Source organism: Tenrec ecaudatus, chromosome 4 (genome assembly GCF_050624435.1).
Source record: "Tenrec ecaudatus isolate mTenEca1 chromosome 4, mTenEca1.hap1, whole genome shotgun sequence".
In the NCBI taxonomy this organism is placed as follows: Eukaryota; Metazoa; Chordata; class Mammalia; order Afrosoricida; family Tenrecidae; genus Tenrec; species Tenrec ecaudatus.
The window spans coordinates 36283101-36355189 of NC_134533.1; the positions used below are offsets into that span (position 1 = coordinate 36283101).

General features: G+C 45.5%; 1 pseudogene; it reads right to left on the reverse strand.

Moving 5' to 3' along the window:
* Positions 1-17595: 17595 nt before the first annotated feature.
* LOC142445783 (S-adenosylmethionine decarboxylase proenzyme-like) lies at positions 17596-58794 on the reverse strand (annotated as a pseudogene).
* Between the last annotated feature and the right edge of the window lie 13295 nt (positions 58795-72089).

The following is a 72089-nucleotide window of genomic DNA, read 5'->3' on the forward strand; positions in this document are numbered from 1 at the left end:
CCTCTGTGAGCACTTGGGAGTGAGATAGATCAACAGAGCCACCTCATCGGTTTCCTGAACATGGGCATTTTGGGCTTCTGTGCCAGACCCCACGTGAGGATTAGCCTCTGGTGTGCATAAGCGTGTGCATTTGCTCCCTGCAATGCCTTCCTCCTCTCACTACAAGAAAGATCAGGGCCACCTCTTGCATAAGGCCAAAGAGAGCCACTTAGGCTTCCAGGACCCTCTCACCAGGGGCTAAAGAGGCAAGTTCCCTGACAGGAATGCCAAAGGGCTGCGGGCGGATGAATGACCCTATATGAGAGGGCTTCAAAAAATTAGTGAGAAGGGGGAATTAATGAAAAGATAATGGAATGTTTCCATACAACCCAGCAATCTTTCTGCTGGGTACATATCCTATAGATATAAGAGCTGTAGCGCCAAGAGACATATGAACACCCATGTTCATAACAGCACTGTTCACAGTAGCAGCAACCTACATGCCCATCAGTAGCAGAAAGGATAAAGGAATGTCGGTGCATATACACAATGGTGTATGGTGCATCACTAAAACACACCGATGAGACCACAAAGCACGTTGTGGCATGGATCACCCTGGAGGACAGGAGCCAATCGCAAGGACAAACATTGCATGAGACCATTGTTATAAAGGGGGGTGGGGATGACACAAAGATTTCAAACCAAAGGAAGCAGATATGGAAGTGACCAAGAAGGGAGGGCAAGAGAAGGAAGATGATACAATAGGCGGGATAGTTGAAAGATATTCGCTTAGGTGAAGGGGAGAGAGTAATCCACCAGGGGGCATGTGGGAGGGGGGAGAGCAGATTTTAAATCGGGGATGGGGGAGTTGTTGACAAGTAGCTTAAAATTTTTAGTGTAAACAAACCGAGGCACAAGGGAACAAACAGCAAGTGATCCAAATTTGTGGTGAGGAGGGTGTAGGAGGCCTGGTAGGGTGTGATCAAGGATAATGTAACCGAGAGGAATTACTGAAACCCAAATGAAGGCTGAACATGATAGTGGGACAAGAGGAAAGTAAAAGGAAATAGAGGAAAGAACTAGGAGGCAAAGGGCATTTATAGAGATCTAAATATCAGCATATACAGATGTAAATATATATATGAGGATGTGGAAATAGATCTATGTGCATATATGTATAGGTTTAGTATTAAGGTAGCAGATGGACATTGGGCCTCCACTCATACTCCCTCAAAGCAAGAATACTTTGTTCTATTAAACTGGCATTCCATGATGCTCACCTTCCCAACACAACGCTGAAGACAAAGTGGGTGCATAAGCAAATGTGGTGAAGAAAGCTGATGGAGCCCGGCTATCAAAAGATATAGCATCTAGGGTCTTAAAGACTTAAAGGTAAATAGTGGCCATCTCGCTCAGAAGCAACAAAGCTCACATGGAAGAAGCATACCAGCCTGTGTGATCACAAGGTGCCGAAGGGATCAGGTATCAGGCATCAAAGAACAAAAACTCAAATCATTTTGAATGAGGGGGAGTGCATATTGGGGACCCAAGACCATCTGTAGGCAACTGGACATCCCGTTACAGAAGGGTCACAAGGAGGAGACGAGCCAGTCGGGGTGCAGTGTAGCAACGATGAAACACACAACTTTCCTCTAGCTCCTAAATGCTTCCTCTCCCCCCACTATCATGATCCCGATTCTACCTTACAAATCTGGCTAGACCAGAGGATGTACACAGGTACAGATAGGAACTGGAAACACAGGGAATCCAGGATAGATGATCCCTTCAGGACCAGTGGTGAGAGTGGCGATACTGGGAAGGTGGAGGGAGGGTGGGGTGCTAAGGGGGAACCGATCACTAGGATCTACATATAACCTCCTCCCTGGGGGATGGACAACAGAAGAGTGGATGAAGGGAGATGTCATGCAGTGTAAGATATGACAAAATATTAATAATATATAAAGTATCAAGGCTTCATGAGGGAGGTGGGAGCAGGGAGGGAGGGGAAAAATGAGCTGATACCAAGGGCTCAAGTAGAAAGCAAATGTTTGAGAATGATGAGAGCAACAAATGTACAACTGTGCTTGACACAATGGATGTATGTATGGATTGTGATAAGAGTTGTACAAGCCCCCCAAAATATGATTTTTAAATGTTTAATGTAAAATTAATGATCTGAAATGAAAATCCTCACCTAATTAATTCACACATACAAAAAATAAGTTACTGGATTTTTTTTTTCATGAACTTTGTGAAGCTCCTTTATAATGGGCACAACTTCAAGACATCTAATTTCACAGGCAAGCCCAATACCAGGACCTACAGAAAGAGAGACATGGAGCCTCAGAGCTCAAGAGCACACCAGCAAAACAGGTCATCAAGCAAGGCTTGTCCCCAGGAAGGAAGACTGGATGGAACAAGTTCGTCAGCATTTTGTCCGAATTAGGTGGCTAAGGGAAGGGTTCTTAGGAAAGTCTAGTGCAAGTATTGATGATGTCGTTCACATAGGGGCTGTACAAAGGCTTCCACTTCCAGTCTGTTCGTAGTCATCATACCCAACATGACCATCCCTGGAGCCATCATGACACCATCACTATCATTGTCAATACAAACAGAGCTTGAGTGAGTGACACTGTGCACGTCATGCTATTCATCACCCTGTCTATGACCATCCCTGTAACCATGCCTATCGTCAGTGCCATCGGCAGCAGTAACACTTGGGTTGGTGTCCAATGTGCACCACGCTGTGCTACCTCTTTGAAAAGAAGAAAAGAAGGAGAGACTAGAGCCATCTGCTCCCATCAAGACAGACCGCCTCCCAAACCCACAGAGGCCGTTCTACCCTGTCCACAGGGCTGCCACGAGTCAGAATTGACTCCGAGGCAGTGAGCTGGGTATAGTTTGGTGTTGTTAGACCCATCTAGCCAGCCCCTGATTCATGGTGGCCCCTGGGTTGCAGAGTAGAATGGCCCCAGAGGGTTTGCTTGGCTGTCATCTTTACCGACGCCGCATGCTAAGGTTTGCTTCGGGGCAGCCACTGATGGTTCCAACTTACAGCTTTTAGTCCGTCAGCTGACGGCAAGTCACCTGTGCCACTCCGACCGAGCTTTCTGCTGTATTATTCTAAGTGAATAATCCTCAATCGCGGGTTGATTTTGTTTTGCAGAAAAAGTCTTTGTTTTAGCGAGCAAGAAACGTGGTGACATAGTCTGCTTAATGGCCCCTCACTATCTTTTTTTCTCCCCTTAAAAAAATAAAATAAAATGTTAGGGGCATTTGGAGCTTTGGGGTAGATTTGGACCAAAAAAGCAACACCATTTTCTTGAGGTGGATGGAAGCAGTGACTTTTAAATTAGAAATTAGGATGACTTTCTCGCCAATTGGAAGAGACCCATCTTTGTGCCCATTCTAAAGAAGGGTACACCTCTCACAGGTAACCCAGTGGGATGCGGACCAAAAGTTCCCAAAGGGACCAAGAGAACCAACAAGTGTCCATCCTTCTGCCAGGGGAGCTAACGTGTGATGCAGCTCACCTGCAGACAGCAACAAACTCAGAGAAGGCAGGGAACGCTAGTCTCCATCGTTGCTCGTAGCTACTGAAACAGCAGGAAATCACTCCCAAAGGAAACACCCACCTGTTGGCCATACCACCAAGACACAGGAGCTATTCTTGCCAACAGGCCTCAGGGAACGGCCTTCCCAAGTTCGTCCTCGGAGCTCTCTTCACCCCTTTGTGTTCTAAGTAAGAATTTCCACACTCCATGCTCAATTCCAATTATACCCCAAGATAATATCAAAAGGGTAGATAAAAATAGGCCTAGCTTTCTGGCTGGATAGCCAAAGCACACAGCGCCACAGGGGAAAAAATGGCCTGATTCAAATCTCCTGTGGCTGTGACGTCTCCTGGGTGTAAGGGCAAGCAAGGGCAACCAGTGTTCATCAGCCTGTGCTACCAAGAAAGCTCGGAGGAGCCGGGAGTGCTCATCACGACCTGGGTGTTCTTTGGAAATGAGAGGATGAGTCCACCTTCAGCGATGTTGGGGATGAAACCAGAGCGATGTGCCTGAGCTCAAGGCTGACTGGAGACAATCCCCGTGTCCAGCAGGCGGTCTGCTCAATGGTGGGAAAGGAGGCAGTGAACACAACACTGTTGCCATTGAGTGGAGTTTGACCCTGACGACCCATGTGGTCCAGAGTAGACCATTGCCATAGGATTTTCAGCCTGGAATAGTAACAGAAGCAGATCACCAAACCCTCAGTGGGGTGGCAATTTAGTCCCGTCGCGGTTGGTGTCATAACGTTGGTTTTTGACTCGGGGTGACCTTCTGTGACAGTAGAACTGCCCCCCATGGAGTTCTCCGGGCTGCCCTCTTCTCGGGAGCAGATCACCCCTTTCTCCTGTGGAGCCTCTAGGTGACTTCGAACTCCCAGCCTCTCAGGTATTAGCTGAGCATGTCGCTGCTGTCCCACGGGGGTTCCACCAGAGGGGGAAAAGGGGGGGTTGGTCATTAGAGCCAACCTTCCTCCGGGCAAAAGAGCCCAGGGGTGGCTTGGAGACCCGTGTTGTTAATTGATACCAAGTCCGCTTTCACTCGCTGTGCCACACTGTTTTGTAGGTGTGAGCCCTCTGGCTTGGCCACTCTGTCCATCCATCTCACTAAAGCACACAGCCTCACCTTCGCCAAATCTTCATTTTACCAACCACAATGACTGGTCTCTCCTGATGACAAGTCCTAAAAATAAGTAAGCGAACGTCTCACCATCGTTTGAAGGAGCATTCTGATAGTATTTCTTCTAAGCCTGGCATTTTACACTCGCTAAAACCTCCGCCCCTAAATGACAGAAACACAGCTGCCTTTGCCACCCTCCCTAGCTACTCAATGTTACAATCTACCCCCAGGAGATGCTCTTGAGGAAGCGTGGTCCATCTGCGAATGGCTCCCGTCGGAAGCCTTTTCTTCCTAGCTATTTGGTAAGAGAGATCATAAACCTGAAACGAGTTCTCATTCCTTCTGAACCAGCGATTAATTTCCTGAATCTGTACAAGACTTCATCCTCCGTGGGTAAAAGCTCAACACGAAAACATGTTAGCTCCCATTGAATTCAGAATTTCTGGAGCCGCGGAGGCTGGATGAATCCCTGGAACTATTCCACCATGAATACTTAGAGGTGGAAACATTCCCTTTATGTTTATTGATTGATTTTAATCACTTTATCAGGGGCTTGTACAGCTCTGATCACAATCCACACATACATCCATTGTGTCAAGCACATTTGTATATCTATTGTCACCATCATTCTCAAAGCATTTCTGTCTACTTGAGCCCTTGGTATCAGTTCCTCATTTTTTCCCCCTCTCTCTCGCCCTCTCTCCCTTATGAACCCTTATTAATTTATAAATTACTATTATTTTTGTCATGTCTTACACTGACCAATGTCTCCCTTCACCCACTTTTATGTTGTCCATCAGTTCCCCTCTTTGTCCCCCACCTTCCCCTTATGCTCCTGGTATAACTACTCTCATTATTGGTCCTGAGGGGTTTATCTGTCCTGAATTCCCTGCGTTTCCAGCTCTGATCTGTATCAGTGTACATGCTCTGGTTTAGCCGGATTTGTAAGGTAGAAGTGGGGTCATGAGAGTGGAGGGAGGAAGCATTAAAGAACTAGAGGACAGTTGTATGTTTCATCAGTGCCATACTGCACCCTGACAGGCTGGTCCCTTCCTTGTGACCCTTCTGTATGGGGGGAGAAACTTCTTTAAAACCCCCCTCTAGTATGGCTTTCATAGTAAAGAACACCTGGTGTGAGCATTGTAGGTGTGTTCTTTTAAGGAGCTTTCTCCAGGGACTCAGCTGACACCAGCACCTGGGATTAGGTGGGAAACCTGGGGGGTGCGTTTCTGTGAAGAATGAAAGGGCCGTTGTGAGAAGGAGGGTGAGGATGGAAACACTGCTTTGCAAATGTGATCTGTGAAGGCAGAACTTGTTGAGTTTCTGTTTCACTGTGCGTACCCTCAACAATAAAAATAAAGACGTCCTAAAAATGCGTTTTCCACACCATTCTGTGAAAGAGGAAAAAGTACTGTAGACACTGGCAGAATAATAATGGCTGATACATCCACTTGGTTTCAGTGCTCCTCCATTTAAAACTATGCCAAATGTAGCAATATAAAAATATATTAATTTTTTAAATTATTAATACACTCTTAATTGGGAGTTCATATATGGATCATATCATTCGATAGTTTGATAACGTTAAAAATACGTTTCTGGTGGTAAAAGGCTAAAGGAAGAAGTTGGGACACGAAATTTCAATATTCAGGAGGTTCTGTCTGTATTAAAAATAAAAACCTCATAATGCCTTCATTGGGGTGAAGAGATTTTCTATACTTTTTTCCCTTATTTCTTGTTTAGTTCATTCCCTGAAACCTACCCAAGGAACACATTTACGTCATCATGGAAGAAAAAGAATCAACATAAATAGTAAATAAAAATATGCATGTATTCCTATAGGTTTGGGGGCAGTAATGCAAGCATTCCTTACTTGGGTCAGTCCGTCCCCTTGGTGGATTGTCCTGTTCATCTTGCAGAGGAGGGAGCTGAAGCTGAGGAGGGTCAGTGACTCCCAGGATCAGAGAGTGCCTGGCAGTGACAGGATGACAGGTAAGGACCGATGGCTGCAATCTCAGGGCAGCATTTTTTTATGACCACGGCCAGGCCACCTGAGTGTCAGAGCCCCGGTTTTGGGGGAGGCACGAAGAAAGAGCACATTTATTAACTGGGATTCCAACTAGCCTCTCCTTTCCATTCATTTTTCAGCTTTCATAAGAAAATAAAAAGCTAATTTTAAAAGGGAAAAAAAGATCTTGGATTTAATCCAAGGAAAACAATTTCTCCATAGGTCCTACTGTCAGCCAAGAGCCAACAAACAGGATCTCCCACCCCCTCCCTCTGGTTCTCAGGACAAGAACCAGGAGGCCTGGAAACTGACTCATTAAGAGCCAATTATGCTCAGGGGGTGGGATGCCCTCAGGTAGGAAATTTAGCTGCATCTGTTTTGGAATGATTTTTTACAGCAAGGGCTATTCTTTACTTTATTTCATACCTTCGTTCGTTTTCATCCATTAGAATGCTAAGTTACCTGAAACACCCATTCCTCCTCACACCAAACCAACCAACCAACCCCCTGCCATTGACTAGATTCTGGTCTGATTAATTTCAACCCTCTCAAACTGCCCCACAGGGTTTCCAAAGCTGCATCTTATGGAAGTCAATTACTTCATTTTCCCCTTGATTAGCAAATGGTGGCTTCAAACCATCAACCTTTGGGTTATTAGCCCAGTACTTAAACTACTGTGCCAGCAGGGTCCTATTAGGCCCACGGTGTGGTGATTTTTTGGCTTGAAATAAGTAGGTAGAAGGCTGGTCTCAAAGGATCTTAGCGTTACCATGATGAAGATGAGTTGCTGATTGGTTGATGGACTGGGCATCCCTTGGCCAATCTAAGCCCTTAGTCAGCTGTCATTGGTGACCTTTGCAGTGAGGAAGAATGAAAACTCAGGAAGTTTGTGTTGAACGTAAGAACCATTCACGAGCCCTTTGCTAAATCCACCTAAGTCAAAGAAAGCAATCTTGGTCGGTGTCCAGCAGCTAGTCATTAAGGAGCAACGCCTCATTAGTAATCGGGGGAATATGGAGCAAGGAGAGGTCTCCGCCGGCACTTGAGCCTCGGGAACCAGCTTGGTTGGAAGAGGAGACAGTCAGATACCAATGAGTCAGTTGAGTTTGGCACAAACTGAAAGCCATCAACTCCAGAGGACATTCTGTGCCCCCCCCACACACACATAGAACTACCCTCTTGGTTTCCAAGTTCGGTGGGAGTCACAGGAATATGATGGGACCCCTTGGGGATACACCCCCATAAAGAATTCCTAGGAAAAGGTCAAAACCAGAGCGGGGGTGGGGGTCCCCTGTGGTGTCAACTCTGATGGCTGGGTGCTGCACAGAGCACGGCGTTGAGAAGGATGTGAGGCGACCATCAGGTGTGGGAAGAAATGCGGTGGCAACAGCTGCCCCGGACTTTCCATCCCTTTCCCAAACCACCGTGAACATTACTTTTTCCGAAGCAGGCTGCCCAGGTAACCCCAGGTCTCAGGCAAAACCCTGAGGAACGTGAAGTTGTTTTAAGTAAACCAAGTTTCCCTGTAACATCCTCCCCGTAGGGTTTCCAACACTCAAATGATTTTATGTCTGTCACTGCTCTATTAAACCCCGCGTCGCCTCCAAGAAGCAAATGGCAAATACGTGGCCCACCACCTTCTTTTCAGGAATGAAAAATGTACTCCGCAATTAAAAGCCCCTGATGCAGGATAAAGTGCCCAGTCCAGAATTCCCAGGGAAACGCTGGTAAAGGAGGTACGGGCACCAGAATGTCCATCTGAAGAGCTGGCGCTTGGGATTGGGAGAGAGAAGAGAGCGATCCGCCTTCCTCCTGAACTCACTCTTCCTACATTAGTGGTAAACACGTCTGATTCCACCAGAAGGAAATCCCTGAACCAGAAGAAAGAAAAACTAGGGTTCCCCATGTGTAGTGCTACCAGTCCTCACTCTGACTTCCTTCCTCTGTTCCAAGCCCCAAAGACAGACTCTTTCCTCAGCTCTGCAGGAAATGGGGAGCGTCTCAGAAATTCCTTCACAGTAAAGTAGTAGGATCACCCTGGGAGAGTCGGCGTATGCTCTGTCGCTGGGTGTATTGCCTTCCTCCAAATAGCTATGCCCGCTTCACCTAAACAACCCCTTGTCTCCCTCCGGTCCTGGGCTCCAGGCACCAGCCAGGAGAGAGTAGGGGAGAGCTCACCCTTGGAAGAAGAAAGGGCATGATGTAGCTAAGACTTAGATGCCAGCCTTCTAAAAGACTTGCACATAGGCCAGGTTATCCCGCCCCATCGAGAGAAATGCTTCTTGGAATTTCTCTTCCTCTTTAATGTCCCAAGGATTACCAGTCGACAGGAGCTGGATTCAGTCTCTGGGTGCCTTGTTCGAGTCTCAGAAGCACGCTGCTTGTGCAAGTGCATTTGAACTGAGAAGGGAGACTAGAGGAGAAGGTTGAGGGACAATCAAATGCAACCTTTTTTCCTTCATCAATATGGAAGCTGGGGGCAAAGGCAGAAGCACTTAGACAGGGCTTACTCCCTTTCGTGCTTTGGTGGAGCATGGTGTCTGACCCAAAAGCAATACTCAAGTTCACAGATATGAGAATCAGGTTCAACCAGAGCGAGCGGGCCAGAGGAGGTGATCAACTGCTCCTACCGTGCATGCCCACTTTACTCAGGATTCCAATCCAGGGCACTTGCTGCCCCTTGAATTCTCTGAACCAAAGGCATCTCGAGGCTCCACTTTGAAAACTTCTGGGCCAACTTCTCTATCCCTGAAAATACCCAAGACATTTAACAGATGGTGAAGGAATGAAGGACTGAAGGAATGAACCAACAGCTGACCCTTTCAGACCACATGGTGCTGTGAAGAATCTTGGCTGGTGAAAAGAAAAGGCACTTCTCCCAACCTCTTCAGACAGCTTCTCTTGCCAAGCTAAATTCACCTCACCAGGTGATTCTGTTACCTTGAACCTTTTCCTAGACCCAGCCAGGGCACAGTGCCTCTGTGGGGGCAACCAACCCAGCTCCGACCTTGACCGCTCCCTCCTCCCTGCCCCCACCTGTGAGAGACTCGCAGCGAATTGTACGTGGCACAGGTAGGGCTTTAGGTCAGACAGACTTTAGGGCCAGTTGTTTCGGGGGCTGGCCAAGTTGCTTCCTAGGATGATGATCGTGCCTACATCATTAGACTAAGGTGTGAACTCATCCGCTAAGGTGGGAACTCCACAAAGGGTCTGCCACGCCGTTCAGTGCCAGGGCATCCTGTCCACAGAGTGGGCCGTGGATCTGGCACCCCTAGCGTTGTATATGCTAGAGCCTTGGTGGTTACATCCTAAGCTTCAAACTACGAGGCCAGCAGTTCAAAACCACCAGCCATTCTGGGGGAGAAAGAGGAGACTTTTCACTCCTATAAAGAGTTGCGATCTCAGACCCCCTGTGGGGCAGTTAGGAGTCCGGATTTGCTTGACAGTGACAGGTAGGTGTGGATTGTTAGGTCTAAGTAGTGGCCACACCACGGGGAAAAGGGTTTTGCCAGTCCTGTGCCTTGATGGGCATCTTCTAAAGGTACCTACGGTACCGCACTCAGCTGGCAAGCAAACGGTTGGATGCGTGAGTCTACCAGAGGGGCCTCAGAAGAAAACCCTCAACACCTCCTTCCCAGACACCAGTCGGGGAAAGCCCGGCGGTGCCCAGTTCTGCTCGGACGTGCAGGTTGTTGTTAGGTGGTGTCTAGTCCGTTCTACTCGTAGTGAGCCCGTGCACACCAGAACAAAACACTGCCCAGTCCTGCGCCAGCCTCACAATTGTGGTTCTGACTGAGCCACGGTGTCAATCCAGCTAGTCGGGGGTCTTCTGCTTTCTCACTGCCCCTCCACTTCATCAAGCATGATGTCCTTCTCCAGGGACTGGTCCCTCCTGAGAACATGGTCCAAGCACGTGAAACGAAGTCTCACCCTCCACGCCTTTAAGGAGCATTCTAGCCATCCGTCTTCCAGGACAGATTTGCCTGTCCTTTGGAAACCTTGTGGTCCTTTCAACGTTCTTCTCCAGCATCCTGGTTCAAATGCTTCGATTTGTCTTCCATCTTCCTGATTCAGTGACACGCACAAGGTTGCTATAAATCAGGATCAACTTGAAGGCAACTCCTAACTGGTCTCTCGGCCGTGTGCCTGGAGTAGTGTCTGCCCCACAACAAGAGCTCGAAAAACTGTCTGTTGGATGCATGAACAAGACGTTCGTAAGGACTGTAGTAAATAATCTCTCTGAAGGGCCTGGCTGGGCAGCAAATGCTCACTAAACAGGAGTCGTTGTGATGGATGATGATGGTGTTCCCAGCATAACAGGGATAATTCGCTCCCTGGGATGACTCTTATGAATCCCCAGGGACTGCAGGAGGGCCTTTCCCCGGCAGGCCTCCAGCTCCTCACCAGGCTCGATCTTGGCCCTTCTCGCCTGTTTGATCTGGCCTGTCTCCTGCTCTGACCCTAGTCTGACCCAAGGCTGCAGCAGTGGAACAGCAGGACTGCCATCTGGCTACCACAAGGCGGCCGTGAACCTCAAGACTTCCCTCTCTCCACCTTGGCTCCCTCGTTTGGCACCAGGTCCACTATTCAGTAGCTCAACGCTACCCAAACCATGGCTCCTTCTTGGAAATAACATGGGCCTGAAAACAAGGGCCCCAAACACCCCCTGCCAGCGGGACATTGCACAATGGCGGTGCCACGTTCCAGGGCAAGGGAACCCAGGTGCGGAGAAGAACCACAATTCTCTTCTATCCTCTGAGCGGCTCCATGGAATTTCAAGCTGCTTCACTTTCAAAGGGCCAACTTGGCTTTGAAGATAAAATGACCCTGGCTTGAAGCTGCAGAAGGTTCTCCTCACCCCAGCACCAACCACTGCCACACCTACAAGGACCGTCTCTTTCAAGGGGACAATAGGTGGCTGCCACCTTTATGTGGCATGTGTGGTGGCAGGAAGGAACCCACCCTGGAAATGGGATCTCCCTGAATGCCTAGGATTGCACCACTAGTGATTCACTCTTTTGACCTCAGCACCACCCTCTCCCTAGTCATCTTAGAAAACACACATTCTCCTGGGACTTAAGTACTCCGTTCCAGACACCTTACGTGAATAAGAGTCTTCGTTAGATGTGTTTTTTATTCTTCCTTATAGAAGAGCTCTCTGGGTGCTGGATGCAAGGGGTTAGGTGGGTCTCACAAGAATCAGAGAAAAGAAGAGACCTTGAGTTAAATTGTGGTACTGTCACCAGATTTCCTGGAGCCAGGCCCACCGAAATCCTCCAGAGCAGCGGATCTCAGCCTATAGAGTCCGAGACCCCTTTGGGGGTCAAAAGACCCTTTCACAGGGGTCGCCTGACTCATAGCAGTAGCTTACTGACACTTATGAAGTAGCAATTAAAACCATGTTATGGTTGGGGTCACCACACATGAGGAACTGTATGAAAGGGTCGCAGCATTGGGAAGGTTGGGAACCACTGCTCTGGATGGAGCTGGCTCTAAAGCTGTTAATTATCACGAGATTATCACCGAAGTATTAAACAGGGCAACATACACCAAAGGTCCATGTCTGGGCCCACCTGGAATGGATACTTGAGAAATGGGTGAGTCCCTCTGAACTTCCAGCAGATGGATGGAAAGTGTGTGTTGGGTGGAGAAGCCTGGCGCGTGCCTTCCTCTTTCTGCAGGTCAAAGACATCAGACCTTTCCCTCTGTTCTACTTACTCAACGAAACTCTCTGCACCAGGCCGCTTTACTGTCTCGGTGGGAGAGAAAGTAAGAGGGCCAGGTGGGCAGGACTTTAACGATTGGTCCCAGGAGATCTGGCTCCTTGGGGCCCACGCAGTCAGTTGGAGGGTCCTATGGCCTTGGTGCTGATTCTCTTCTGCTTCCTAGTCCGGTAGACCTGAGTGGAGGGCTGGGCAGTGTGTATCCCCTTCCTCATTCCCAGGCTCCGGGAGTGTGGGCCATGTTCTGCTTTCTAAAGTGCTCTTCATCGTGACCCCGAATTGTAATTGCTTTTTTCTTTCCATCTGTCTCACTTAACAGGGAGATCATTGGGCCTTGGAACATGCTTTCTCGTTCACCAGGACCCCAGTTCTTAGCACACAACTCAGCATAGTAGTTCTCAACCTTCCTCAAGCCACGACCCTTTAATATAGTTTCTCATGTTGTGGTGACCCCCAACCATAAAATTATTTTTGTTGCTACTTCAGAACTATCATTTTGCTACTGTTATGAATTGTAATGTAAATATCTGACATGTAGGATGTATTTTCATTGTTACAAATGGAACATCATTAAAACACAGTGCTTAATCATAAAACAATATGTCATTATATATTGTGAAATATGAATTTCTAATTACAAATAAATGAAATTTTGTCTTGAAGCATGGTGTAGCATGGGTAACAGTCTAAATATAACAACAGTAAACTACATTGCTACATTTTGCGACGGTATGTGGAAAAAGCCAAAGTCAATGTGAAGGTTGAGATAGCTGCTTTCTCTCCAGATCAGCATGGCTGCATGTGGGTGTGCTCGTCTGGAGACAGATAGAGGAGCAGTGTCTCCTTTCCTAAGATCATTGGAAATAAGTGTTTTCTGATGGTGTTAGGCGACACCTGTGAAAGGGTCTTTCAGGGTGCATAAGCAAATGTGGTGAAGAAAGCTGATGGTGCCCAGCTATCAAAAGATATAGCGTCTGGGGTCTTAAAGACTTGAAGGTAAACAAGTGGCCATCTAGCTCAGAAGCAACAAAGCCCACGTGGAAGAAGCATACCAGCCTGTGTGATCACGAGGTCTCAAAGGGATCAGGTATCAGGCATCATCAGAACAAAAAATCCCATCACAGTGAATGAGGTGGGGAGTGCAGAGTGGAGACCCAAAGCCCACTTGTAAGCCACTGGACATCCCATTACAGAAGGGTCTCAGGGAGGAAACGAGCCAGTCAGGGTGCGATGTAGCAATGATGAAACATACAACTTTCCTCTAGTTCCTAAATGCTCCCCACCACCACCACTATCATGATCCCCATTCTACCTTACAAATCTGACTAGACCAGAGGATGTACACTTGCACAGATAAGAACTGGAAACAAAGGGAATCCAGGGTAGATGATCCCTTCAGGACCAGTGGTGTGAGTGGTGATACTGGGAGAGTGGATGGAGGGTGGATTGGAAAGGGGGAACCGATTACAGGGATCTACATGTAACCTCCTCCATGGGGGACAGACAACAGAAAAGTGGGTGAGAGGAGACATCAGACAGTGCAAGATATGACAAAACAATAATTTGTAAATTATCAAGGGTTAATGAGGGAGGGGGAAGAGGAGAGGGAAGGGGAAAATGAGGAGCTGATGCCAGGGGCTTGGGTGAAGAGCGGATGTTTTGAGAATGAGGAAGGCAACGAATGACAAATGTGCTTTACACAAATGATGTATTTATGGATTGTGATAGGAGTTGTATGAGCCCCAATAAAATGATTTAAAAATAAAAGAATGGGTCTTTTGCAACCCCCAAGGGGTCATGACCCACAGGTTGAGAACCACTGACTGAGCACATAATAGGTACTCAACAAATGCAGAGCAGGTGCAAATTTGGGGTTGCAGACTTGGGGTGCTCAAAATTGGGAACTTTATTTTCCTAGAACTGAATGTCTTAGGTCCTATTGCCCAGAAGCAGAGCCCGAGAGGAAGATTTGTGGGGACCTAATTTCTCAGAAAAGCACGGGAATTGGAGACACAAGGCAGAGAAGGGCAGGAAGCCAAGCAAGGACACTGTATCAGGCAGAGTCCCACCGGGAGGAACTTCGTCCTGAGTCCCCAAAGGCATAGTGTGCTCAATCAAGTGAGTTCGGCTTCCATACTCCTGCCCCCATCAGTATTGGTTAAGGGCAGTGACAGGGACCTCGGGGCATACAGGCAAAGTGCTCTAATACAGGACTTCAGGTCCTTGCCGTTAAAATGAACGTGCACCACAGCCAGCAGATACCCATGGAAGTTGAAATGAAGAGATCCAGGAGATCAAGGTGGGGCCTTCGCATTGGCCATTGAGCGGAACTCACTGGCTACTTCCAGCCAGCTCTCTCCCGGTAACAAAGTCTGCCAACACGGGAGATGGTGCCTGGTTCCTGGTCTTCCTAAAGTGACATATGATTGATTGTCCCACCTGGTCATTAGTGGCCATGAGCCACCTGACCACTGCTGCATCTTCCCCTACCCTGAAATGCCGGGCCCTCTCAGTGGTGATACTCTCTCGTTTTGCTAGTTCTCCATAGAGGAGCCCAGACTTGGAAATAAGTAACTGGCTGGAAACAAACAAAGAAATAGAAAGGGAAGGAGGTGGTGGGGGGCGGGGCGGAAGAGGGGGAAGAGACGGGAAAACTCTACATTCCAGCCTTCTTTGCTACAAAAGTCAGATATTTGTTCTAGGTTCCATTGGTCAAATATGCTCAGGTAAGAAGTTGCTTTGGCAAAAACCAGGGCCTAGGGCTTCTATGTGGGTGTTTCAGATGCCAGCACAGGAGGGCGGCTGAGCCAGCAGCTTTCTGGGACAGCTTCCTTTACTGACTATGGTTCTGGGAGTCCTGCCCAGATACACAGCATAGAATCTGTATCTTTAGTCTTCCTTTGAACCCCTTTGATAATCCTTATGAGTTATTTCCAACTTCACCTGTCTCACCGCTAGTTTTCCATTCAACTGCCTCCCCAGTAACTCCATTTGGATTCTATCAGGCAAATGACCGTGCCCAGAACTGAGCTCCTGGCCCACCTGGCATGTTGGTGACCCTCTGCTTGCTCCTCTGTGTTAGTCCTTTGTCTTTCTATGCCTTCTCGGCTTCAGAGGCTGACCTCTGAGACAGCTGTACTAGCCACCTTTGCCCTCTGGTTTCCAATGACAGTCAGACAGTGCGACGCACCAACGGGGGATTGGCAGCCAGGAGAAGAGAGAGGTGAGATCTCTCTCTCTCTCTCTCTCTCTCTCTCTCTCTCTCTCTCTCTCTCTCTCTCTCTCTCTCTCTCTGGACCAGAATTTCATCAGTACTGCGTCTAATTAGGACCATAGCTTCTCTCCCGTGGCTCCATCTCTCGTGGGATTCTGGTTTAGGAGTGATAAATGCTTCCTGCTTATCTCTACTGGTCCTTGGCCCCTTGACTTCTCATTCACCAGGGTTGTGGTGAAGACAAAGTGAGAAGACAGGTGCAGTTTCTTCATAAATACGTTCTGAAAAATGGGACATCCGTGAGAAAAAAAACTTTCCTTTGGGGATAGACCATGCAGACGAGGGCCAAAAATTAACCTGAAACGGTTATTCTCTCTATGCTCAACCCATCTGTTCTCAAGACCTATGAGCTCACCCTGGGTGTTCAGATCCACTTTCTCCATCCGTGGTAACATTCCATCCATCTCCAGGGTAGCGATTGGATGGAACATTGATTCTCCTGTTCTTTGGGGTTTTTTTAATGGTCATTTTACACACCAGCCCGCATTCAATAAAAGATGACGTGGTAGTTACATAATTTCGTGTCAACTTGATAAATTAGTGCAGGAGTGGAGTCTAGCTTCTCAATTAGGTCACAGCCTGATGATGCCTCCTTGTGGGTGTGGCCTTCTCATGAATATCCTGGTAACTTCTTCTCTTCCTCCCTGGAGGCAGGCCACACATCTCTCTCTGCTTCACCTTCCTTGTGATGAGCTATTTCAAGCCATGCTGATGGCAGTCCAAGCCCTATGGAGATGCATCCACCACCATCGGATCTATATGACTTTGTACCCACTGCCCTGTGATCTTCCTGCATCACTATAGGTGGCTGTATCAGTCTGAAGGGGGAGTTATGGACTAGTATCAGACTTATGGACTTGACCTGGGCTGGGCTGAGCTGTTTTCTTAATGTACAATTATTCTTTGATATCAAGCTCTTTCTCATGCATACATGAGTGTCACTGGCTGTGTTTTTCTAGTCAACCCAGCCTAACACAGATGAGTTATACTCTTCCAAAAAAGGACAGAAGACAAGCTTGTCCCCATTGACCCTTTCTATTTTGAAATGATCAGATTCACACTTTAAACCAGACTTCTCAGGTCAGGAGTTCTGCTTAATAACAACAACAACAAAATGTGGGAGCTACAAGGACATAGAGTATACAACATGGAGTAGAAAAGTCCAGTTATCACATGAGGAATGATGACCAAAAGTTAGAAAGAATTTACCTAAGGTCACAACAATGGCAAAGACTGGACCCTCCCCCCCAAAAAAATCCCCATTTTCTGACACCTGAGAGAAGTTACCTTCCCACCACTTTAAGGGCACAGGCAGCTCAACCCCATGTGAACCAATGAAAGCCTTTATTCCACCAGCCACATCTTATGGACCATTTCATACTCCTGCGTGAAGATAGCTATATTTTCAGGGTTAGACCTTACAACATTCCCACATCTCCCAGTCCTTCTCCGTCAGCATCAATGAAGGAATCACAGAAGAGCTATCACTGTGCTAATCTCACGCCTGAGGTTTGTATCCCAAAGAAACCTAGGTCAGACCGACTTCCAAAGAAGCCTTGAGAATAAACAAATAGACAGATAGGCTCCAAAGAGCAGCCTGGTTGGCTGTCTTCATAGAAGGAAGCCCACTGCTCAGCAGGGACTAGTTACTAAGGGCTGCCGTTTCTTGGCCATTTTCCACCGACCCAGGCCTGTATTACAGTTCCACATGCATCATCTCATGGATCCTTGTAACAATCCTGGAAGTTAAGGTTTATGCTCCCTGTTTATAAATGAGTGAACTAAAGCTCAGCAAGGCTAAACAACTTGCCAACGATCGCATCGCTGCCTCTGGGCCTCCATGCCCATGTCTGTGCCTACACAGCTGTGCCTCTTCCAGGAGCACCCTGGGCTTCCTTAAACGTCCGTCAGTGGTGGCACCTGCCTCACCTCCTCCCTCCCTCAGTGCAACTCCAGCCCAAAGCTGGCACTGGGGAAGAGGAAGTGATGTGGACAAAGTGCAGGGTCCAAATCAATCTGGTTTGTTCTGAGAAGTAGCTTTAAGCCAACAGAAGTGAGGTAGAGAGGGACTGTTTGCAAGAAATGGGCAGAGTCCAGCCCTCACCATCTTCCTTTTCTCGTTCTGTTTCCTTGCCTCTTAAAGAATATCTGAACTTATCATCGCAGATCATACCAACGGCTCTCAGTTCATTGCGTCATTTGAGGGACTCAACAATGTTGCGATGAGGAGACGTGGTGATCACCAGTTTTAGATGGGGAAACATCAGCTCAGGGAGATGAAGTTAACCTGCCCAGAATCATGCAACGAAGAAAGAAAGGCCACAGAATCAAGCCCAAGTTTCTCTCTCATGCCAAGATCAGTACTCATTTCCCTACATCGAGGCTCCAGGAAAGAAATGTGAGACACGTGTCTCAAACAAAGCTAACGAAGCCTTGGCATTCACCTGGTCTGTTCCTAAACACAACCGTAGCCTCCACCTCTGAGCTTTGTGAAATGACTTCATGACTCTGTTAACACCAAGCAAGATGCTGCCATGCTCGAGACACACCTGCTTGTTGTGCACCTCTGAGTGTCGAAGGCATGCTAGCAAAGGAGGAAGGGCTTTCTTGGCCTAATCTGAGGGTAAGCAGAGCTTCCTTCTGGCAACAAAATGTTATGAGGCCCAAGGGCTGACCACAGAGTAGTCGGGACAACATGCTGACTCAGGGAGTCTGAGGTCAATGTGCCTACAGTGTTGAGCCCAACACTGGAACACCCCACTGGCTCTGTATGTCTAAAGGACACAGAGGTGACAAGACAGAGGGAACTAGAGGCAACGGTTAAATTCCACTTAGTGCTCTGCCTGGTTGAGAATCCAAACCCCAGCACCACCATCCTCCGGCCTTGATTGTCTGGATCGGCCTCCTCAATTGACAAAGGTGGTAGGAGCACCTTCTTCACAGGGCTGATGAACAAATCCAAAATATTCTGTTTTCCCCCCCATGGAAGAGGAACTTTAATTGCTGTTGAAAAAAATCTGTATGAAGTAGAAATTGGTTTTAGTAACATTCATTCAGAGAGAGTGTGTTCTAGAAACTGGAGGTAACTGGATGTACTTTTCTGGCAGGCATGGAATAGAAACAGTCCAGGTGGTTTGGCTAAGGCCAATGCCTAATGAGGACAAATGCCTTGTCTGGGGGGATTTGGGGTGATACCTGGAGGAATGTTATACTGTGCATAAACCAATTGAATTGTTTTCACAGGTGTTGTAAAGTTTCATACAGGGAAGGGCTTTTTTCTACATGCCCTTCAATTTCACAGCAAGAGTGGCATAGAAAACCTAAACACAGGAGAGAGCATTCATGCCAGATATCTAACTCCTTGATCTAATAATGCATACAATTCAAATGGTGACACTATACTTACATCGAGGGCTTTCTGCAACTACAAGGTGGTGGCCTTTGGAAAGCACGCCCCCCTGCCCCCCAGTCAGTATCTAGAAAGCAGCCACGACCTCCTTCTATGTGTGTTCTCTGTCTGCGTTTCCTTCATAGCTCTTAACCAACTCTGCTGCTGTGGCTGCTTCTTAGCAAAACTGGTGGAAAAAAGTTGTCATCATCGAACATAGCGCTCTGGCAACCAAGACGTTTAAAACCTCTCATCTTCTGGGGCCAAGAAAGCATGGTGCAACATGGAGAACTCTGATCTGCAAACAGGGTGGTCACACATTTTCCTGGCCTGAAGACTTCCACCACTTTCCCGATCAGGTCATCCCAGGAGGTCTGACTTAAGTTTGTTTCAAAGCTAACCTAAGAAAATTCTGGTTGTGAAGTCATTGTGCGTAGTCCAATAAGCTCCATTCGATTGCATTCCACTCGTTGACTATCCACAAGGATTGAACAGTGGAGCATCAAGGGCAGAGCCTGGGATCAGGTCACGCATTCCACGCTCACAAGCGGCATCCTTGGCAGGAACACCATCTTCCATAGCTGCGGGGTCAAGCTCACACATCAGAATGTCGTCTGCCTGCCTGATGACTGGACTCTGGGAAATCAGGGTATGTAAGTACCAACAGTCAGCATTCATACGCCCCATACAGTACACTGCTCCATTTGGGAAAATGGCATTAAGAAACTTTATTTCTTCCTGGAAATTCCGGTGTGGGTCCCCTTGGTGAGAGGCTTCATGAAATTCGTACAAGAATAAAAGAAGCTTTAAATGGACTCAGACCCACTGTCGCCCCTAGCAAGCTTCAACAGGGACCAGCGCTTTCAGGAAGAGGGTAGACCACGTGTCTTCCAAAGGACACATCTCTCAGAGACAAATGTGCTACTCTCCCTGAGGACACAGCTTCCTGCCTGTCAGTTTTTGTCACACATATGATTGAGCATCGCACATCCTACAAAAGTCTGTCCCAATTGGGTCTCGGGATGGTGCGAAGATCCCCAGATCCTCGGTGTGCTGCCGGGAGAACCAGACCTCCAGCAGCTGCTCCGTTCCTTCGACAAAATGTGCAGCTTCCGTCACCACGAGACTAGCAAGCAACCAAGAACCACAGAAAATCAACCACAGAAACCAACTAAATGAAATCTCTTCTCCCGGCGCTGCGGGTTGTTCCAGCTGTGTTTAAAGTTCGGGGTCCTTTTGTTTCCATATAATTTTATATTAACTTTTTTAAGGATTAATAAAATTATCCCTCTGTGTGTGTGTGGGGGGGGTGAAATTTGAAGGTGAGTCTGTTGGAAATAGAGGCAGATGCAGGTCAGTCTCTTTCCCCGTTACAGAGTAGAGCGAGCGCTAGCTAATGTCGCCGGCCATACTGTGTAAACCCCAAATACTGTATAGACATAGCTCTCGGTGCTTATTGTACCCCAGACTCTCAATGTTAATTAATTCAATGGTTAATTACTACCTTTAGTCTTCTTTTTTATTTTCATCATTATTAACTGAATAAATTTTTTAAAACATTTTATTAGGGGTTCATACAACTCTTATCACAATCCACACATATACACACATCAGTTGTATAAAGCACATCCGTACATTCTTTGCCCTAATCACTCTCAAAGCATTTGCTCTCCACTTAAGCCCTTTGCATCAGGTACTCTTTTTTTTTTTCCTTCCCTCCCCGCTGCCCCCTCCCTCATGAGCCCTTGATAATCCACAGATTGTTGTTTTGTCATATCTTGCCCTATCCGGAGTCTCCCTTCCCCCCTTCTCTGCTGTCCATCTCCCAGGGAAGAGGTCACATGTGGATCCTTGTAATCGGTTCCCCCTTTCTAAACCACTCACTCTCCACTCTCTCATCATCGCCCCTCACACCCTTGATCCTGAAAGTATCATCCACCCTGGATTCCCTGTGCCTCCAGCCCTCATATGTACCAGTGTACAACCTCTGCCCTATCCAGTCCTGCAAGGTAGAATTCAGATCATGGTAGTTGGGGGAAGGAAGCATCCAGGATCTTGGGGAAAGTTGTGTTCTTCATCGGTACTACATCGCACCCTGACTGACCCATCTCCTCCTAAACCCCTCTGTGAGGGGATCTCCAGTGGTCGACATTTGGGCCTCCGGTCTCCACTCTGCACTTCCCCCTTCATTCACTATGGTATATATATATATATATATACACACACACACACACACATATATGTACATATATATTCTCTTTTTTTGCATGACGCCACCTTTAGTCTTCTTAAGGACTCTTTAAGGTAGACACTATTTTCTCCCCCATTTTAGGGTGAAAGACCCATCTAAAGATGGTTTGTACCTCTCTCAGAGCACAGCCCAAAGTGGTAAGCCCAGAAAAAAACATGTCCACCAGTGTTATCAATCCTCACTCACTGCTGGGAACTCCTTAAGGCAGGTATCAGGACTTTGGCTTATTTTTTAATTTGGAAGCATTTCAAACATGCAAAAGTCTGTAACATTATAAATGCCTATGCAGCACTCAGTCTAAGAAATAAAACATTAAAATCAAAGTTTCTACACACCTCCCTAATCCTTTGCCCTGTCCCTTCCCAGAGAAAACCAGCCACTCCTTCGTTCAGCAGGGTTTCGTGAGGACAACACCGTGCCGTCAGAATGCTCCTTAGGAGCCAAGATGACAAACTTCATCTCCCATGCGTTGATCGCTTTACCAGGAAGGACCAATCCCTGAAGAGGGCCGTGATGCTTGGTGAAGGAGAGGCAGTAGAGGGCCACAGAAAGAGGGGGAGCCTCGAGGAGATGGCTAGCACAGAGGCTGCAGCAGTGGACTGAAACACAACGATTGCAAGGATGGTGCAGGACCAGGTAGTGTTTACCTTCAAGCCTATCTTTTGATAGCCAGGCACCATCAGCTTTCTTCACCACATTTACTTATGTACCCATCAAATGGGTTTCTTAATCTTTTGGTGGATCTCTTGGGAAGCCTTATTTGTTGTTGTTTTGTTGTATGGTTGTATACTGTTGCTTTGTTTTCCTCTGTCTTGTTTTTGTGCATGTTATTATCTCCACAGGTCTGTCTAAATAAGACAGGCTGGATGAACTATCTTGAGGAAAAACAATGGGACTGACAGTTCTGGGGGGATTTGGGATAGGGGGAGGTGGGGGGTGGGTAAGGAAGTGGTGTTAACAAACACAAGGACAAGGGAACAACATGGGATCCAAGTTGGTGGTGAGGTGGGAGTGGCAGGCCTCGTAAGGAATGATCAAGGGTAAGGTTACATAAAGAAGAGGTATAGCTGTAACCCAGGTGGGGACAGAGCATGATAGTGGGGCAGGAGGAAAGTCAAGGGAAATAGAGGAAAGAGCTAGGAGACAAAGGGCATTTATAGAGGTCTAGACAAAGACATGTACATGCAAATATATATATATATATATATATATATATATATATATATATATATATATGGATGGGGAAATAGATCTATGTGTCTATATTTATATGTTTAGTATTAAGGTGGCGGAAGGACCTTGGGCCTCTACTCAAGCACTCCCTCAACACATGAATACTTTCTTCTATCAAATTGGCATTCTATGATGCTCACCCTCCTGACACAACTGCTGAAGCCAAAGTGGGTGAATAAGTAAATGTGGTGAAGAAAGCTGATGGTGCCCGGCTATCAAAAGAGATAGTCTGGGGTCTTAAGGGCTTGAAGATAAACTAGCAGCCATCTAGCTCAGAAGCAACAAATCCCACATGGAAGAACACACCAGCCTGTGTGATCACATGGTCCCAAAGGGATCAGTTATCAGACATCAAAGAACAAAAAATTGTATCATTGGCTGCACACTTCCATGATACGATCGCCGAGGACAAACGGGTGCATAAGCAAATGTGGCGAAGAAAGCTAATGGTGCCCGGCTATCAAAAGAGATAGTGTCTGGGGTCTTAAAGGCTTGAAGGTAAACAAGCGGCCATCTTGCTCAGAAGCAACAAAGCCCACATGGAAGAAGCACAGCAGCGTGTGTGATCACGAGGTGCCAAAGGGATCAGGGATAAGGCATCATCAAAAAAAAAATCTTACCATAGTGAATGAAGGGGGAAGTGCAGAGTGGAGACCCAAAGCCCATTTGTTGGCCACTGGAGACCCCCTCACAGAGGGGTCTAGGGGAGGAGATGAGTCAGTCAGGGTGCGATGTAGCACTGATGAATACAGCTTTCCTCCAGTTCCTAAATGCTTCCTCCCCGCCCACTACCATGATCCGAATTCTACCTTGCAAGCCTGGATAGAGCAGAGGTTGTACACTGGTGCATATAGGAGCTGGAGGCACAGGGAATCCAGGGTGGATGATACCTACAGAACCAGGGGGTGAGGGGCGATACTGGGAGAGTAGAGGGTGAGTGGTTTGGAAAGGGGGAACCGATTACAAGGATCTACATGTGACCTCCTCCCTGTGGGACGGACAACAGAGAAGGGGGTGAAGGGAGATGCCGGATAGGGCAAGATATGGCATAATAATAATCTATAAATTATCAAGGGCTCATGAGGGAAGGGGGGAGTGGGGAGAGAGGGGGAAAAAAGAGTACCTGATGCAAAGGGCTTAAGTGGAGAGCAAATGCTTTGAAAATGATTAGGGTAAAGAATGTACAGATGTGCTTTATACAATTGATGTATGTATATGTATGGATTGTGATAAGAGTTGTATGAGTCCCTAATGAAATGTTAAAAAAGAAAATGACATTGCTGTCAATTCTTAGCACAGCTTAAGCTAAGATCCCAGTGAAAAATGATGATGATAATAAACCAGCTCCACATTTGGGTAATGGGTTATTATCATTTCTCTCTCTCTCTCTCTCTGAACAATAATATGTTAGGGGAGAAATTCTAGAGATCACCCACTTCAGGGAACATCAGGGTCCATTTTAGCAGAAGGTCTTATTTTCTCCAAATGAAATCTCACCTAGAACAACTCTATCTCTTCTGGTCGATGAGACAACTATGGAGATGTAGTGTTTCTGAGAAAGTTCTGGTCCAAGCATCATCTCTTTTTTTAATTAAATACTTTTATTGGTGGCTCTTACATCTCTTATCACAATCCGCACATTCATCCATTGTGGCGAGCACATTTGCCAATATGCTGCCATCATCCTTTTCAAAGCATTCTTTTCCCACTTGAGCCCCTGATATCAGCTCCCCGTTTCTTCCCCCTCCTTTCCTCGCCCTCCCTCCCTCATGAGCACTTGGTAAGTTATAGATTATTATGTTCATATCTTACATTGTCTTCCATCACCCTTCACACACTTTTCCATTGTTTGTTCCCTTGGGAGGGGGTTATATGTTGATCCTTGGGATTGATTCCCCCTCCCCCTCAACCTCTCAATCCCACTGATATCTCTACTCTCACTGTTGGCTCTGGAAGCGGGGGGAGGGGGGGTATCTATCCTGGATTCCGTATGTTGTGGGCTCTTATCTGTAGCAGTGTGCATGGTCTGGTCTAATCCAATTTGTAAGGTAGAATTGAGGTCATGATAGTGGGGTGAAGGAAGCACCAAAGAACTAGAAGAAAGTGTGTGTTTCATCAGTACTATACTGCACCTTGACTAGCTCATCTCTTCTCTGTGACCCCTCTGTGGGGGGGTGTCCAATTGTCTGCAGATGAGCATTGGGTCTCCACTCCATGCCCCCTATTCACATTAGGCATGATTTTGTTCTGGGTCTTAGATGCTTGATACCTGATCCCATTGACACTTCGTGCTCATACTGGCTGGTGTGCTTCTTCCATGTGGGCTTCGTTGTTTCTCAGCTAGATGCCCGCTTGTTTTTGATAGCTGGGCACCATCAGCTTTCTTCACCACATTTACTTATGTACCCATCTTGTCTTCAGCAATCATATAGGAAAGGTGAGCATCACAGAATGGTGGATTATTAGAACAAAGTGTTCTTGTGTTGAGGTAGTACTTGAGTTAAGGCCCAATGTCCATCTGCCACCTTAATTCTTAACATATAGATGAGTATGTAATTATATATATATATATAGATAGATAGATAGATATTAGCATATAGTTCTATTCCTCTATCTATCTAATATGTGCATGCCTATATTTAGACCTCTATAAATGTCCTTTGCCTCCTAGTTCTTTACTCTATTGCCTTTTACTTTCCTCTTGTTCCACCATCATATTTGGCCTTCCTTCAGTTTTAGTAATTTCCTCACTGCTAAATTTCCCTTGATTACGCCCCACTAGGCATCCTATGCCATTCTCTCCATTGATTTTGGTTCCTTTGTCCCTGGGTTGATTTCTCCCCACACCCTTCTTTTCTCCCACCTCCCCCTCCCCTGGAACCATTGGTCCCATTTTTTCATCTCCAAATTGTTTATTCCACCTATCTTATCTAGATAGACATGCAGATACATCAATAAGCACAAAACCCAGCAAAGCACATTTTGTACTGAAAGACTCAGCTTATACGCGAGTATTATGATAGCTTTCAGAGCATTTGTCACTTTCTCCAATTATCTTGTGTGGGTTTTTTGTTTACTTGAATACTTTTGTTTATTTCTATCTCTTTAATGCACCTGCTTCCAGAATGTAAGAGGCAAGAAATTCAAGAACTTTCCTATGTTAGCCCCACTTTCTTCCCAACACCTAGCACCATTCTTGGTAGATGACAGTTAACCACTCACTGAATTATTAAATGAATTAATAAAATTGGCAGGGAAAAAAGAGTACAGGCACATTCCATGGTTCCAAGATAACCAAAAGCCTTTGCAGGTTTAAATGAAGAAAGTCTAACCAACCCCATAAGAACAGCAAACCATGTAGTCATTCAAAGGACCGTTCTACACAGTGCCAAAAATTGTGCTTTTTAGTAATGAGAGATACACAAAACAGCAAAAAATGCAACAAAATCACAGAGATTTTTATTTAATAAAAATGTAAAGCTGGACTCTCAGCAAGGCCGGGCATAGTTTCCTGGGGTCTCCAGGGCTGCGCCCTTGAGGGGCAGACGCCTCCCCTTAGTTCTGCAGAGGGGTAGGCGGGCTCCAGCCGTCCGTGCCGAGCACTCAACCGCTGCTATGAGCCCCCAGAGCTCTCACCGAGTGTTCACGGTCGAAGAAATGATGCCTCACATCCAACATTTGAAAGGAGCACACAGCAAGAACTTATTTCTCAAAGACAAAAGAAAAAAGGCTACTGGCTGGTGACAGTTCTTCATGACAGACAAGTTAATTTAAACGATCTTGCAAAGGAGTTAGGTGTTGGAAGTGGAAATCTGAGGTTTGCTGATGAAGCGGCCATGCTGGAGAAACTGAAAGTTGGCCAAGGCTGTGCCACCCCACTGGCGCTCTTCTGCGATAGTGGAGAGGTGAAATTTGTTCTCGATTCTGCCTTTCTGGAAGGTGGACACAAAAAGGTGTTCTTTCATCCCATGACCAACGCTGCAACCATGGGACTGAGCCCCGAAGACCTCCTCACGTTTGTGAAGCAAACAGGACATGACCCCATAGTAATAAACTTTGATAAAAACTAATACTCAAGAAACCCCTAATGCTCGTGTTCAGATTGGTTTCTAATTTACATCAAGTATTAAAATGACGAGAGAACATTAGGTGGCCTTTGGTGACTCTTGCATCAGGGAGTAGTTCATCTTGAAGGAACTGTTTTAGGAAGAAAATGCATGGAGGCAGTTTTAGTGCTCAGCACCCCCCCTGGTCTTCCTCCAACAGTGATTTGCAGGGGCAGTGGGTGATGCCACCCTGGGGGTGCTGCCGAGATGATTGGGGGGGGGGCAAGGCAAATGCAAAACAGATACAAAATAAGACTCCATCCTGGATTCTGGGCTAGAATACAAACGTTTGTTTTGTTTTGGGCCAGGGCAAGACACAGGTAAATTTTCTGGAAAAGGATGTGTTATCAGTTTGAAGTAATTCCTTAAATAATTTATACTATTTCTAATTACTAGCTGCTTTGTATCTCTGGGGTATTTCTTATACTTGAAAAACTACAAAACCGTGTATAAAATCATATACACGATAGTCTAGCTGTAGGCGAAAAACGAAAGAGAATATAAAAAGGCCAGACCCGCTGCCACCAAGTCAACTCGGCTCACAGGGACCCAACACAGTCTTTATAGGAACAGATGGCCTGAGTGGCTAGTGGGTTTGAACCATCGACCTCTGGGGTTAGCAGCCCAACTCTTACTTGGCACCAGGGCCCCTTTAAGAGGAATATGGTTAGAAAAAAAAAAAGAGGAATATGGTAAGGGAGTATTCGTTGTTTAGTCATCGTTTAGGAGGTGGGGGCTAAAGAGTCGTTTTACTTTTTATAAAACTTTAAATTGTACGCAAAAGCTCTCTATAGTGTTTTTTAAAAACTTCAGTGTAAAGCTAATCTGTTGGATAACAAACCTTAAAAAAAGATTAAATGTGTGCTTGACACACAATAGTTATATGGATTGTGATAAGAGTTGTATGAGCCCCCAATAAAATGATTTTTATAGTTATTTAAAAAATGTAAAGCTATTGTTTCTCTCCATAACCTCCATGTAAGTCTACACACTTCTGAAGTCAGTGTTTTCATCTGGCTAAGCCTTCCCCACAGAATCCTCCCCTCTTCAATTTTCACCGGGTCCAAACAGCAGTTTGGGCATCCTCAGAGGACTCAACCAGGCTCCTCTTACATGCTCTTTGGGTTTGTGGGACAAAAAGAGGCCTGACGGATCCAGAGGAGAGCTGTGCGGTCGGTGGTGTAAAGTTTACAAACAAAGTTCTCCTAGGACAACACTCACCACCCTTATAGAATAAGCAGGTGCATAGTCGGGATAGGAGAAAAATTCTTCAGTGCAACCTGCTGGAACTTTATCTCACAAAATGCAGTTTTCAACTTCAGTAAAACTTCACTATAAGCCCCTGGGATCACCCTGTGTCCTTCAATAAAAGGCACCAAGACGACCCCTTTGGGATTCTAAAATAGCCTTCAGATCTTCCCGCTTCATCCTGAATGTAACTGGCCCACTGGATCACCCCAGATGTCCCTGTTTGCATTGGATCTTGCTCTCCACACCATGTTAGTAAATCCAAGATGCACGCCAAGAGTGACTTATCCATAAAAATCGTCTTCATTGCCTTCAATCTTGTTTTAAAAATCCTATAGGATTGTCAGCCATTTGAGTTAGCCGATCTTCACACAATGCTTTTTTTATATTGGTTTTGTTTGTTTTTAAGGCATTCTAGTGAGACTAAGACAGGTGTCTAACTGAGAGAAGTTGCCCGTAGCCATTCTCTGACCACAGAGACATGTTTAAACACATTGTATTTGGAATGAACCCATGCATCTATGAAAGGGAATTCTAGCAACCATACCTGCTGTCTTGCCCTGGTAGTTTCCAAGTTGAATGTATGATCTTATTTCAGTTTTAGACTGAGAAATGTCTTGGTTCTTTCTGCACCTATTATGGCTTCCATTCTTCCTATGAAGTACACAGAGAAATTCCCATTTTAGACAAAAAGAAATGGAAATTCAGCACCGCTAACCGGCCTGCCCAGGATCCCACCGCCAGTGAGTATGTTGTATGAGCCCCCATCCTCTGACTTCAAGTCCAGGGTTGCTGACTGCAGACAGAGAAGAGGAATCAAAACTTTCATCTGTCTCACTTCTCTTTGTTAAAGGCCAACGGGTGGAATTTTATGAGTTCACCTTCCAAAAGCAGGCTCAGATCAAAGAGAAAGAAAGGCAGGGTGGGCACATCTTCACACAACTATATCTCAGGAGAGCCTCGTCCCTGGAGAAGGACATCATGCTTAGTAAAAGTGGAGGGACATAAAGATAGAGGAAAGACCCCAGCAGGATGGATTGGCACAGTGGGTGCCACCATGAACTCCGCCATAAGAACCATGGTGTGGGATGGTGAGGATGGTGTGGGGATGGTGAGGATGAAAGGTGAGGATGGTGAGGGTGGTGGGGATAGTGAGGATGGTGATGGTGAGGATGGTGATGGTGAGGATGGTGATGGTGAGGATGGAGGGTAAGGATGGTGAGGGTGGTGGGGATGGTGAGGATGATGAGGATGATGAGGATGGTGATGGTGAGGATGATGAGGATGGTGATGGTGAGGATGGTGGGGATGGTGATGGTGAGGATGGTGGGGATGGTGAGGATGGTGGGGATGGTGAGGATGGTGAGGATGGTGAGGATGGTGAGGATGGTGAGGATGGTGAGGGTGGTGGGGATGTTGAGGATGCTGAAGATGATGAGGATGGTGATGGTGAGGATGGTGGGGATGGTGAGGATGGTGATGGTGAGGATGGTGATGGTGAGGATGGTGAGGATGGTGGGGATGGTGAGGATGGTGGGGATGGTGGGGATGGTGATGGTGGGGATGGTGGGGATGGTGAGGATGGTGGGGATGGTGAGGATGGTGTGGGACAGGACACTGATTTGTTCTGTTGAAGCTATGAGTTGGAATGAACTCAACAGCACCTAACAGTAGGACATTTGGGGAGGTCATTTGTTCTAGAGTCTGTACCTGTGAAAAGAGGAAAACCACCCAGCTGCATCAGGTAGTTGGTGAGCGAGACGTCAACATTTATCATTTTGCTGTTGTTAGGTGGCATCACTGAGATTTAGGGGCTGCTTATTATTGCAGCAGAGCAGAGTTTGCCCTGATTGATACATCATGGGAAATGATGTTTGAACAAACTTTTGTGCTGAATTTCACTCTCAGGACCCATTCCTTGTAACTCAGGAGGTAGAAAAAAATCAACATGTCCTGGTTATTGGAGCGAATTATGATTCCCCAATAATGCCCTTGAGTGAAGCAGCACTATTTAGAAATGTGAGTTTTTAGAGGCATTTCATCAGCTGAACTGCTCATGCCGGTGTCCAGTCACTAGCCTTGTAGCTGTAAGAGGCGCTCACTTTGAAATCTGTGGGGCAGTAGCTTCCTGATCGGTTCTAGTGGTGTAACTGAAATCATACAGTAATGCGCTCTAGACTTCTACTCCTCCAGCCCTAAGGGAATCTTTAAGCATCAGCTTCCCTAAATCCAATCCCTTCCTACTTAAAATACCCAGAGCAGTGTCTACTTCCTACTCTAAGCTCTGATTGAATACATTGGATTTTTTGTTTTTAAGTTTTGTTGATATATATTTCGTATTCCATACAATTCAAAAGCTCAATCCTGTTCAAAGGAGCTGTACAATCATCACCACAATCAATTTTAGGGCATTTTCTTTTTTCTTGTCCTCACTGTTATTAGCTCCTCATTCTCCCCACCTTCCCTGCCACGCCCCTGGAAACCTATTAATCCAGTTACCGTCTCTGTAGTTTTCCCCGCCCTGATTCCATATACAAAATTAAAACAGACAAAAATAACAATGACAAAATAAAACAGAGAGAGACCCCAATCGAAAAGAGAGCAGAAGCTGGAAAGCTTTCCAACCCAGATAGTGCAGCCTCGTGGACAAGGATGTGGAGCGTGCCTGAGACTCGAACCCAGAAAGAACACAAATGCGCTGAGACCTCAAACATTCGGGGACATTTTGTGGGAGGATGGATTTTCATGAAACCATTCATTCATTTTTAAATATATATCAAATCAAGACTAAACACCAGCCCAGCGCCACAGAGAGCATTTGAAGAGGTGGAGGGCGGAGCATCCAAGTCTATTGTCAAGGTGACAGAGGCAGAGAGCACTGTTCAAACTGAGGTTCCCTGAGACTCTCTTCAAGGACCATCCATCTGATGGTGGCAACCTTGAGTCCCGTTGAAGAAGGTGAGGCTCACCTGCCTGTGTATCAAGAGGACCGTGGAACTAGCTACTCAGCGCAGGGGAGTATCGGTCGCATGCTCACAGCATTCGGAGATTATGAAAGACATGCTTGAAATACAATCTAATGATCAGTATTCACTTTTATGGCATGGTTTATAAAAATATGGAGTCCTCATAAAGAGCAGCCATTGCCAACCTAAAGCCTGTTAAATACCTAGAGATTATGTCCCTACTAATGATGCCCCGCGTGACCTTGAGCCTCTGGCTTAAATATCTTGTGCCTCATTTTCTCCGTCAGTAAAAGGAGATAATGACAATCGCCACTGGATCGTGTAGGTAACATGCTTGGAGATTCTCAGATCAAAGGTGTTCTGCCTGAACCAAACAAGGTGATGATGGCACTCATCCTCATTACTGTTGTTGCTGTGGTGGTGGTGGTGGTGGTTGGGGGTGGCCTTTTTTGTGGCCCAGGAAGTAAGACGAGGCTCCCGTGTCTGATTCAGCACTGGAGCAGAATGAGGAGGCGTTTTTTCACTGCAGAAGCCATGGGTGTAGAAGTCACACCTCTTGTGCACAGCACATAGGGACATCTAGACTCCCCAGGTGGCATGAGGCAAAACCAAAAGCCAAACTCACTGCCATCAAGTGAATCCCTGACTCATAGCAACCCTGAAGGACAGAACAGAGCTTCCCTGTTGGTTCCCATGACTGTGCCTGTTGACAGTCACATACAGCCTTATCTCTTTACATGAGGCAAAGACTCCCTTCGGATTAGGATCATCACGAGAACATCTGCTGGAGATGAATATCTGTCTTTAGAGGAAGGAGACCATACAGAAGACCCCATTATGTCTTTGCTGATATGGTCCCCAACTTACATTCAACTAAAGAACCTTAAACTTGAAATTCCAATCTCAGCTTCATCACAAGAGCCCTAAAGTTGGGTTCAAGTCATAGCTTGTGCCCTTGAACATGACCCATAATTTCTCAGACTCTGTACTTCTTAAATCATAAAACCCAAACTTTGATCTTCTAGTTCTGATATTCAGTACCCTCATACTCTCTGTAAATCATGACAGGGGATTCCACCCACGGAGGTTCTTCTCTGGTGTATTTCTCCTTTGTTCAATGATAGTATCAAGCTCACCCCCTGCTCTGCCAACAGATTGCTGGCTCCAGACCCACATTTCAGCCCTAAAGTTCTAAATCTGGGATGAGGAAATGTACTGAAGATTTTGTTGTTGAGTTTTTGTTGTTGTTGTTGTTGTTGCAATTTCTCATCAAGTTGGAACTCAAAAGAGAAAACTGAATTTGATATAGCTATCAGTGATTTTCAAAAGATACTCATGAGGGATCACCTCTGCCTTTATATCACCTGTGTACAAAAGGTGCCCCATCTGGGTGCGTGAATTTGAAAAGAAACTTCCTCTGGGTACACACTGCTCTGTGGCCATGTACCTATGCAAAGAAAAGATCACCCCTTTACCCAGGTAAACCTGGTCTCGTATCAGAATCCAGCTCTGGGTGACTTAAGCATGGCCTGGATTCCAGTCCACACAGAGCAACATTTTTGTCTCACGAGCAACACTTTTTTGCCCTGCACATGACAGCTTCCGTGGAGCCCCTCTTGAGCAATCGTGGGCTGGAAGAATATTTTCTCTTATCCCACCAGCTGCTTGTTGCTTGCTTTAAATATTGGCCATCTTTGATAACTAGTTTGCCCAATCCCAACTATGTAGACAGTCCCCCACTCCCGCCTCAGAAGAATGCACTTCAGAGGATAGCACTGGAGATTCAGCTTGGGGAAAGGGGCATGTCAGATTAGAGTACACGGGAGAAACAAAAAGGGATGGAGAGGGAAGAGAGGACATCCTGGCTCACCAAGCCCCAGGGACAATGTTCCTGCACACGGGGAGGACCATAGGGCCAGCTCCACCACAGGACACGGTGTCCCTCACTGAACCATGGTGCTGCGGGGGACAGCACTGGAGACAGAGTGGGGGAATAGTGCACACTCTGGCCCCATCACACTGGGGCGAGGAACGGAGGGCATGCAGCAAAGCAGCAGGGGGAGCAGAGTGATGAAACCCCCAAGGAATACTAAAAATAGACTTGGGAGACAGAGTGTAGCACCCCATCAGACTCAACGGGAAAACACTTATGAAGGCCAACAGATAGAATTGAACTATTTATAAGCTCTTACATTTTTGTCAATGGCTTTCTTTTTGTTATTGTTATATGGTTTTTGTTATTCTTGTTTTGTTAGTTTTCACTTCTTTTGTTGTTCTATTTGGCTTTGCCAGGAGTTTGCACTTATTAATGTATCTGCATTTCTAGCTAGATAAGATAGGCAGGATAAATAATTCTGAGATGAAAAGAATGGGACCAATGGTTCCAGGGGGGATACAGAAGAAGGGGAGGTGGGGAAAATAAAGGAACCAACCCAGGGACAAGGGAACAACAAGTGAATGAAAATCAATAGAAGCAAGGTCGTAGGATGCCTAGTGGGGCTTAATCAAAGGCCATGTAAAAGTGAGGAATTACTAAACCTGAATGAAGACCGAATATGATGGTGGGACAAGAGGAAAGTAAAAGGAAATAGAGGAAAGAACCAGGAGGCAAAGGACATTTATAGAGGTTTAAATATAGGCATGTACATTTTTAATATATACATAAAAAGAGGGGAATAGAACTATGTTCTCATATCAATATGTTAAGAATTAAGATGGCAGATGGACATTGGGCCTTGACTGAAGTACTCCCTTAACACAAGAACACTTTGTTCTAACAATCTGGAATTCTGTGATGCTCACCCTCCTTACACAATTGCTGGAGACAAAATGGGTGCATAAGCAAATGTGTCAGAGAAAGCTGATGGTGCCCGGCTATCAAAAGAGATACTGTCTGGGGTCTTAAAGGTTTGAAGATAAACAAGGGGCCATATAGCTGAGAAGCAACAAAGCCCACATGGAAGAAGCACACCAGTCTGTGTGAATATGAGGTGTCAGTGGGATCAGGTATCAGGCATCTAAGACCCATAACAAAATCATACCCAATGTGAATTGGGGGTGGGGCGCATGAAGTGGAGACCCAAAGTTGGAGACAACTGGACATCCCCTCACAAGGGGTTACAAAGAAGAGATGAGCCAGTCAGGGTGCAGTATAGGACATGGGTCCTTTCGAATTTAAGGCAGATTCTAACGTGCCTTCTGGGCAAGATTCTTCACTGGGGGTGAGGGAGGCATGAGAAAGGAACCCCTCAACCTCATGCCGAACTCTCCTATGTCATCTCCACCTCTCTCCTCATTTCAGGGTCAGTGATATGGGAAGGAAATGCCTGGTCACATCTACATCTATCCATATCTCTGGAATCTTGCTGTTTCACTCAGGCACCCTCAGCACTTGGTCTTAAAAATGAAGAAAGTATTCATCAACTCTGAGGTGATACCATGCCTTGAATGAGTTTCTCAGAAAGTAATCAAACATGTGCATTCGTTTGCCCCATGTCATCCTGACACAGCTAGCATTCGCAGACAAAGAAAAGTAAAGGGGAGGGTGTGTTCTGTGGATGAGGTTACTTTGGAAAGGAATTAAAGCCAAGCCATGTGATTAAGACAAAAATCAGAATAGAAAGGCTATGTACAGATGGGTATCAGAAGCTTTTATGACACGTGTGTCCCCTACAGTCCAGCACTTCCATTTATAGGGGTTTGTCTTAAGATAACCAGTCACAAGAGACGGACATCATGCTTCATAGTGGGTCAGAGGAAAAAGGACGACCCTCAGCCAGATGAGCTGACCCAGAGGCTACAACAATAGGTCAAAAGAAGAATTGTGATGATAATACAGGGCCCGTCCAATGTGTTAGACATAGGGTCACCCTAAGTTGAGACAGACTTGTGGGTTCCTAGCAACAGCAGTCTTCAAATAATCAGACAAATGCACAGTGATTATCTACAAAGATGTTCCACACAGCATTGTTTACAGTGGGAGAAACTGGGAAATCATCGACATGTACAACTGGGAATAGGGATATAAATAACTATGCCCTTCAAATGGAATATTAAGGAATCATTAAAATGCGAGTATCTAAGGCTATATTTTGATGGAGATAAAAAGTGATCATCTAAGACTATATTGGGATGGAAAGACTTGAAGATATCTGGTTAATTGAAAAAACAGGGTACAAATCAAAAGCACGATGCAGTCACATTTTGCAGTATTAAACACATGCACTGCATCCATCGATATCAGCAGTAACTACTTTGGGGCAAGATGTCCTCTAGTTTGCTCATTGGGTTGTCACAATTTTCTGCAAAGGGCAAGTATTGCTTTTACAATAAAAAGATAACTAATTTTTTGGTATTGTTTCTAAAATACAAGACCTCTGGTTTGAAGGAAATGGGTAGAGGTCATCAGTAGAAAAAACAATTACCCAACCATTCTGAAAACATATTGATAGACCAGTGTGTCCCACTTACACAGACAGCTCTTCCATGCCCCTGCCCTGCACAATAGATAGTGTCAACAATGGGGCTCTTGGCAACCCCAGAGTGCGCTGTGACTAGTTTCAGCAAAAAAGAGAGAATTTATTAAAGGAGATGGAGATATGTTTCCAGGTAGGTGGACAAGATGGACTTTTGACTATTTCTCTCACTAAGTGAAGTTAAAAAAAACCACAGATATTTTGCAAAAACAAGTGTAAGAAGATCCTAAAAGGTGACGAGAAGCCAGGCAAGCCAGGTCGCAAAGAGTCACAGCATAACATAGCAGTCAGTTTGCCACCAGTGTCTCCATCTACATATAACCTCCTCCCTGGCGATGGACAACAGAGAAGTGAGTGAAGGGAGATGTCGGACAGGGCAAGATATGGCAAAATAATAATTTATAAATTATCAAGGGTTCATGAGGGTGGGGGAGCGGGAAGGGAGGGCTAAAAATGAGGAGCTGATGCCAGGAGCTTACGTGGAGAGCAAATGTTTTGAAAATGGTGAGGGCAATGAATGTACAAATGTGCTTTACACAATGGATGCATGTATGGATTGTGATAAGAGTTGTATGAGCCCCTAATAAAATGATTTTTTTTAATTCCAACAAATGCAGGCGGCAACGGTGTCTCAGCAAATACCTGTGCTCTGCGTCCAAAACAGGGAAGGGGGAAGTGTAAACCCAAGGAGAACTCACTGCCACCCAGTCAAGCCCGACTCACAGCTTCGCTTTGGCAATCAAAAGGAGAGAAGAATTAGACAATAACCATTTTAAACCAAGCATTCTGGAGAAAGCAGCGCATATCAGAGTGAAAGCTCAGTGAGGAGCCTAGAATTACACCTTCTCCAGACTTTAAAGAGGCTCCTAACCCCGCTCCATTGAGATAATGTCAGAAAAAAACAAGGAGGAGGCAGCTGCTTCCACTCCCACCAAATAGCAGCAAGCATTCCCCCTTGTCGGCTCCACCAGGGGGTCAGCGGAGACCAGGTGGGGAGCCCAGACTTCCACCCCCACCCAGCAGTTATGGAGCTCTCCTTTCCCTCCCCAGTGAGTGATGTCAGAGGAAGCCTGCGAGAGAGTCAGAGAGGACACCAGCTGTTGGTAACAATGCCGCCTTGCTTCACCAGGGGGTTAGCAGAGGTCACGTGAAACAAAAAATAGCAGAGAGGACGCACTCCTACCTCCAGCACCCGGCTGATGATAGGGAAAGCCAGGATAGCGCCCAAATCCCCACCTCTGTTCAGCAGTGATGAGGAACCCACCCTCGCCCGGAGGTCCACGGTTGCCTGCGGGCAACTAGGACTTCTACTCCCACATAGCGTTAGCAAGGCATGCCCCCTTTCCCCTTCAGAGTGCTGTCAGAGAAAGCAAGCTGAAACCGAAGGTTTAACCAAGATCCAGAATGTTCAGGCTTCTGTAGAAAATCACGCAATATTAAAAATATTTTTTCAACTGCAATTTAAAAATAGAGACAATGAGCGCATCGGCTGAGTGTTGATTGGCAGAGCCAAACTATTAGGATTATCTGACCGAAGTTTGAAAACAGTTCTCATAAAAATGGTTCATTGTATAATTAGGAACATGCTGGAACAAATGCAAAATAGAACATTTCAGCAAAGCAATAGAAGACCTCAGCCAATAGGCTATCTAAAGATAAATGAAATGGAATTTTCTTTTAATAATTGAAGTTGGAAGGAGAAAAAGATGAATGGGCTCACCGGGTGAATGGAGGGGAGATCTGTGGATTTGAAAGTACAATGATAGAAATAAACTCATCTGAATAACTGAGAGGGGAAATGGCTGGAGGAGTGAACAGAGTATCAAAGATCTATAAAGTTTAATATTCACTGCAGACCCAGAGGGAGAGGAGCAAAAAAGGTGAGGTCATAAAAACAATATTTGAAGAAATAATGACTGGCAATAATTCGTGTATTGTGGCTCACAGCTAGTCTATACTTGTATAATCTCCTTTGCTTATCCGTATTTTAAATTTTATACCATTGGCTAAATTTATGACACTACCAATAGAATTACCTTATGCCCCAGGGAGATGACTGACAATGTTCTTGAACATAAAATGACAATGAAACCACCAAGTTGAACCAGAGATGTATATAAACCAGATATATATGAATGGATTTGGGGCTTATACTTAATTCTAGGCCCAATCTGAGAGCAATTAGTTCTTATGACATGGTTGGTCCTGCTTGATACTCACCCTCATTAAGAAATTACTGAAGATATGAGTGCTATAGCAAAGTGTGCTGAAGAAACTAGATGGTGCCCAGCTGTCAGAAAGAATAGCATCTGGGGTGTTAAAGGTTTGCCTTCAAACAAGCAGCCATCTAAGTGAGGTATCAATTAAGTCCACATAGAAGAAGCACAGCAGCCTGTTTGATACAAGGATTGAAAATAATATAATTCAAAACCAAAGGAAGGAATGGTATCCGTGCTTACAATGCGGCACCTGGTGTGCAGAAGACTGGATGACAGTGGAAACCCAAACACATGGATTCAGCCCTTGGTGAATCCCCTGTGACCCCAGTCAAGGGATAGAAATTGGCTTGTTATGAGACAGGAAGAAGAAAATGTTCTAAAATCGATTGTGGTAATGAATGTACAGCCCTTTTTTATATAATATTGAACTATTGTAAATGTGGATTATGTGGCCAAAAACTGTTTAAAAATCATTTTCAGATTTTTTTAAAAAAGAAATCATGACTGAAAGATGCCCTGAATTTGGCCAAAGATTCAGGCCTTGAGATTCACTAAGCATGACAAACCCAAAGAAATTCATTCTAAGACAAAGCATAGTCAAACTTCTAAAAGCTAAAAACAAATTTAAATTTTTTACAAGGGCAGAGAGAGAACTACACTTTATCTGTAAGGAAGCAATACTTAGAATGACAATGTTTGCCCCATGAGAAACTACGGAGGCCAGAAGAAAGTGGCACAGCATTATTCAAGCGTTGAAAAAAATAAAATTCAACTCCGAGCTCTATACTCTGCAAAAATACTCTTCAAGGATTACGGAGAACTCAAGACATTCTCAGATGAAGGGAGCTAAGGCAATTTTTTCACCAAGAAACCGATACAAAAAGAATGGCTAAAGGAAGTTCTCTCAATGGGAAGAAAATGAATCCTAGAACATGAGGAGGTAAGAACGAACATGATGGGAACAAAATGATGGGTAAATACAATACCTCTTCAGTTTCTAAATTATATTTCACAATTAAAACAAAAATTTAACACTGTCTAATGTGATACATTGGGCCTCTACTCAAATACTCCTTCAAAGCAAGAACACTTTGTTCTAATAACCTGGCATTCCATGATGCTCACCTTCCCAACATGATCGCCGAAGATAAAATAGGTGCATAAGCAAATGTGGTGAAGAAAGCTGATGGTGCCCGGCTATCAAAAGATATAGCGTCTGGGGTCTTAAAGGCTTGAAGGTAAACAAGCAGCCATTTAGCTGAGAAGCAAGGAAGCCCACATGGGAGAAGCACACCAGCCTGTGTGATCATGAGGTGTCAATAGGATCAGGTGTCAGGCATCAAAGACCCAGAACAAAAAAATCATATCAATGCAAATGAGGGGGAGTATGGAGTGGAGACCCAAAGTCCATCTGTAGACAATTGGACATCCTCTTACAGAAGGGGTGTGGGGCAGGGGAAACGAGTCAGTCAGGGTGCAGTATAGCTCCGATTAAACATACAACTTTTCTCTAGTTCTTTAATGTTTCTACCCCCCGGCTATCGTGATCCCAATTCTACCTTACAAATCCAGCTAGACCAGAGAATGTACACAGGTACAGATAAGAGCTCACAACACAGGGACTCCAGGACAGATAAACACCTCAGGACCAATAATGAGAGCAGCGATACTAGGAGGGGAAGGGCAGGGAAGGGGGAGTAAGGGGAAACTGGTCACAATGATCGACATGCAACCCCCTCCCAGGGGACAGACAACTGAAAAGTGGGTGAAGGGAGATGTGATCGGTATAGGACATGAAAAAATAAAACAATCATTTATAAATTATCAAGGCTTCGTGAGGGAAGAGGGTGGGGAAAGGAGGAAAAAGATGAGGAGCTGATACCCAGAGCTCAAGTAGAAAGAAAATGTTTTGAAAATGATGATGGCACCATATGTACAGATGGGCTTGACACGATGGATATATGTATGGATTGTGATAAGCGCCCCCAATAAAATGATTTTTTAAATAAATAAATGATAAACTAAGAAAAAAAGAATACACACACAAAAAAAGACATGCCCATTACTATTGAGTCAATTCCCACTCAGAGTGATCCTAAGGAACAGAGTAGAGCTGCCGCAGGGAAGTTGACTGCCCTTATCCTTCCCCGCAGAACAGTTGATGGGTGTGGACTGCCAAACTTTCAGTCAGCATCCAAGCTCCTAACTACTGCACCACCAGAGCTTGTCTGAAGACGTAACAGCCCTAAATAGCAGAGCTGAAAACGTGTAAAGTAAAAACTGATAGATGTGAAAGAAAAAAGAGAAATCTACAGCGAAGCTGGAGACGCCAACAATCTTCTTTCAGCAATTGATAGAACAGCTAAACAGAACATCAGCACATTCTAGAAGCTCTCAATGCCATCACTAACCAACAAGATCTAATCAATACTTAGAGAACACATTACCCAGAAACAGAAAAATACATATAATTTTCAGATGTCATCTACCATATACCAAGACAGGCTACATCCTGGGCCATGAAACAAAACAGATTTAAGGAATTTGGGGTAGCTTACAAATTTCCAGGAGGGTTGTGGATTCAGCTATTCAAGTTCTACCACCTAGAATACCACTCCAGCCAGACCAGAGGGCTCTACCACCAAAACCCCATGGCCACTGCCACTCGGTGCAGTCACCGCATCTCACATGGCTGCGCCCGACCTCTGCTGCCCCTGAAAACGGATCCCCCAGAGCGCAGCTTCCTCCTATCGATCACCCTCTTCAGAAGCAGAGTCTTGTGGGGGTCACCGAAGGGGCTTACATCACATCCCCTTACTTAGCCGTCAGGGAAATTGGAAAAGCAAGACTCACAATCCAGAAACAAACCTAAGAAGAGGATCCTTGACACAAATTGTCCACAAACACGGGCACTCCCCACGACAGAAAGGATGGCTCTAGAGACTGCACCGGAAGCACCCCTCCCACCACCACCACCCCACACCCCGGACTTCTAAGCATTTGCATGGGGGAAGCCTAGGGTATCCAGAGGGCTCGGCTACTTCTCTAGCGCTCCCTGCACCCTTCTCCGGACTAGGGCTTGCTTCTCACCCATGAGAATTCTTGGATGGAAAAAAGTTAAAATAAACTCTTTTCAAGCTCTATACTATCTCACCCTCCGATCTTGCTTGTGTAATTTTTTATCTTCAGGTAGGGTTGTTTTTCATTGGAAATGACTCAGATTTGGGCACAGGACCAGCTAGCTGTCACAAGGAGCAAGGAGGGCAGGAAGCATGCTTATATGCATGCACAGTCACACAAGAAGGGCCCGTTCCCGTCCGGCTGAGCGACAAGTCAACCCGTACAGGATTCCTCTTCGTGCCAGCTCTGTGAAATCAAAGGGCCCAGAGGCTGAGCAGGGAGAAAGCAGCAATAGAAAGGGCTGGAGATCTCACCCATCCATCTGACGTTTTGGATTTCAGGATGAAGGGAAAGGGGCAGGGAGAGACGTGGAAATTCACACAGGACAATGGTTAAGAGTCTTGGGTCAGTCTGACCTGTACCCCAATCCTGAACTATATGCTTTAGCCCCACGTCTTGGAGAGAGTTCATCTCTCGACATTCCGTTTGCTCAGCTGTGAAAATGGGATGATCTAGGCCTTCCTCTCCAAATTCTCAAGAGGATCGAAATGAGATGATGGCCATCAAGTGTTTGGCACATAGTAAGTACTCAATAAATCACTGCTGTTCGTATTGTTGGAAAGGGAGAGGTGTTGTTGTTGTTCTTTTTAAGTTGGGATTTAATACATAGATCATACCATTCCATATTTCAATCGCGTCAAGTAGAATGTGTAATTGCTCCCACAATCAGTTTCCAAACGTTCTTTTTCTACATGGACTCCTTGACATTGTCTTCCTTTTACCTTACTTACCACCACTGAACCCCTTCTCCCCAACCCCTTATTCTACTTGCTGTCCCTATAGGTTCATCAGTCCTAGGTTTCATATACCGAAAAATGGAAAGCCCACGTCATAGGGAGACCTACTGACAAACTTTTAACTGTTCGGGTCAGATTTATGCCTTGGATCTTTCGACTCCTCTCCCCCAAGCACTCTGTTTAGTGACCACTTTCCTCCATCCCTTAATTTTAGACATGGGGAGTTCTCCAGGGGCTTATTCCTTATGCAGTTCCACAAATGGATCTTGGGCTCCTGCTGTCACCCACCACCTTCTGCACACTGGATTCTCACAATTTCGGCTCTGGTACTGATCCCTCCTTCAGCTTTGGATTAGATGGACTCCAGTCCTTCAGTGACTGATGGTGGTGTGCTTCTTTCGTGTGGACTTAGTTGACATCTCACTTAGATGGCTGCTGGTTTGGAGACAAGCCTTTCAGGACCCCAGATGCTATTTTGTCTGATTGCCAGGCACCATATAATTTCTTCACCATATTTTGCCATAGCACCCGTATCTTCTGTGTTCCCTTCCTGAGGGCAAGTATCGAGCAAGGCCATGATGTAAGAACTAATTGAGGTAGTTAGTTTATCGTGCCAACCTGGCTGATAAACACATGTGGGGTTAATTGAAGGGCGGAGAGATAAATGGCTCAGTGAGCCTTGCCTTTTTAGTTCTCAGGTATCTTGCTTTCTGATGGGTGGACCAGGGTGCAGCTGCCTTACCCAGTTCCCTGCTTCAGCTGGCAAGACTCACTTCCTGTAAGACATCCCTGAGGAGAGCTACATGGCCCTACCCTGATGCAGCTCTGGATGCTGGAGCACCCGTGTGGAGACCCCTGCCAGCATTGAAATGCTTACACATTCACTAATTTGGCCTTCCTCCTTCAGTCGGCATTGTAGTGTGTGTTTTGTGAGATAGAGGAGGACTTTGTGGATTGTTGTTGGATATACGGGCTAATGTTGGACTTGTGGGCTTGGGCAGCAGTGGGTTGGGATGTTTTCTTGATGTGCTCTTAACCTTTATATAAAACTCTCTCTTATACATGAGTTTCTGTGGATTTGTTTCTCTAAAGTACCCAGACTAACACACTAATTGTTCTTAAGTTAGAGCTAGGATTAAGTGCGAGTGATCCCAAAACCCATTCCTGGATCTGTGCTTTTTTTTTTTTTAATTTGCTGTAACTTGGAGTTAACACATATGTCGTATCAATCCATAGTTCAATCATGTCAAACAAAATTGCACAATTGCTTCCATAATCAGTCTCCAAACATACTTTTCCTTCCTGGACTTCTTTTTTAAGTAGAAAATATGAAAGGTAAAAGAATGCTTCTATGCAAATGGGCTTCTATGCAAATGGGCTTCCAAAAGTTCATCCAAAAATTCCATTTTCTTTCATTCCATTTTTTCATGAAGTTTCCATGAACCCTCCTTTTTACCTCCTTTTGAAAATGAGGAGAATGATCTTAAGCTTTGGGGGAAAGTCGGTCTCTTTTCTGCAGTGTATAAGCTTCAGCTGCGGGGCGTAGATACGAGACAGCACGGAGTCGCACCCCTGAGGCCCACTCGTGATGATAAACTCTTCAGGGCACGGGCTGGGCTGGTGGTGCTACTTGGCCAAAGACATGCACGCGTTCTCCTTCTCCTGTCACTCAGGAAAACATCCTAATGTGGCTCCCAGATCCAAGGTCTGAGGACACATGGGGAGATCTACAAAGAAGGGTGTAACCTGATACTGAAGCAACAGAGAGCAAAAGACATACTTCCTGCAAAGGGTGTTCCCACCTTCTGAAGGGAAGGCAGGGAACTCAGCGGGGGCCTGAGAAAGCCAAAGAGACTGGGTAGACCTAAGAGCCCAGATGAGTGCGTGCTCCCAGCCACGTGGAACAAAGACCCGGCCCATGGAAAAGTGTGGAAAGGAAGAACTAACTCTTTCAGGTTCACGCTGAGACTCCATAACCGGGAATAATTACTTCCTCAAAATGAAGTGAAAGAAATGCAACCAAGTACCCACAGACACCTAAGTTTTTATAAAGGATTACAACACCTTAAGTGAGGAAGAGAGGGTTTTCAATAACTGGTGCTATTTCACCTGCAAAAGAATGAAACAGGACCCATCCCTCATACCACGTACAAATATCAGCCCCACAACCATAAAGACCACCAGCAAAAAACCTAAGGACACTGACAGAGAGTATAAACACACAAGCAAACAGAATGAAAAATAGCTACACTATAGGAGACAAAATAAATGACTGTGGCCTTCTAAAGCTATTACATGCATGCACATCAAAAGAGTCCAAAGAAAACCCACAGATTGGGAAAATATTTAGTAATGCTATATCTGATAAAGGGTTAATTTCCAAAATCTATAGGGCACTACAGCATGTTCACAATAAAAATACAAATAAGCCAATCAAAAACAGGCACAAGACATGAACAGACACTTTTTAAAAACATTTTATTGGGGGCTTGTGCAATTCTTATGACAATCCACACATACATCCATTGTGTCAAGCACATATGTACATTTGTTGCCATCATCCTCAAAACATTTGCCTTCTACTTGAGCCCTTAATATCGGCTACACATTTTCCCCCTCCCTCCCCACTCCCCTCTCCCTCATGAACCCTTCATCATTCATTACTATTTTGTCATATGTTACGCTGTCCGACGTCTCCCCCCTCCCCATCCTCTTCTCTGTTGTCCATCCCCTACGGAGGAGGCTATATGTAGATACTTGTAATCAGTCCCCCCTTTCTACCCCACATTCCCTCTACCCTCCAGTCATCACCACTCTCACTGCTGGTCCTGAAGGAGTCATCTGTCCTGGATTCACTGTTTCCAGTTGCTATCAGTACCAATGCATATCCTCTGGTCCAGCCAGATTTATAAGGTAGAATTGGGATCATGCTAGTGGGGGAGAGGAACCATTTTAGAACTAGAGGAAAGTTGTATGTTTCATCACTGCTACCCTGCAGCCTGACTGGCTCATCTCCTTCCCACAACCCTTCAGTAAGGGGGTGTCCAGTTGGCTACCAATGGGCTTTGAGTCTCCACTCTGCACTCACCCACATTCACAATGATATGATTTTTTGTTCCTTGATGCTTGATACGTGATCCCTTCAACAGCTTGTGGTCACACAGGCTGGTGTGTTTCTTCCATGTGGGCTTTGTTCCCTCTAAACTAGATGGCCACTTGTTTATCTTCGATCCTCCAAGACCCCAGACACTATATCTTTTTATAGCTGGGTACTATCAGCTTTCTTCACCACATTTGCTTATGCACACGTTTGTCTTCATTGATTGTATCAGGAAGGTGGGCACCCACTGATATCTGATAACTGGTCCCTTCTACACCTCGTGGTCAGACAGGCTGGTGTGCTTCTTCCATGTGGGTTTTGATGTTTCTCAGCTAGATGGCCACTTGTTTATCTTTAAGCCATTAAGACCCCAGATGCTATATCTTTTTATAGCTGGGCACCATCAGCTTTCTTCACCACATTTCCTTATGCACACATTTGTCTTCAGCAATCGTGATGGGAAGGTGTGCATCCTGGAATGCCAATTTGATAGAACAACGTGTTCATGCATTGAGTAAGTACTTGAGTGGAGGCCCAATGTCCATCTGCTGCCTTAATACTAAACTTATAAACATATGCACATAGATCTGTTTCCCCACACTCTTGTATAAATATATTTACATATGTGCATTTCAGTCTTTAGACCTCTATAAATGCCCTTTGTCAGCTAGTTCTTTCCTCTATATCCTTTTACTTTCCTCTTGTCCCACTATCATGCTCAGCCTTCATTTGGGTTTCAGTAATTTCTCTCGGTTACCTTGCCCTTGCTAAATCCCTACCAGGCCTCTCACACCCTCCTTGCCACTGATTTTGGATCACTTATTGCTCCCCTGTGCCTGGGTTGGTCAGCACTACCTCCTTATCCCCTCCTCCCCCTCTCCCATGTCCCCCCAGAACCATTGGTCCCGTTGTTTTCTCCTCCAGACTATTCATCCAGCCTATCTATCTTATCTAGATAGATCTGTAGAGATAATAATATGCACCAAAAATCAAGACATAACAAGATAGGCGATGAGTGAGAACACAGTGATGACAACAAAAATGGAAACCAATTGCCCATAGAAAAATAAATTAAAAGAAAAATTTTTTAAAAGAAAGAGAAACCTGTAAATAGATCAAGGTCTGATTTTTGATCTCTAGGCATGTCTTTCAGTCAGGTCCGATGAGGTGCCATGCTCTGGCCCCAGAGTCTGTCCTTTGTACTCCCTCAGGGGCTCCCTGCTCGGCTCCCACAGCTGCTCTGCTGCATGCTTTTAGTGGTTTGCCTCGGTGTCACAGGGTCAGTCTGGGACAGTCCCAACACTGAGTCTCCAGTGTTGTCCCCCTTAGGGCCCTGGGCCATCAAGGGACAGCGTGTCTCGTAGTGGGATCAGCCATATTGTCCACTTTGTCTATTGGCTGCTCAGAGCGGGGATATCATCCTCCAGGTCTGATGGGCCAGGATGTGCTCCACTCTCTCTTCCTCCCCCTTCATTTGCTCCATGTGCTCTAATCAGACATATCCCTCTCCCCTAACTGCATCTTCAGTGCCATCCTCTCAAGTAAATTCTTCTGGGGTGAGGGGCAGTTGTCCATGTATCTGGAATGGGGACCGAGCCCTCAGGTCCCTCCACTGGCTCCCTACTCTTTGCCGGCACACTGCATTCATCTGACACTGGCTTTATATCTGGTCCCTCTTTCCCTGTGGAGACACAAACAATACCCTCCCCTTGGGTGGGTCAGTGCCCTATTCCCCCATCACACATCTTTTTTTTTCTTTCCCCTTTCCTCCCTCCACCCCTGTTTTAGTTGGCTACCATATGTATCCCTGGATTTGGTCTGGCCCCTGCCGTACTACCTGAACCTCACCCATGGAGTGTTTGTATACAGTACCTTTTTCCCTGTGCCCCTTTTGCACTTACCTTTCTGTTCTCTCTTTATATATAAATTAAATATAAATTAAAAACTTACCTCAGCGTACTCATGTTGTACTTGTCCTTTTGTGCTTGGTTTACTTCACTTAGCATTATTTCCTCCAGTTCTTCCCATGCAGCGATGTGCTTCATGCATTCATCACTGCTTTTTAGCGATGCGTAGTACTCCATTGTATGTATGTACCACAGTTTTTTATCCATTCGTCTGTTGATGGGAATTTGGGTTGTTTCCAACTCCTTGCGATTGTGAACTGTGCCGCAATGCACATTGGAGTACAGATGTCTGGCCGTGGTTTGTTTCTTGCCTCTTCTGGGTATATGCCCAGTAGGGGGATTGCTGGATTGTATGGTAGCTCTATTTCCATCTGTTTGAGAAATTGCCAAATTGATTTCCTTAGTGGCTGTACATACCTACAGGTCCACCAGGAGTGGATGAGAATTCCTATCTCACCACAGCCCCTCCAACACTTGTTGCTTTCTGATTTTGTGAATTGGGCTATCTTTGAGGGTGTTAGGTGGTATCTCATAGTTGTTTTGATTTGCATGTCTCTATGGCTAATGATCAGGAACATTTTCTCATATGTTTGTTGGCCATGAATAGACAGTTTACCAAAGAAGACATCCATGTGGCCAACAACCACATAAAGAAATGTTCACGTTCATTAGAATTAAGAGAAATACAAATTAAAACTACAATGAGATGCCACCTCATAATGGCACTTTCAGCAACAATTTTTTAAAAAATAATAAAGGATTTAGAGAGGATATGGAGTGGCTGGAATGCTCATCCATAGCTGATGGGGTTATAGGCTTATAAACCACTATGGAAATCAGTATGACATTCCCTTAAGCAAATGCCAATACAATTACCTGATGATCCTGCCATCCCTTTGCTGGATGTATGCCCTAGAGACACAAAGAAAACACCACAGACATACATATACATATGTTTATGGCAGCAATGTCCGTAATGGCAAAAACATGAAAATGACCCAAAACTCTGATTATAGAAGAACGAATAAACAACTCTGGACCCAACTCTGTGTACCTGCAGCAGACTGGTGAACTAATCTGGGATACAGTTTCTCATCTGCAAGTCCAGAAGAGTGACCATCCCAGCCTTATAGGGTCCTGTGTGGATTAAATGAGAGGATATGTGTCACATTCCTCTTAGGACGGTGTTGGGACGTGTTGAGTACTTGGAACACAGTGTTCAATCAACTTTAGTTATGATTTCTGTCATTGTTAGATGCCATTGAACAGGTTTGGACTCAATAGCACTGTGTGCAACAGAATGAAACACTGCCTCGTCCTATACTCTCCACACAATTGTTGTGATGTTTGAACCCATTGTTGCAGCCACTGTGTATTCGGTCGGGTTCTCTAGAGAAGCAGAATCAGTGGTGTTTGTATGTGTTGTCTATAGAAAGGAGGGTATATCAAGAGAGAGTTATAGAAATAGCTAAATGCAGTTGTAGAAATAGGTAAGTGTCATCTACTTCAAGTCAGGCATCTGATGCGTGGAAGCTGATGAACATGAAACAGGATGATGAAGCAGGGGCTGCTGGGGGTATAGGCTGATGGATGCAGAGGTTCCAAGTCAGCCAGCTAAATGAATCCACCACCACTAGTTGGCTGATGGCTCCTGGAATCAGCAGGAGAATCAACAAAAAACCAAGGAAACTGACAGAAGATCTAGCTCAGCAGAAGGCCAAGGGTCCAAAAGGATTCGACTCTGCTCAGTCTCTCTCTCTTATACAAAAAGGTTTATGACACCAAGGAGGTGGTATCAGGCTGTGACTCAATGGATAGGTTGGGCTCTGCCCCTACACTTCCCTAAGAGTGTCTAGATGACATAATCCCTAACCATCACAGACTGTGTTACTCCATTTCCTCCAGGGTTTTCTTCATTTTTTTCATGGACCCCCTACGGTGCGAAGCACAATAGCCTTCTCCAGCAATTGTTCTCTGCTGATAACATGCCCAAATGTATGAGACAACGTCTCACCAGGAGAGCCGTCTAGCTCACTTTTTTCTACCTCCTATTTGTTTGTTCTTCCAGCAGCCCACTGTCCGTCTGGTGTTCTTCATCAACACCACAATCCAAAGGTATCCATTCTTTTTCCGTTTTCCCCGTTCGTTGTCCAGCTTTCCCATGCATTGAGGTTCAGTCTTAGAGTCTCTCTCCTTCGGTGCTACTGCCGAGGAAACGGCCTGAGCAACCACGTGTGAGATCTAAGGAGTAGAAATGACATTTCGAAGGAAGAAACTGCAGAGTGGATTTCTCAGGGTCAACAGGGCACACCTAGTAGGCACTTGGGGAAAGGGCAGAGGTCTCTGTTCAGACCGATCCTGATTCCAAGTCCAGTAGTCAATGCTGACCACTTGACATTGGGTGCTTTGCTTACTTACTTCTCTGAGCTCCTCCCAAATAGGAATAAAAGTCCCTAACCTTTCCTTGCCAATTCATACCTATCAGAAAAGACGCTGGCATGGTACCTGGCACAGAGTTGACCCCCCAACAAAAATGAATGCCTTTTCTTTTGTTCCAAGAATGAAACCCCATAGTTTCCTGCTTAAATGCAGGTTCTGGGGTTTTAAAGGCTTGAGGTCAAACAAGCGCTATCTATCAGGGAAGCAACAAAGCCCACATGGAAGAAGCACACCAGCCTGTGTGATCATGAAGTATCGACAGGAAAAGGTATCAGAAGTTCAAAAACAAGCAACCAAATTGATGTGAAGAGGTGGGGTTGTAGTGGAGATCCAAAACCCACCTGAAAGATAACTGGACAGTCCCTCTCAGAAGGGCCACGTGGAAGGGATGATGAATCCAGGTGTGGCATAGCACTGATGAACCACATCACTATCCTCTCGTTCTTCAAACAATGATTGTTGCTTGTTTCACCTCATTAATCATGTTAGACTTGGGTATGTTCATTTGTATAATTAAGATATTCGATTCATGTAAGCCTAGATAGATAACCCTTCAGAAACAGTAACAGGAATCAGGGTTCCCTGGGAGAACAGGAAGTGAGGGGGGAGGGGGAGACCTGAAAGCGCTGGAGGGGAATGGACAACAGAATTGTATGTGAATGGATATATTGGATGGAGTAAGATGTGTCAAAAACATACATATAATAATAAAGGTTTCGGTGGGGGAGGGAGGGGGTAAAGGGGAGCTGATATCAAGTAGTTTAAGAAGAAAGAAAATGTTTTGAAACTGACTCTGGTAGCAATCGTACAATACTGTTTAATGTGATTGAACTATGGAATGTTATAATATTTGTAAGAGCTCCTAATAAAATTATTTTAAATAAATAAATACTGGTTCTTAGTACAAGTCCCTAAGCCATGAGAAAAGTCTTCCCCATTCCCATGCATTCATTTCTCATCCCCCTTCGGAATTGAGAACAATGTCTAGGAATGTCTGTATTGCCCTATCAATATAACCTGAGGTCAAAGTCCAACCCTTTTGATGACTTATGTCATCTGGCAGGTTGCTTCTCTGAGATTTGGTATCTTCATGTAGAAACCAGGAATAATCACAACATCTAAGTTGCTGATCCAATCCTATGAGTCACATAACATGGTATATGGGAAGGGATGTGTAAGGAGATCCTGTGTATTGCAAATGGATGATCACTCAGAGACTGACCAAAAGGCCAGCCATTTGAACCCACTCAGAGGGGCTACTGGGTTGGGTTACTAATCTCAAGGTCCAAAGTTCAAATCTACTAGGAACTCTGTGGGAGAAAGACCAGGCAGTCTGCTCCCTTACAGATTTACAGTCTCGGAAATGCTATAATAGGGCTACTGGGTTGGAATCGACGTTCGGGCAATGGGTGGAAGGGCACTTCGACTCGAGGGCAACTGAAGGTGATGTCTTGTGTTTTTCGCCGAGCATTTGGCACGTCACGGGTGCTCCACACTTCACATGCCGTGTCATTTCATCAGCATAACCATCTTACAGTTCTAATTTTTCAGCCTGAAACTGAGGCTCAGAGAGATCAGACCACTAAGCTAAAATCACACGGCTACCTCGAAGCCCTTCCCGGCTTTAACTGGGCAGCCACCAGATGCCAGGCATGGTCAGCCAGGTAGAGCAAAGGCTGCCCTGATGGAAGAGCAACAGCAGAGAAACCAGCGGCTCTCCCACAGCCCGCCACCCACTGCAGGCTCTATCGCTCCCACATCAGTGGGTGCCCACGGGTGGCTTCCAAAAGCCGGTGCATGCCAGTTTCCCAAGAGCCTGGCTGGCAGGCCCTGAAGTCTCTGTTACTGAAGACTGGATTGCCAGTGAAAGAGGCCCATTGTGCGACCTCTGAATGAAGAATACCCCATTTAGAGAAAGAACTCAACTGGGTTTTCAAAGAGAAAGAAGCCAGCCCCGGTGTGAAGAGAGAACAATGCAGATCATTCACCGGCTGTACTTCACATCAAAGCCCAGTGATCAACCAGGTGAAGGGCCACACAGCACAGAGTGTGGGCGGAGGCCACGTGGGTGGTACAAGAAGCAAAACACATTGGCCAAGGAGTCCCAGGCCCAGCCTGGTCACTGTCCACTGAAGCCGCCTCAACTCCTCTGGGCTCCAGGACCCTCCTAGATAAAACCAAGGGAGGGGACTGGCTCCAAGATTGGGGTGGGGTGGGGTCTAAATTGTCCTTGGATTCACTGGATTGTTCTATCCAGCTGCTTCTCCGGGGGCGTTGTTTAAAATCCTGAAGGCTGGATCCCACGGCTACTGGGGATTCTGATTCCATGATAGGACAGAGGCTGGGTTGTTTTTTTTTTTTTTTTTAAACTTTCCTCCACCCACAATAGCAACCAAGACCAAACAGTGGCCGCCAATGGATTCTGATTCCTGGCAACCCGATGTGGGTCCCAGTGGAATTCCCTGCACAGGGCTTTCAATGATGGCTGATTTTGCAGAACCAGATCCCCAGCCTGTTCTTCCGCGGTGCTCAGTGAGCGAGGGAGACTTGAAAGCTTCCATGTGGTTCAAGCAGTCGAGATGGAGAACCACTGAACTCCAGAGGCAGGGTTGGGTTTCTGACCATGGCTAAATTCAGAGCCGAGCAAAGGGCCTGCTGCATACCTTGCAAACACGTGTAACGGAGTCGATGCAAAACAACCCCTGTGTAGATGGTGTTCTCCAGAGCTTTCCAGGGCGCTATTTTGGACTCAGATGGCCAAGCCTTTCTTTCAAGGCAATTCTGGGGGGACTAGAGCCTTTCATCTTTCAGCGAGCAGCCCGTGGTGTTAACCATTTGTACCATCCACAGACTCTTCCGGTGGAGCCTTGGTACCTAATAAATAGTTGGGGGAATGGTACCAAGGCTGCAGAGAGATTTGGAAGAAGACTCCCAGCCCCACCCTCCATGAGAGCAGCCGTATGTTTATCGTGTTATCATCTATTAGGATTTGGCATCAGGTCTCAGTTTTTAAAGGGATGTCGGCTTTAAACAGCCCCTCCCATTCTTTATATTCAAAACCACTGGACCGTACAATCTCTGAGATTCTTTCCAACTCTAAAGCTCTCTGATTCCGAGGCCATAAATCCCTTTGAGAGCGCTGATGTTTTTCAGATCAATTATCAGGGGTGAAAAGTCCTAGGAAGGGCTCCTCTGGAAGGTGTTTGTCCTCAACCCAGCTGCTCATGCCAAAGACATGGGCTCACCGGGGCAACCCTGCCGGGGCTCTTGAATGAACTCCTTCCTGGGCCTGCCCCGTGTGTTGTCGGTGCCTCCCAGATTCTTGTTGTTCTCCGCCTCTGACTTTATACTCGCTCCTGAGAGAACTCAACTGCCCCCACAGCTTCAACATTCATTTGCAAGTCCAAGTCAAGGCCAAATCCACTGCCAGGGGGTCTGTCATCACTCACAGCGACTGTCTGGAGCAGAGTAGAACTGGCTCCGTGGCTTGCGGAGGCTCCATCTTTATGGGAGCCAAGAGCACCATCACTCTTTTGGGGAGCCCCTGGGGGATTCAAACCACCGACCTCACGCTAAGCAGCCTAATCTGAACCCACTACACTCCCAGGGTTCATACCTCTAACATTGCCCCTTCTTCTGGGTTCCAGACACGTCCATGCAGCCACCTACAGAATCCCTCTACCTTCACTTCCCTTTAGAACCCCCAAAACCAAACTCACTGCCATCAAGTTGATTCAAACTCATAGGGACCCTCTAGGACAGAGAAGAGCGGCCCCCATGGTTTCCCAGATGGAAACTCTCTCCAGGAGTGGTTTCCCACTGATGACCACGTGGTTAGCTGCCCACCATGTGGCCCATTACGTCACCAGGGCTCCTCTGACTTCCCTTAGACACCTCAAATGTAATCTATCCCGAAAGTGAACTTGCCACTTCCCCCAGCCAAACCTGCTCCTCGCCCTCCTGTCATCCCTATCTTAGCTAACACCTCATATCCACCCAGTTGCCCAAGCCAGGAAACTCCAGAGCCATTGTCAGTCTCTCCCTCTCCTGTGTCCTAACGCCCCGCCCTGCCAGTTGTTCCTCCACAGCAGCCACTGCCTCTGTCCTTGCCACTGCCCATTCTCACGTCAGTATACGCCACACCACTGCCAGATCTTCCAAGAGCCAGGTCTGAGCATGTCCTCAAGAAAGATGAGTGCGCTAGACCTCTACCCAGCCACCCTCTCTGTCACTCCCCTCATCTCCCCCAGACCCTGGCATTCTCACGGCACTGGCTGCTGATGTGGGCGGCAGCTGATGACCCACACATTTGCCATCTATTGTGCTTCTCCCGGGTGCTAGGTCCCAGGCAGGCCTGAACTCAGGCGCACTCGCCCTCCTGGGGTTGCTTTCCTGACTAAGTTGCCCTGTCTCTCTCCACACGGCACCCGCTTGTCTTTCCAAGCTCAGAAGTCAGCAACCGATTTTCAAGTTCCACCTCTTGTCTGGCAGGGTTGATCACCGAATCTACTGCCATGGAGTTGACTGATTCATAGCACTCTCTACAGAATCTCTGAAACGGAATCTTTACAGGAACAAACGGCCACCTGATAAGCGACTCGTGAGTTTGAATCGCTGACCTTGTGAGGAACCGCCCAGTGCCTGCGCCACCAGGACTGACCACCGCGCCAGCACTGGAACAGCCTCTGTTGCATGGTAGGCACCTGAGCAGCTTGTGTATTTTACACTTACACTTTGTCCATATTTTAACTATTCCGTTCTCACAACAGCCCGACAAAGCAGGTAGTGTTTACTACATCCGTTTTGCAAATGCAGACACTGAGAGACAGAGAGGTAAAGTCACTGGTCCAGAAGCTGGGACGTGACCTCCCTCAGCCGATGCTGTCACTCAAGGCCTCCCACATCTGGACGCCCACGTCACTTGCCTAGGAGGACTGTGGCCTTGGGTTTTGAGCCAAGGACTCCTTCCTCACGTAGAATCCTACCTTATTACACTTATCCCGATTCTCTAGAAGAGGCAAGTGCTCCTAGACACACGTTCGTCAGTTGTGGAAAATGGGGAATTGTTACTTCAGGGCTACTGTGTATCTGTTTAGGACATTGAGACGTATTTAAAACTGGATAGTGATGATGGTCACACAGAATGCCGAAGGTCATGAATGTGTTTAAATTGTACATTACAACTCGTTAAGATGACAAAGGTTTGCATTGTTTTGTTTTTAGCAGCTTTTTTAAGCAGTCGTATTATTGGCGGGGGGGGGGGGGTTCTTACAGCTCTTATATCAATCCATACATCTTAAGAGCCCCCAATAAAACAATTTATATTTTAAAATCCATACATCAATTGTCTCAAGCACATGTGTACATATCTTGCCATCATCCTTTTCAAAATATTTTCTTTCTACTTGAGCCCTTGGTATCAGCTCCTCACTTTTTCTCTCCCTCCCCGGCCCTCCCTCCCTTATGAGCCCTTGATGATTTATAAATTATTATTATCTTCATATCTTACACTGTCCACTAGCTCCCTTCACCTACATTGTTGCTGCTTTTCCCCCTGGGGCAGGGAGGGTGGTAATTAGAGATTGATCATTTCAATTGGCTTCCCCTCTCTCCCCCTACTGTTTGCATTTTTTAAAAACATTTTATTAGGGGCTCATACAACTCTTATCACAATCCATACATATACATACATCAATTGTATAAAGCACATCCGCACGTTCCCTGCCCCAATCATTCTCAAAGCATTTGCTCTCCACTTAAGCCCTTTGCATCAGATCCTCTTTTTTTCCCCTCCCTCCCTATTTGCATATTTTTTTTGTTTCTTTTTTTTTTTTTAATTTTAACAATTTATTGGGGCTCAAACAATTCTTTTCACAGTTCATATATATACATACATCAATTGTATAAAGCACATCTGTACAGTCTTTGCCCTAATCATTTTTTTCTCTTTTCTTCTTTTACATTTTATTAGGGACTCATACAACTCTTACCACAATCCATACATATACATACATCAATTGTATAAAGCACATCCATACATTCCTTGCCCCAATCATTCTCAAGGCATTTGCTCTCCACTTAAGCCCCTTGCATCAGGTCCTTTTTTTTTCTCCTCCTCCCTCCCCCTTCCCCCCTCCCTCATATGCCCTTGGTAATTTATACATCGTTGTTTTGTCATATCTTGCCCTATCCGGAGTCTCCCTTCCCCCCTTCTCTGCTGTCCCTCTCCCAGGGAAGAGGTCACATGTGGATCCTTGTAATCAGTTCCCCCTTTCCAACCCACTCACCCTCCACTCTCCCAGCATCGTCCCTCACACCCTTGGTCCTGAAGGTATCATCCACCCTGGATTCCCTGTACCTCCAACCCTCATATGCACCAGTGTACAGCCTCTGTCCTATCCAGCCCTGCAAGGTAGAATTCGGATCATGGTAGTTGGGGGGAGGAAGCATCCAGGATCCGGGGGAAAGCTGTGTTCTTCATCGATACTACCTCACACCCTAATTAACCCATCTCCTCTCCTAAACCCCTCTATGAGGGGATCTCCATTGGTCGACACTTGGGCCTTGGGTCTCCACTCTGCACTTCCCCCTTCATTTAATATGATATATATATACATATATATACATACATATATACATATACACATATATACACATACACACACTTACATCTTTTTTTTTTTTTTTGCATGATGCCTTATACCTGGTCCCTTGGGCACCTCGTGATCGCACTGGCCGGTGTGCTTCTTCCATGTGGGCTTATTTGCTTCTGAGCTAGATGGCCGCTTGTTCACCTTCAAGCCTTTAAGACCCCAGACACTATCTCTTTTGATAGCCGGGCACCATCAGCTTTCTTCACCACATTTGCTTATGCACCCATTTGTCTTCAGCGATCCTATCATGGAGGTGTGCAGTCAATGATATGATTTTTGTTCTTTGATGCCTGGTAACTGATCCCTTTGGGACCACTCGCTCACTCAGGCTGGTGTGTTCTTCCATGTGGACTTTGTTGCTTCTGAGCTAGATGGCCGCTTGTTTATCTTCAAGCCTTTAAGACCCCAGTCACTATCTCTTTTGATAGCCGGGCACCATCAGCTTTCTTCACCACATTTACTTGTTCACACACTTTGGCTCCAGCCGTTGTGTCGGTATTTGCATATTTTTAAGCACAATTTTTTTAATTAAAAAATGACTTACCCTAACAGCCAACCTGCGGCACCTTGAAGAGAAGACCAACGAGGTTGGTGGTGCTGCACCCCAGCACCTGTCTTGGAGAGACTGTTAAGGACCCCAGAACTCCAACGAGGGGAGTCTGAAAAGCACAGTGTTCTGAGGCATCTTTTCATGACCACTGTTTACTGGCAAGATGTCCTCGAGGCCCATGCGTACTCAGGAGATTGCAGCTCGGCCTCTAGATTGGCAACACTGTCAAAATGTGTTCACATGTCTAGGTCGCATCGTGGTGAGTGAAGCACCCCATGCCATTGCTAGAAGGCTGATGTTTCCTCCGTTTAAACCCAATGGGGGAGTGTCTGAGCTAACTGAACTGACGAGTGCTTCGAACCCACCAACTGCTCTGTAAGAGAAAGAAGTGACTGTCGGCTTCCCTAGAGATTCCAAACTAAACTCAGTGTTGTGCAGCTGATTCTAACTCATGGTGACCCTAGAGGGCAGGGTAGACCACGGAGGGCCTCTGTGCAGGAGTAGAAAGCCTCGTCTTTCTCCCATGGAGCGGTTGGCAGTTTTGAACCCAGTACATGACCCCTATACCACCAGACCCTGTGGGACAATTCTACTCTGTCCTATAGAGTCACGATGGGTCAGGAGGGACTCAACAACCACGGGCTTGGGATGTTTCAATGCTGTGCTTTCTGAAGCAGAGTAGACAGAATAGAACTTCAGTTTGTAGTGGCTCCAGGCATGCCTTTTGTGGGACATTTATAGACATATCCTGTGCAGTCCGAAGCTGCTTTCCCATCTCTAAATGGGCCTGTGCTCGAGCGCCTGATCAGGCCTTTAAGAGGCTGTTCTGTATCTGTCGTTATCTGAGACCAAATGTCATATCTGCTTTTAGTATTTGTGTTTCAGCAGTTTCTCCCTAGCCCTTTCATCTGTTCTATCAGCTACAAATATTTAAAAATCAAAATGATTACTGTTGAACCTAAGTTTAAAACAATAGGCCCTGAATGAGGAATAGAGACCTTTTCCTCTTAGTGAAATGAGCGCCCTTTACTGCAATAACACTGTCATTGCTCCGTTATGTTCTTAGGAGGTCTCTTCCCATGCCCTTCCCTCATTTCCCCCTAACTAAGGAAGTGTTATGTACCAAAGAACTGGCTTGGCTGCTGAGGACGAAAGGATGAATAAAGAAAGCATACTTGGGGAGGAAGGGGGAACCGATCACAATGATCCACATGTAACTCCCTCCCGGGGGGATGGACAACAGAAAAGTGGGTGAAGGAAGACATTGGTCAGTGTAAGACATGAAAAAAGAATAATAATTTCTAAATTATCAAGGGTTTGTGAGGGAGGGAGGGAAGGGAGGGAGGGGAAAATGGGGAGCTGATACCCAGAGCTCAAGTAGAAAAAAATGTTTTGAGAATGATGATGGCAACAAATGTACAAATGTGCTTGACACAATGGATGGATGGATGGATGGATGGGTTGTAATAAGAACTGTATGAGCCCCCAATAAAATTATAAAAACAAACAAAGAAATAAATAAAAAGAAAGTACACTTTCTATTTTCAAAGAACTGCCAGTTTAGAGAAACAACAAGAAATAATTATATGACCATCATATCAGCCCTTTGCAATGGTATTTCCAAAGCACAAGAAAGTGCTTACTACTAACTTGGGGAGGGGCAGTGGTTAGGAAAAGCTTCCCAGAGGTGGCAGCATGCAAGCCAATTCCTGAAGCATCTGTTGATGGGAGCTTCCCTGTCTCACCATGCCAAAAGATAACGACGGGAGGCTAGGGAAGGGCAAGTCAGACGCAGGGACAACTAAATGCAAAGACAAGAAACTATTAAGAAATCTGATGTGGTCATGGAACTCCAAATGGGCAGGAGAAATACATGTTTTCAGGAAACAAACAAAGATAAGCAAATAAGAGCCTAATATAGTTTATATGCTCAGAGGAAAAATGATGTAAACTTCCCAGAACAGATTAATAATCAACTTTATCACTGTCTTAGCCTGGATTCTCTAGAGAAGCAAATCCAATGAAACTTTTATATGTATACATAAGAGAGAGGTTTATATCAAAGAAGTGGCTTATACAGTTATAGAGGCAGGTAGGTTCAAAGTTCATCTGGAGTTGTTCCTGACTCTAGCGGCTGTGTGGACTGATGAACGCAAGATCAGCAGATCAGGTGATAGGACTCTGGCTACAGAGTCAAAAGAATCTAGAGCTGGCAGTCAGGCTTCTGGTTTTAGAGACAAATGAATAAAATAAAATTCTACTCAACCACACTTATCTGAATTATCTAGAATAGGTGATTGCATAGAGACACAAATTCATTAGTGGTTGTCAAGAGCTGGAGGGAAGGAAAATAGCGAATTGTTACTAAGGAAACCTGAGTTTCTGGTTAGGGCACTGAAAGGTATTTTTTCACACAATTTTTTTTAAAAACCATAACTCCCATGGATCAGCAAGCTATATGGTAGGCTGCAGGCTCACGTCCAAAGAAGCAAGAGTAAATTAACCAGATGCAGGATTCAGAACCAGCAAAAAGCAAACAAGCTTTCCCACGGCATCTACTTATATAGGGAGCAGGCCACACCTTGAGGAGGTCTCATCATGAGGGATTGCTAGAACTTGACTGCCAAAATACTGAGACTCCTGGCCCAGCAAAGTTGACACAAAGCCGTAACTATCACCGTCATGCATGCGTATTCAGTGAGCCCTGTTAACTTGTGAGGGGGTGGAGGCAGGAGAGGAGTAGCAAATACATCATAACTAACATTGAGAAATTACCATTTGCCAGGCACTGCTGTGTTTTTACATGTGTCACTTCGCTTAATTCTCCCAAGAGAACTAATAGCACACTTATAAATGTGGAACTGGGGCAAGGAGAAATCATGGAACCAACCCCCAATGGCACAGCATAGGAAAGCATCCATCAAATAGAGTTACCATATGACCCAGCAATCCCCCTACTGGGCATATACCCAGAAGAGGCAAGAAACAAACCAAGGCCAGACATCTGTGCTCCAATGATCATTGCGGCACAGTTCACAATTGCAAGGAGCTGGAAGCAACCCAAATTTCCATCAACTGATAATTGGATTAAAAAACTGTGGTGTATACATACAATGGAGTACTACGCATCACTAAAAAGCAGTGATGAACGTATGAGGCAAATAGCAGCCTGGGAAGAACTGGAGGAAATCATGCTAAGCGAAGTAAGTCAGGCACAAAAGGACAAGTACAACATGAGCCCGCTGAGGTAAGTATTAAAAAATTTTTTAATGCAAAAGGGGCATAGGGGGAAAAGCTACAGTATACAAACATTTTGGGGGTGAAGACTGTGTAGTATGGCAGAGACCAGATCAAAACCAGGGATGCACATGGTAGACAACGGTGGAGGAGGTGGGGAAAGTAAAACAAAAGGATGGATATAAGGAAGAAAAGGGGAGTGGGGGCATGGGGCACTAACCCACCCAAGGGGAGGGTATTGTTTATATCTCCACAGGGAAAGTGGGACCAGACTTCAACCCAGTGCCGCAAGGTGTGAATGCAATATCCCGGCGTGGAGTAGGGAACCAGTGGAGAGGTCTGGGAGGCTGGGACCAGCACCAAAAATTAAGTGGATTCCTGCCCCTCCCCTGAGAAGAATTTGTTTCAAAGGACGACATTGATTCTGCAGCTCCGGGAGATGGACATATCTGATCAGAGCACACGGAGCAGATGAAGGAGGAGGAGAGAGTGGAACACAGCCTGGCCCACCAGGCCATGAGGATGATGTTCCTGATTAGAGCAGCCAATCCAAGAGAAAACAACATGGCTGGGCCCCACTATGAGACATGAGGCCCCTCAGTGACCAAAGGCGATACAGGGGACAGCACCAGAGACACAGTGTGGGAATTGCACCTGACCTGATGCCACCACACCGAGGCAAAGCACTGGAGGAGTGCAGCCGAACAGCAAGGGAATGGAGCGGCAAGGTCCCCAGGGAATGCTGAAAGTGGACTTTGGGACCAGGGCGCGGTGCCCCAACAAACTGGAATGGAAAACACTCCTAAGGGCCAGCAAACTATCCTTGAACTGACTACAAGCTTTTCTTTCTTGATGTGTTTTGTTTTGTTCTTTGTCAGTGGGTTGTTGTTGTTATTTTGTTGTCTGGTTGTGTACTGTTGCTTTGTTTTCCTCTATCTTGTTTTCATGCATGTTATTGTCTCCACAGGTCTGTCTAAATAAGACAGGCTGGATGAACTATCTGGAGGAAAATCAACGGGACCGACAGTTCCGGGGGGACTTGGGATAGGGGGAGGTGGGGGGGTTAAGGAAGTGGTGTTAACAAACACAGGGACAAGGGAACAACATGGGACTCAAAATGGTAGTGAGGGGAGAGTGGCAGACCTGGTAAGGAATGATCAAGGGTAAGGTTACATAAAGAAGAGGTATAGCTGTAACCCAGGTGGGGACGGAGCATGGTAGTAGGGCAGGAGGAAAGTCAAGGGAGATGGAGAAAAGAGCTAGGAGTCAAAGGGCATTTATAGAGGTCTAGACAAAGACAGGTACATGCAAATATATATATGAAGATAGGGAAATAGATCTATGTGTCTATATTTATAGGTTTAGTATTAAGGTGGCGGAAGGACCTTGGGCCTCTACTCAAGCACTCCCTCAATGCATGAATACTTTCTTTTATTAAATTGACACTCTATGATGCTCACCCTCCCAACACAACTGCTGAAGCCAAAGCGGGTGAACAAGTAAATGTGGTGAAGAAAGCTGATGGTCCCCAGCTATCAAAAGAGATAGTGTCTAGGGTCTTAAAGGCCTGAAGATAAACAAGTGGCCATCTAGCTCAGAAGCAAAAAAGCTCACATGGAAGAACACACCAGCTTGTGTGATCACATGGTCCCAAAGGGATCAGTTATCAGGCATCAAAGAACAAAAAATCATATCATTGGCTGCACACCTCCATGATATGATCACCGAAGACAAATGGGTGCATAAGCAAATATGGCGAAGAAAGCTGATGGTGCCCGGCTATCAAAAGAGATAGTGTCTGGGGTCTTAAAAGCTTGAAGGTGAACAAGCGGCCATCTAGCTCAGAAGCAATAAAGCCCACATGGAAGAAGCACACCAGCCTGTGCGTTCACGAGGTGCCAAAGGGACCAGGTATAAGGCATCATGGAATATATATATATATATATATATATATACCATATATATTGCACATATATTATATATGCATGCATATATACCATATATGTGCATATATAATATATGATATATAATATAGATATATTTTGCATATATATACCATAATGAATGAAGGGTGAAGTGCCGAGTGGAGACCCAAAGCCCATTTGTCAGCCACTGGAGATCCCCACATAGAGGGGTTTAGGAGAGGAGATGGGTCAGTCAGGGTGCGATGTAGTACCGATGAAGAACACAGCTTTACCCCAGATCTTGGATGCTTCCTCCCCCCAACTACCATGATCCGAATTCTACCTTGCAGGACTGGATAGGGAAGAGGTTGTACACTGGTGCATATGGAAGCTGGAGGCACAGGGAATCCTGGGTGGATGATACCTTCAGGACCAGGGGTGTGAGGTGCAATGCTGGGAGAGTGGAGGGTGAGTGGGTTGGAAAGGGGGAACCGATTACAAGGATCCACATGTGACCTCCTCCCTGGGAGACGGACGGCAGAGAAGGGGGGAAGGGAGGCTCCGGATAGGGCAAGATATGACAAAATAACAATCTTATAAATTATCAAGGGCTCATGAGGGAGGGGGGAGTGGTGAGGGAGGGGGAAAAAAAGAGGACCTGATGCAAAGAGTTTAAGTGGAGAGCAAATGCTTTGAAAATGATGAGGGCAAAGAATGTACGGATGTGCTTTATACAATTGATGTATGTATATGTATGGAATGTGATAAGAGTTGTATGAGCCCCTAATAAAATGTAAAAAAAAAAAAAAAGAAAATGATGGTGGAAATGTATGTACAAATATGCTTGAGAGAGGGGAGCGGGGAGGCAGGGGAAAAAACGAGGACCTGATGCAGAGGGCTTAAGTGGAGAGCAAATGCTTTGAGAGTGATTAGGGCAAAGAATGTATGGATGTGCTTTATACAGTTGATGTATGTATATGTGTGGATTGTGATATGAGTTGTATGAGCCCCTAATAAAGTGTAAAAAAAGAAAAGAAAATGATTAGGGCAAAGAATGTACAGATGTGCTTTATACATTTGATGTATGTATATGCATGGATATGTGATAAGAGTTGTATGAGCCCCTAATAAAATGTTTTTTTTAATATGCTTGAAACAATTGATGTATGAAATGTTTTGAGCTGTAAGAGCCCCCAATAAAATGATTTTTTAAATAAATAAATACAAAAAAAGAAAGCATCCATCTCGCTACTGAGACAGGAGCCTCAACATGTTGTTTTCCTTGGATCTGAAGCAGGTGAGCTGATCAGGTCTGGAATGGAGGATGTAAAGAAAGAAAGGAGGATCGAGAAGGAAAGAGCAAGAATGTGAGTGTAAGTGAATGAAAGAGAAGCAGAGCAGTGGAAATGGAGAGAAGGTGAATGCACGGCTGCCGTACAGGATCCTATGGAAGATCCCGTGAGCTCAAGTCCAGGGCTAGAGGTTTCATTTCCCAGAGGAGGCTCCAGCCAAAGCCAAGGGAAAGTGGAATTAGTCCAGAATTCCTATAAGTATACAGCAAGAGCACTGGTCACATAGGTAAGGAAAGTGGTGACCAGAAGTCCAAGCAAATAACCTGGAGCAGAAATCGGAGAAAGCTGTCCACCTCTGCACCCTAGATGTGGTCAAAAAAGATGGCACCAAAGCACTCTGGGGCTGGAAGAGCCTTAGAGGGCAGTGAGTGTGGACCCCACTCGTGCGTTGAGGAATCTGAGAGAGGTTAAATGACTATCCACGGACACCCAAAGTAGTGTGTGCGGTGTCGCTACTTGGCTGAAGTGACCCGACACATGCAGTGTCCATGATTCAGAACTGACTCAAGGCAGCTGCTTGGTGACTGAGGGACGAGATAATACCACACTGGAGTATCCTGTTTCCCCACAATCCACATGCTTGTCATTAACCCTTCCTTCCCACAGGGATGGAAGATTCGGAGAGCCAAAACCTGGAGAACAGAGGCCTTCTCAGCTGGGGAACTGTGACTCCACTCGGTAGGGGCACACTTAGAGCCGTAAGCCTTAGCCAGGCTGCGAGGACAGGCGTTTGTCTTTGCCGCACTTCCGTGAAACACGGGTGACTCCGATGCTTTCCTTGCTCTTTTCTTGATAATCTGTGCCACCATCGGCCGAACAAAGACAAGAGAGCCCTTCCAAGCATGAAGTAGGGGACAGCTGGAAGCCAGAGGGGAACTTCTAAAAGAGAACGGTCACCCTATATGGTCCATGATTTTCAGGTTTACCAAAAATGTTCTACATAGTGTATTATTTCTAGACTTGCCTTTGTCGTTGTTAAAACGTGGTTGATCCCTAGATGCTGCCCTTGGCTGTCCCCTGGGACTCCCCGAATGTCCCAATTAGTCAGCAACCTAGAGCAGTGCTCTCCAGACCAGCCACAGTTCCTTTTGGCCAGCACTGAAGTATTATTTGTTAAATATTTTTGCCCATCACCCCTGCATTCATCAGGCTCTGAAGTTCAGTTCGACCAAGCGCTGCAAAAAATGAAGGCTATACTACAGAGTCTTTCCAACAACCTGCTGCAGCCTACAACTGAGAATGAAACGAGAGTCGAGTCCTGTTCCACACACTAGAAAACAGAAGAACGGAAAGCCAGGAATGGCCTGGGCATGGTTTGTGGGGATTCCAGCCTAGTATGGAAAGTTTTCACATTCAACTCTGCATCATCGTCAAACAAGGAGACCTTCCAGAGACACACTGAGCCCATGTCAGTTAGTCGTTCTCAACTGGGGGAAGCGTAGTGCCCCTGTGGTGCTTTGGGACTAGGGGGGGCATTTTCAATTGGGGTAATAACTAGAGGTTGTTGCTGGCTTCTAGTGGGAATGCAAAAGGCAGTCCTACAGCTAGGATTGTCCTTCCCAAAATGTGCCCACGTTTGATAAAAGCATTATGCGCAGTCATCACTGAACTACTGTCAGACAATTTATGCTGCGTGTTGACCTACAGAGGAAGCTTCTCTTATCGGATGTTTGCCACTCAACAAGTAGACAGAATCGAAGGGGCAGAGTCAATGCTTAAGGAAGCAGCAGTCAAGAAATCAAACAGCTTATTACAGTGGGCTGCAAAAGAGCTCCTTAAAGTATGGAAGAGCAAGGATGTCACTTTGAAGACGATCGTGGGCCAGATCCAAGCCATGGTATTCTCAACTGCCTCATATGCATGTAAAAATTGGACAATGCAAAAGGAAGACTGAAAAATGAATGCATTTGAATTTTGCTATGGGCAAAGAATATTGAAAATCCCCTGGTCTGCCAGAAGAATAAATGAAGCTGGCTGGGAAGAAATCTCGCCAGAATGCTCATGAGAAGCAAAGATGGTACTTTGGACATATTACCCAGAGATACCAGGTTCTGGGAAAGGGCATCATGATTGGTAAAGTAGGAGGTCGGAGAAAAAGAGGAAGCCTGTCAAGGAGATGTACTGACACCGTGACTGCCCCGGCGGGCTCCAACAGAACCATTGGGAGGATGGTGAAGGACCGGGCAGTGATTCGTTCTGTTCTACACACAGGGTTGCTATGAGTCAGAGCCGACTTGACGGCAACTAACAACAACAACAACAAGGAGCAAAATGTCCAACGTGGAATCTTGCTCGACGGAAAAACGTGTTGAAGATCACCAACGTGCCTCCGCCCAGAGTCAAACAAAGAGCTCTATTTTGTGAACACTGTGTTTGCAGAACTACGGGAAGACAATGTACTGGACGTTGCACTGCCGTGAGTCAACATTCATGAGTACTGAACTTCAGCCTCGGTTCCTAAAGGGTTAACCCCCTCGTCCTGTCCCTGTGCTGTTGTTGTTTCTTTTTTAAGTACCTGTGCCGCCTAATCCTTGTGATTCCACTCCCTACCAGCCAAAAAAAAAGAGCATTGTGTGAGCCCACACACTTCTCCCTTAAGCTCCCTTTACAAGCCCTTTCTGGTTGAGAAATTGCAGAAGCAGGAGTATTAAGTTCACTCTCGCATTCCCCTAAAGTGAAGCAAAGCATCGCCTGGCCCTGACCACAGGGTTGGGAGCTGGCCAAGTCAATCGTCGTGAAGAAATGAGCAGTCCCGAAGGCTAATCCATCGTTCAGCCAAAACTACAAAATATTTTCCCAGCATTAATCCTGATTCCCACAACATGGCTGTGGGAGCCCCAGTTGCTCATGTGGAGCAGACAGGGCACGAATACCTGCTGATGGATAAAATGAGTTTGCTTTTCATCCACTGTGGGTTGCAGAAAAGTGCAGACGCTGTCTCAAGTCATCTAGAGGTCAACTCCAAGTGAGGTTCAAAAACCAGAACCTACCGGAAACCTGTCTCTTATTAGAGAGTCAGTAGATTTATACTGATTTGTAATAGGTCCTTGGATAGCCCAAATGGTTGGTGCTTAGTTGCTAATCTGAAGTTGATGAGTTAAACCCACTCAGCGGTGATGTGGAAGCAAGGCCTGGAGATCCGCTTCTTTAAAGATTCTTGATTCTGATGTTGTCAGGTGCCTTAATGATCACAACCAAGACAGCGCTGTAGAACACGGCTCCGCTCTGTGGGACTTGGGTGTGCTATAACATCCAAATGGACTCCGCGTGGCAAAGGGTTTGAGAATGGGCTTGGCCTTGGGTTTGGTTTGGTTTGTTTGTTTTTTAAGTCACAACAGCTAACAGTTACTAGGTTCTTTGTGTGTCGAGTGTTTACTAAAAGATCTGTAGGATTTATTCACTCTTCACAGTAACACTAAGTGGTGGGGCTCAAGGTTGTTGGTGTTTCACGGAGAAGGGAGGTAATGAGGAGCTGACGTACTTGCCCAAGATCGCACAGCTAGAAAGTGCTGAGGCAGGTTGCCGGTTCTGGTCTCCTGACTCTCCAGGAGGGAAGAGGGTCAATCACTGACTTCTGTTCCGATGAAGACAAGCGGTCTGTGCGGTGCCGTTTTAGTGGCTCAGAGGATATCGAAGGGAAAGGGGAGCTCAGGAAGCTGTTTTTGATGTCAAAGCATCATCACCGGACATCTAACGAGCCAGACACTGTTCTGACAGCGAATCAACCAAAGGACGTCTCTACCAGAGTTCCAAAAGTTCCAAGGTTCAAAGTAAGTCTCGGGGAGAGAGTAGGGTCCCACATGGGATAAGAGAAGAGGAAACCTCTGACAGCCTTGGAAGGGAAGCAGGGCTTGAACCGAGGGGAAGACATTTAGCCCCTTTCAGACAGGCGGAAGAGCATGTTCAAAGGCATAGCCTCTGAGATCACGACTTCCCACTCGGAGAAAAGAGAAGAGAACCACTTTGAAGAATGCAGCTGATTCTCCTGTCCTCGACCCCGCAAAGCCAGGTCTAAGCAAATCAAGAGGGCCAATATGCATCAGGACCAAATCTCTGGAGGTGACCTTATGGAAGTATTCCCAGAGGGATAGGAAAGAGCTCGAGCCTGGCCGCCACAATGAGAGTCATTTTGCTAATGCCAAGAACCCAAGGGGCAAGGGTGTGCACAGGTGCTCAGATCAAATGAGGCGACTCCTCTGCCCCTTTGAATTTGGGGGATTATACAATAGAAATGTATACATCTCTCCAGAGGTTCAGCTTTCACGGGATCCTTTAATCACTCCAAATTGGCACCAAGTCCTAACTTATTTAGTCAGGCGTACACTGGATGTTTTCACAGTCGCCAGGCAGACCAGGCATTCTGTTCGAGATGAGGCGCTTGAGAACTCCCTGGGTTTTCCCTGGGTTGGGCGAATTCGACCTTCAGCAAAGGTTGCTGGGAACAAGTGTAGCATGTTTATCCTTAAGTCAGGGCAACCTGGGAAATTTCAAGGGTCATCCCGAGAAGAAGGCGGAAATAGTTGATGAAGGTGCCTAGATCATCAAAGGGCTGGAGCTTGTGGATATGCTAATTAATACTAATTGATGGATAAGGCTTCTCAAGGATAGTCTTAGGGACACAGAATCAGCAATGTCCTTGTTTTTTATAGCACTGAACACTTTTCAAAGCCAAGGCTTGTAGACTCTGTACTGCCCAGAATGTTGTCCATTCTATTGGTTATGACTCTTCTCCTTGCTGGTGACAGAAACATAATTTAAACTAGCTTTAAGAATAAAAGGGGAAGTCCTGAATCATCTAACTGAAAAGTCAGGGAAGTTCAGGCATGTTTGGATTAAGGAACTCAAACAATCATCAGGATTTGGTCTCTCTCGCTGTGCTAGCTCTGCTTCCTTATGTCTGAACCTCTCTCTCAAGTGGTCTCCTGCCACATGATGGACCCCTGCAGGTTCTATACATAAACCTCCACCTTCCAAATTTTAGGCACAGAAGAATTGTTTTTCTCAATAAAACCAAAACCAAACTCGCTGTCATCAAATCAATACCAACTCCTAGTGACAGGGTGGAACTGTGGATTTCCAACAGTGTGACTATTTATGGCGGTAGAAAGCCTCATCTGAGTCTCTTCCCAATGTGGTGATTGATTTCCAAGAGTGAACATCTTGAAAGAGCACAGCAGGCCCATTTCACTATTACAGGATTCTACTCAGCTCCAAGGGGAGGGAAAATAGGCCCCATCGCTCAGTGAGAGTAGTGTCAAAGTCACATTATGGGAAGACTATGTGGGACGGGAAAGATCGCCTCAATCATCTTTGGAAAACATGATGGGTGGGTGACTGGCATACATCTTTGGGTATAAGGAATTCTGCAGTACACCAGTTTTCTCAGATGTCAGGACGGAGAGATGCTGACCTACTTTGGTTTGTGTTTTTTTTAATTTGGTTTTTTTGTTTGTTTGTTCAGAGCAACACATCTATTTTATCTTTGAAAACTTTTTTGCAGAAAGCTTTTTCTATTTGTATGACAAATTTGTTAAGATATCATTTATATGCCATAAAATTCACCCTTTTAAAGCACACAATTCAGAGGTCTTGAGTGGCGCAATCAACCCCTCTATCAGATTTTAGAATGTTTTCAATTTTTTGGAAAGAAACGCCCTATCCATGAGCAATCATTGCCTATAACCTTCCCTTAATCCTCTTGGTGACCACTAATCTACCTATCTTTGGTCTCTACAGATTTACCTATCCTGGACATTGCATGAAAATATCTCCCCCAAATAAGTATTGAAATTCTAGCCCCGATACTGGCACAGATGGTAAGACAGTGGTGAGGAGCTTGACTTCTAAACAAAAAGTAGGCAGTTCAAACCAACCATGCACTCCACTGGAGAAAGATGTGACTGTCTTCTCCTATGAAGACTCAAACCCAAAATCCAACCTCACTGGACATTGGCTTACTTTGAACATATCGTCAGGGAAGGCCCATCACTAGATATCAGGTTTGCCAAAGTAGAGGGCCAATGAGAATGAGGGGCACACTCAGTGTGGTCGACTGACACAAGAACACAACAATGAACTCAAACATACCGGCAATCACGAAGATGATTCAAGACTTGGCCATGTTTTGTGTTAATATACACAAGCTCACCATGAGTCAGAGTCAGCTTGAGGACAACCAACAACAACCAACAACCTATTTGATATTTTATTTTCCCAAGTTTCTAATATGTGTAACAGCTAAAGAAACAGAGTGGATGTCATTCATATTTTAAATGCTCTTTATGTCCACATAGCAAGTAGGAAAACAAAAAAGATTTTATCTATGTATTGTACCTGGTGGCATGATGGTTAAGGGCTTGGCTGCTAACCAAAAGTTTGGCAGTTCAAATCTGAAGCTGCTACATGGGAGAAATACGTTGCAGTCTGCTCTCATAAAACCATACAGCCTTGGACACCCAATAGGACAATTCTACTCTGTCCTTTGGACTGACTATGAATCAGAATTGACTCAAAAGCCATGTGTTTGGTTTGGTTTAGTTCTCTTTCTACTCATCTGTTCACCCAATAAATAGTTTTAATGTCTATTATGGGCAAGGCACAGTTCCAGGTGGTAGAAATAGAGTGGTAAACACATGGCCCATAGTTGAGTGCAGCTTCCGTCTAGGAGGGAAGACAGCTTTCATTAAGCAAGTGCAGCTGCACTGTAATGAGTGTAATGACAAAGGAAATAAAGGTGATGTAAATGGGAACCTCAGTCAGGGAGCACCCATCTCGTTCAGGGGTTCAGGGCGAACCTGAAAGATAAGTGGGAGTTAGCTGACCAGCTGTCACCTTCTCGTTAAAATTGAAACACACACATACAAACCCCACTCCCCTTCAGCAGGATTTTTCTCTACAGGACTTTTTTTCATCTGATATGATGTGTATTTGATGAACTTACTAAATATGTCATTGATATGATCTCATCTGCTCCTAATATCTTCTCAAAATAAGTACTATTAATGTTCCCCTTCTTCATCATCATCATCATCATTATTATTATGTAGAGAGCTGAGTCTTAGAGGATTGACCCTAGGTAATATACAAGCCCCCCCCCCAAAAAAAAAGAAAGAAAGAAAAAACAGGAAAAAGCTCTACTGGACAAAGCTTTTGTAGTACACATTTTTCCTGCTAGGTGAGCATCAAGAAATTCAATCTGAGTTAGTGCACCCAGTGGCATCACCTGGGAAGGTTCTCTCTGGTCACAGTAAATTTTTTCGTAAAAGCAGTTTTCTTGAACCTCGTTTTTTTGTGATGGCCGATTTAAGAGAACAGCATGGGGCTTTGAAGTTTTGTTTCCTGGTCTGGAAAAATGGCACAGAAACTGTTGTGATGTTGAACACAGCTTACAAGGACAGTGCTATGGGAAAAACTCAAGTGTACTAGTAGATTTCTCATTTCAAAAAAGGTGAAATGTTGACTGAAGACAAACCTCATTCTGGACATCTGTCAACTTCCTGAACGGGTGAAAATGTCAACAAAATTCATGCACTTGTGCTTAAAGACCAAGGATGGACCATTGAAGAGATGGGGAAGTTATCTGGACTGTATTGGAGCTTGGTTCAGTGAATTTTAACGGTAGATTTGGGAATGAGAAGGGTGGCAGCAAAATTTGTGCCTCAGGTTCTAACTGGCTAGGAAAAAGAGTGTTGACTAGAGACATGCTGTGCTTTGAAAGAACAGCTCCAAAGTGACCTAGACTTTTTTCCCAAGGTCATTACTGGTGATGAGACATGGTACTGTTCTTACAACCCTGCAAGCAAACATCATGCAAGACAGTGGAAGACGCCATCATCATCTTGTCCAAAAAAAGGTCATCAAGTAAAGTCAAAGATCAAGACAATGCTTATTTGGGTTGGGATTTTTTGTTTGTTTGTTTTATGCAAGGGGGATGGGGCATTTGGAGGTCATTCCACCAGGTCAGACTACTAATCAAGCTTTCTGTTTAGAGGTTCTGAAAAGATTGCATAATAGTGTGTGACCAATAAGGCCTGATTTGTGGCAGATGGGAGACTGATTCTGTCACCATAACAGTGCACCTGCTCACACAGCCATCTCAATGCACCAGTTTTGGGCCAAAAACAGCATGCCTCTCTTGCCCACGCACCTTACTCACCTGGCCTCACTCCATGTGACTTCTTTTTGTTTCCTCTAATGAAGAGGAACAGGAAAGGGCAGCAATTTGACGGTGTAGAAGAGAATTTTTTTTAAATTAGGAAAATGCTGTCAGCCATCCAAAAGATGAGTTTGAAAAATGTTTCTAAAAATGGAGTTGCAGATTTGACAATGTATTAAGTATAATGGAGAGTACTTTAAAGGTGATAAGGTTGTTATTGTTTTTTTTTTTAAGTTAAATGCATAGCTTTAGGGAAAAAATTCCTTGTTTTTAGATCCACGATAATGCTGCCCATACTGTGTCCATTATCCTTTTTTCATCATCTCACAAATGCACACATTTGGCTGATTCTCCATCACTTCCATAGCTGTATCATGGCTTGTACATGACACTCTAGCATTTCTAGAATGCCCTCACATAAAGCTTGGAAAATGTCCTCTTCCTTTTGCTGGATGTGCCATATTGTTTCCTCATAAACACTGGGCTCCTGGTTAGCAATACTATAACTCAAAACTTAGCTTACACATCCAGCTTCCCCATAAAGCAAATCACAGCCTTCTTACACATGGGACACTAGATAGCACTTCAGCACTCCACTTGGGAGCCGTTTTCATGAAGGAAATATCAACAAAAAGCACAACATTGTGATTTCCATTGGGCTGAAAGAAAGATGAGGTATTCGGCTCCCACTAAGATTTAGAGCCTCAGAAATTCATAGGAGTCACTGAGAATCCGAATTGTCTCAAAGGCAGTGAATTTGATTGGTTGGTTGGTTGGTTGGTTGGTTGGTTGGTTGGTTGGTTGGTTGGTAGGTTGGCTGGTTGGTTGGTTGACTGATTGGTAGGTTGGCTGGTTGGTTAGTAAATTTGAAATAGTCTACAAAATAGTGTGTGTTGAAGCAAGAAGGCCTTGTTTGGCCTCTTGTGGGAACATTTGCATCACACAATTCAGATTTTTTGCCACTCTGCACCTATATGTAAATGACCAAAAACGTGTTGCAAGCATTGATTCTGGGGTTACACATCAATTTTGTGAGTAGGCGAATTCATAATCAGGGGATCTGCAAATGATGAGAACAGAGAATCTGCAAATGATGAGAATCTGCAAATGTCATTTCTCAGGTCTACACAGCCTAGATGTCAAAGCCTGGGGTCTTAACAACTTCCTTTGGTTTTCATCTTGCCCTTCTTCAGAAATCTACAGGACACTCACTCCTCTCAGTTTACCTTCTGACCACTGCTCCCAGGATTTGCGGAAACTGTGCATCACCCTTATAGACCATAAGCTCCTTAAGAATGGGGCGTGTTCGTGTTTCTAACTGCTTCCCCAGTGCCT